The sequence below is a fragment of the Rhipicephalus sanguineus genome, chromosome 4, assembly GCF_013339695.2.
Source record: "Rhipicephalus sanguineus isolate Rsan-2018 chromosome 4, BIME_Rsan_1.4, whole genome shotgun sequence".
In the NCBI taxonomy this organism is placed as follows: domain Eukaryota; kingdom Metazoa; phylum Arthropoda; class Arachnida; order Ixodida; family Ixodidae; genus Rhipicephalus; species Rhipicephalus sanguineus.
The window spans coordinates 141,461,640-141,533,728 of NC_051179.1; the positions used below are offsets into that span (position 1 = coordinate 141,461,640).

General features: G+C 47.6%; 1 protein-coding gene across 9 annotated transcripts; it reads left to right on the forward strand.

Moving 5' to 3' along the window:
- Positions 1–11,013: 11,013 nt before the first annotated feature.
- Positions 11,014–53,738, forward strand: LOC119390758 (monocarboxylate transporter 12). 9 transcript variants are annotated; one of them, XM_037658458.2, is made up of 10 exons: positions 11,100–11,205; positions 38,884–39,082; positions 39,144–39,349; positions 39,415–39,437; positions 42,404–42,456; positions 42,733–42,833; positions 44,381–44,688; positions 47,212–47,355; positions 48,703–49,692; positions 53,540–53,738. In XM_037658458.2, exons 6-10 carry the CDS (start codon positions 42,778–42,780, stop codon positions 53,707–53,709), a joined length of 1,668 nt encoding a protein of 555 aa, XP_037514386.1. In that variant the 5' UTR covers positions 11,100–11,205; positions 38,884–39,082; positions 39,144–39,349; positions 39,415–39,437; positions 42,404–42,456; positions 42,733–42,777; the 3' UTR covers positions 53,710–53,738. The 9 variants fall into 9 exon arrangements, with proteins under 9 accessions (XP_037514375.1, XP_037514376.1, XP_049270875.1 ...); XM_049414918.1 differs by lacking the exon at positions 38,884–39,082 and having other exon boundaries at positions 11,059–11,205; positions 39,415–39,455; XM_049414919.1 differs by lacking the exon at positions 42,404–42,456 and having other exon boundaries at positions 39,415–39,455.
- Positions 53,739–72,089: the final 18,351 nt, after the last annotated feature.

Below are 72,089 nucleotides of genomic sequence, written 5' to 3' on the forward strand. Positions count from 1 at the left end.
ATCTTTCGTCCTATATTTCTGCTGCTCTATACACCAGAGCACGCCTGTCTCGCACCCAGGCTGCTGGCGAGCCGAGCGGGTACTCTCTCACCCAGACGCCGGGCTGACCGGGCTGCCAAGGCGCGCGCGGGCTGCACCAAATAAACAGGGCAAGCTGCAGTTTTGAGGCTTTAAAGTGCGAAAAAGTACCCGTTCACGCCGCTTCAGCGTGTAAGAGCTCGTCTGGGCCCTACTGCGTCGTCTTTGGATGCCAAAACAAGCAGCGCAACAAGAGGATATTAGCGTTGTCTGCGACGATTACGACGCGCCACGGAAATAGTGCCGGTGCGGTGTTTTCAGCTTCGCCGCGAGTGGATAACTGTGATTCAAGCAAAAAAACTAGAAGCCGAGTGAAAATGCGCGAGTAAGTACACTAACTGCGTGTATTCTGCAGTGTGATGCCCACCTATTTCATTTTGCGAACCTAATTTGCGTGACACGATGCTGGGTTGAAGGCAGGCGCGAGCTTTGTGTGGGGGTGCACTTCATACCTTTGAGCGTTTCCCTTGACGAAAATCTAGTGCAAGGTAGTGCTTTCAAGCACAAGCAATCAGCATGCTTTGTCACTTTCAACGTAGTATTAAGCTTTAGTGCTTTTGATGGCATCCACGCCTTCGAGATTTCGTCTTCAATAATAATAATAGTAATAATATCTGGGGTTTAACGCCCCAAAACCACCATCTGATTATGAGAGACGCCGTAGTGGAGGGCTCCGGAAATTTCGACCACCTGGGGTTCTTTAACGTGCACCTAAATCTAAGTACACGGGCCTCAAACATTTTCGCCTCCATCGAAAATGCAGCCGCCGCGGCCGGGATTCGATCCCGCGACCTTCGGGTCAGCAGTCGAGCGCCATAACCACTAGACCACCGTGGCGGGGCTCGAGATTTCGTCTTCAAAAGGTAATAAATGGCACGGTGCTCCTCAACAGCTGGTCAGAATTTCGTGCTTTCATTGCAGTGTTTGATGTCCCCAAATTTATTTGGACACGAGGCATCCAGCTGCACATAATACATATATTGGCACGTAAGTAAACAGTACTCGCGCCAGTGTCCTTTACGTCGCAGGCGTAGCTAACCGGCTTAACTAAGAGTAGCACAGTTTCGCTTGTAAAGCACCATCGTTACAAGAATAAAATCACGCAGGTAGCTTCCAAAAGGGATCGCTGAACGATGCTGCAGGTTATACTCTCTGATAGCACGCTTTTGTGAGCAAGACGCATTATTGTAAGAGCGCCCGTGAAACAAGAATTACGTTCCGCGAAACTACCTGTAAAGCGTACTCTAATTATTACGCGATGCATGCTGAAATGATCAGCTTTCACAAGACTTTGTGCACAACTTGTAATATGGCGCAACAAAACATCGTTTCACTCTTTCGCGAGCTGCACTGCAATTACGATTCACGCGTACTACAGCGAGAACGTTTTTTTTACAAATGTAACAGCGTACGTATCTGACGAGGTTGCTTCCGCAGCCCACTCAACACGTACTGTATACATTGTGGACTTGCATGAGTAAGATGTTCTTGATGTTCCAATAAAATCAGCGGAAATGTCCTAGCTAGAAAAGACGCGAAACACGCTCTCCGACGGCTGAGTTTCGGGAGTTTCACGTTTGCTCTGTGTAGCGTCTGCTGGCGTGGCAGCCCGCGCATGTTGTTTCGTCGCGTGTGCGATAGATGGCGCGACGCGCGATTCAAATATGGCGATGCGCATGGAATTCTCTGTGTTCTGGTCTATAGGGAACCCAAGCTCAAGTTTGCGGCGCGACGACAGCGCCGCGCCAGCCGCGCTGCGGCTCTGTCGGAAAGCTCTGATTCTTCGCGCGGCCGACTCAGCCCCTTTCACGGTAGCGGTAGCGCACGTGCGCACGCGTTCTTCCCTTGGTGCGGGTAACTGGGAGGCGGTCAGCTGGATACGTTGAACAAAGAGATTGCTGTGCGAAGCTGCGCATTTCCACGATGGCAGAAGCGACCCCGCGGAAGCGCAAGCGTGGTCCGAAGTATTGCGGTTTAGTGGCCAGCCACAACAGTGCAGACAAGGCACACGATTCACGAGTTAAACTGTATCGGTTCCCGGGCGTGTCGCACGAGAAATAAAGGCGGCAAGCGTGGATAGCTGAGAGCGCTGTCTCGCCTTCTATTTTGGCTGTCTGAGTTCATCGCTTTCGTTCGTTCCGACTACCTGAATCGGTAAGTAACGGGGCGCATGCACGCAGCGACTACAGTAATGATTACTCGCTGTCTTCTCGCATTGTTAAAGTCCAGTTACGGTTGTAGGTGAAGCAGCTTTGTGTTTTGATTCCCCGTGCTCGTGAGACCTACCCGTCGTTGTTGAACGTTCACATTCGCGTTATACCGTTAGCGTTGCGCGGTTAGTTGAATTCAACTGAACTCCGCACATTGTCAGAAGTTCGGCGCCTGCATTTCACGCGTCGGGAAGGCTGCTTTATCACACCGGAACGGACGTCTGTGCATTTTCAGCAAGCTTTGACATCGTTCTGCAGGTTTGCTTTGTTTTTGTCACTTTATTAGGGTGATATATATTTAAGCCGCTAAATATAACTGGCACTTAATACATGCTTTGCAATTGCAACCTTGAAGTGACCACCTTCTGACTTTGTGCGATTTTCTAGCCGCGTTCACGCAACAGGTTTTATACGCCTGTCAAGTCGGTATCATAAAAGAGACTGCAAGCATGACGCGAGAGCCGAAAAAACGAGGCGAGCAGTTCATCTTGCTTCACAGTGGTTGAAGCTCAGCTAGCTGCCTCGCGTCTTAATCGGCGGGTGATTCTCCAGCGGCACGGAGGACTTGACTCTAACCTTCTCAGGAAGCAGTGCCATGGCCGTATAATCTTTTTTTCGCACGCCGCAAACGTTTGTTCACGAAAGTACACGGCTGCTAGTGTAACCATGCCATATCAAAACAACAATCATATGATTCGTAGTCCACGCCGCAGAACATCGATAGTGTGTACGGCTTCATTTCGGAGTGCATGTGGACCATTATTCATCTTTAGCGTGACAGAATGAGACTTACCTCGAGGTATACGTCCTATACGGTGTAATCGCGACTTGGGAAATGCATTTCGCTTTGAGTCGGGCGTGGCTGTCGTCGATCGTCTGCTCTTCACCGTTAACGTGATTGAGGAGCCTTCCTCATTTTATCAAGTTCGCTTTGCGGAAGTGCCAGTCAAGCTTGAAGATCCTTTTGAAGCCGCACTGCACGCGGTACATTGTGAGACGCCGCAAGTGCACCGCGAGAGCTCTGCACGTGCACGGAAGCGAGCGGCAACGCGGTGGAGAGAAGGGAAAACGCTCGTTGATCACGCCCCAGTTTCTCTTTTTCTGCCAGAGATGGCGCTGCCTGTCAAGAGCAGCAGCGCCGCTAAGCGTTGCTTGGGAAGCCTATGGAATGGTTGACATAAATGAAATACGGAAATACATCACTTGGTATTCGTTATTATTGGTACGTGTACATTACAGATATTTCAATAAAAAGCTTCGTTTTTAAGGTTAAGACAAATGCTCTTACGGCATGAAAAACTCGTCACAAGACTTATTTTCGGTTTCTTAATAATTTTGTTGTGGTTTATCAAAAAGCGCATACAGAAAGGAAAATCCCGTATCGATGGTTGTGAGCCATAACCACGCCAGCAAAGTAGCGCAACGTGCGCTTGAATTTAAAGTGAAAGGAAAGCGTTCAGATTTCTTATCTTTTTCACGTGTTTAAATGCTTCATTTTTACGTCTCGTGTTGGTCTCTCCTTATTGATTTTAATTATCCGCTATCGTATATAGGAAACTTGCGTATCTATTCAGCGATGAAAGAATTACATTTAGGTAGCTGATCATACAAACCCTCGCGACAAAAAAGAAATATATCTGAGTCATCGTGCGTCTTTCATCGTGCTAACCACGATGTTCCACGCTGAAACGTTTCAATTATGTTGATGACTTTTTATGTTGACGGGTATCCAATTTGTTTTATCGTGCTTTTACTGATTTGTAAATCATGTGCTACATCATGACCCTAGCTACAGTCCATATAACACCTGGACGACGCAGAATGAATGAATGAATGAATGAATGAATGAATGAATGAATGAATGAATAAGAACACAGCGTCCCTTATGCAGTCACTTAAGAGGACAGGAGGCGAAAGCCATCTTCTTTTTCTTGTCAGTCGATGTATTGTTCCTGCCCCGGGATCCTCCGAAAACTTTCTGCGCCTAACATGGCTTTCCATTGCCTCCAGGATCGGAGGCACTCTCACCTAGTTTCGCACTGCCTCCATGACCTGACCACCGCTGATGGAGCTACGATATCGCGCGGTGATGTCGTCATGTTACGTCATGATGGCGCCATAATGACGTCACCAATTTGGCGATCTGTGGCGTCATCACGTGATGATTTTTAATGGTAAAAATATAAAACAGCGCTTTCTCAAAGACGAGACGAAGGAAGAAGGGATACACACGGCGCTGAACTTGCAACTGCTTTAATGAAAAAAAACAACAACACGTACTATTCAAGGCGAGCGTGCATGCTCATTGTCAGAGATGAATGACTTGTCAAAACGTAAGGCAAAGCCTCGTGTGAGCGCCCTAGTCACCCCTAGTTAACAGGCCCATTTCCTTCTAACATAACGCCAGGGAAGGTTGGCTAACGCAATCACTTTCCTTCCTTGATATGTGGAATGCCTCAGCTACTTATCTAGTGTAGAGCTACATTCTACAGTAGAGCCGTCCTAATGAGAGCTCTGTCATCATGAACAAACAAGATTTCTGTGTCAATAAAAATGCCTCCGTTTCAATATTTCAATGTGAACAAAATATTTCAATATGAAGAAAAAACGGTAAACACTGACTCTCAAAACAGTGCTTGGAAGGGTTAGTTGATTTCTTCGGTAAGAAATGCTTGTGCTCAAGAAGCTCACATTAATGCACCGGCCTGTTTGCCCTATGTATGAACGGCCGCATGACAAAGGTATCTGGTACACAACAGCGATTTTGCACAGAACAAACTTGATAACATGTTTTATTGGGCAGCCTGAGCTTCTTCCCGATGCCTCTATCTTCCTTTGAACTGCGGCTCCCACCTTGCCCACGTTATTAGGAGCAGGGAACAGCACATTAACGCCATACCTGGCGCCTACTTTCCAAAACCTATGGGAAAGAGAATGCACGTAAGGCATTAGGCTACCGTTCGATTACGGTCATCCATATTACTGCGCTTCTCTAGGTCGTGTTTCGACGGTTTCAATTTTCTCATTAATCTACTCACACATTCTACAAGAACCGAGTCTTTGAAACCGGCTTCCTTGCAGCGATGCACCTGGGTCTCCAGAGTAGTACTCATCTTGTGAGCACAAGGCTTCTTTACTGCCATTCCTAGGCAGCCAGAGACCACGCCGTTTTTTGCAAGTTTGGAGTGACATGACTTGTAGCTCAGCAGAGGCTTCTGGCTCCTGGGTGTATACTGCCAGCATAGGTGGTCTTGTTGAAAAGTTAGTTCCAGATCTAAATAACGCAGTTTCTGATGCTCTGGAAGTTCATGCGTGAAATTGAGTCCCGACCCATTTTTTCTGAAAATATCAAGCACATATTGCACTGTTTCTGGCCCGGGGGACTTGACAATGACAAGGAAAATCATCAACGTACCTAAATATGCGGATACAATTACCAGCTAATTCATCCTCTACTCTCTTGTGAACCTTGCTAAGAAAAAAAAATGTTACTCAGCACGGGAGCCACCTTTGCACCTATACAAACGCCATTCTTCTGCATAAATGTTTGCCCTTCCGAGACAATGTACGTATTCTTTAGGTAGAAAGACAGGAGTTCCAGAAATGGCCCTGTAGAGATACCGGAAACATCTTGGAAAAGAGGCTCGTCATTGTTTTCGATGCATTCCTTAACATATTGCATGAGTGCACCATGTGGAAGAGAAAAAAACAAATCTTCAACATCAACGCTGAACCCGGAACATGTTCCTGGGTTATCATTCAATTGGTACCTAGCGATTTGATCTGAGTTTGGAACAAAATACGGATCTGTCACAATCAGTACAGACAAATGTTTGTTAAGGTACGTGGAAACAACCAGTTGTCACGTGTTATGCTCGCGCACAATTGCCCTGAAAGGAACACCAGGTTTGTGAGTTTTGGCCGCAAAGAAGATCTCAAGTACCGATAGCTCAGAACTTTTCACCTTCTTCGCAAGGCGTTCCAAATTCGATTCTAACAGAAACGCCGCTGCCTTTCGTTTAACTAGGGACGGGATTGACCTTGACAGGCCGAAAATTCTTCAAAACTGAATCTCGGGCTTTCTCGGCGTAAAGTTCCTCAGGCAAGACAACAAAGAAGCCTTCTTTGTCCGATTGGACTGCGCGTAATCGTTCGTCACATAAATATTTAACCAGGGAATGAAACCGTTTCCTCTGTCTCTTAGACGACCCACTACTAGCAACTATATCGACGCAGTCTGACACACATCGCGACTTTTCATCTTCTGAGAGTTTGGCAGACACAACCCGAACGTAAGCATGTTTCCCAACCGTCTTCATGCCTGTTTCCAGGTAGAACTTTGGTCCTAAACGCAGTGTCTTTCCCTGTTGGGCATCCACGGTGACGTCCCCTAGGGCCAAGAGCTTCCCTTCGGCAGGCTGCCGCTTTGCTCCTTTTGGGTGCGAACGGCGAACATATTCCACAGGAAATCCGTGGTTTTGTCTGTCGTTCTACAACTCACGAAACATGCGCTGGTTGGGGCGTGTATTCCCGTCACAGCACTTAGTCCTAAGAAATCTTGAACAGTCTGGCCTGGCGCCACCATTCACTTTGAAGTATCTTGCAGATTCTCTTGGTGTGGCACCCGGACCGGCGCAGAAATCCGCAAAGGGCTTGTAGTTCCGCAGGGCAGGATTTTTTGCATCAGTCATGAAGACGCCGACGTGGGACACCGGTCAATTTCGGCGTTTGGTGAAGTATCTAAGGCTTTCGCCTTAATAAATAAATAAATAAATAAATAAATAAATAAATAAATAAATAAATAAATAAATAAATAAATAAATAAATAAATAAATAAATATAAATAAATAACTAAATAAATAAATAAATAAATCTGTCATTCGACGACCACGTGTCTAAAGCGATAGCAAAGTAGAGCACTGCTCCTTAACACGGTGTTACAATACGTCTACAATACAGCGCACGAGACTACTGCTGTGCAGTATATCCGCTGTGTTGGCAAATTCCGGCTTATTGGGGAGCCTGCGCTCTGGGGAACGCCGGCAGTGGTGCTACAAGCGTCGCGTATTCGTGGCGCATGGGAGAACAGGCTGTGAACTTTCGTCAGACAGCATTCTAGTGAGATTACATAACATAGACTCTGTAAAGGAGTGGCTGATGCCTTGATGGAATATGAGCCATAGCCATTCCCGACGATAGAACCAAATGTGCGACGTTAGCTTTGGAAGCTAGTGAAGGTAGTGGTGTTACGTCAAGCTGCCGGCCTTGCGAGAAAAAAATGTCGATGAGGTAACGCGTCTGATCGTAACCAGAAGACATGTGCATCTCTCAACGGCGGTAAGAGCGCCCTGCAGCAACTCAATGGCAAATAGGGGAAAAAATTAATCCATATCTCACGAAAGAACACTAGTCATCAAAGTCCACCACAGGTTCTATAAGGCTTACTTCCACTGGAATATTCTGTTAAAATTCTAGTTGCGTGGCAAAAGTGTGTAAGATTTGCTGGCAAGATAGTTGGCGATGCATTTAATACACTGCAATCCGGCCCATATAGCTCATAGGCGGTGTTTAAGTATCCCTGGAACATATGCGCCTTCGTAGTCCGATCCCGCAGTTTTGCCACAAAATTACAGTGGGTATTTGCTGTATAGATCCAGGAGTAAATTTTGATAGCTAATATTTTTTTAGTCAGATACGTTTTTTTTTCGCGTATCTTCCAATCAAATATTCCCTATCGCGTATTTCCCTACCGAGAAATGGTGCCGCGTACAACTGGTCCGGAATCCTGAGAATGGAAGAATACCTGTACTTTGGCCCTGTAGGCCAAAGTACAGTGGTTAGGAGGCGCGCGCGCATCCCAACTCCGGCCGAAAACACGAGGCGGGGCGACGACCTTCGCCTCATCTCCGCGGTGATAGTGAACACGCTGAAGCACCTCCGAGTTATGCGTACCGCGAGCGGTAAATTGTAAATAGAAATAGCTCGCCGTTATTAGGCTGTTTGGCGTATGCTGCCTGGCTTAGTTGTCTCGCAGGTTCGACTCCGTAGTCGCACGCTTCTGAAAACTGTTGTCGGTTTGAGTTATATTTCTTTGTGGGTACCACACACACACACACACACACACACACACACCACACACACACACACCACACCACACACATATATATATATATATATATATATGCACATGACGGCGACGGCACGCTTCTGAAACTGTTTCGTTTGAGTTATATCTCTTTGTGGATATATATATATATATATATATATATATATATATATATATATATATATATACATATATATACATAATATATATATATATATATATAATATATATATGCAACATGACGGCGACGGCACAGAGCCGACGAGAGTGTCTATATAACTGCTATTGCAATAACCAGATGAAGTGAGAAATATAGGAGGGGAAATCCGTGCGCTTCGTGACGGCGAGGCACCCATTATGTTCTGATGTGCCGAGAGTCACACTGTATACCGAGAAGGTAGGATATATCTCGCTAAATACACAGCTTTTCTCTTTTTGTAATTGCACTGAAACTCTGACGGCGTTTAGCATATTGCATAAATATGACTTGTTTTTGTTGTCTTGATTCCTTCAGATCTCCTGTAACCGACAATAGCGCGCAGCTCTCATCCGTAAAGATGAATGTTTCCTGAGCCGAGAATAGCGCACGCACCTCTGCCTTAGATACGTTTGTTTTTCGGGGAGAGAGACAGAGAGAAGAAAACTTTATTTTCACATAAGATGGGGCATTGCAAATGGCCGTGGCCCCTATTCCGGGGCTCCGCTGTCCTCTGCCATCATCTCTGCCCGTTGAACCAGCCAAAGCTGATCATCGAAGGCCGAGCTGAACAGCACTGCCTCCCTTTGCTTCTTTGTGTTGTTCGTGTCGTGGTGTCCTTCATTGTGCAGTGTACACTCTCACGTAATGTGAAACATAGTTGGTGTGGTCCCGCACCACGAACTTATATGTCTGTATGCTGTGGGGCAGAATACATGCAGCCTGCGTAAGCTGGTGTAGGTATTTGTCTGGAGTCTGCGTAGCGCCGTAGATTCCATTGATGTGAGGTTTTTATGTGTTAGAGCAGAGGTGTTCCGCGGAATGTCGACGTAGTACATTGATGCAGCAGTATAAAAACTGGGTCACGAGTGCGTTGCCTAAAGTATTTAAATCACAAGATTACATTCTTATGCGTGCCCCCGGGTTGTAATTTGTTGCTCCTACGACAGGCGTGACACTTAGAAAACTTTATTGATTGAAACATTCCGTCATTCAGGATGCTAAAGGCCGAGGTAAAAAACGTCTGCACGGGCTTGACTAGGACCACGAACCCGAAGAAAATGGCGGGGATAGGCATACTAGAGCCCAATGAAAACAATGCACGCATTAAAAACAATCTTAGTAGCATAGTTAGTGTAAGTTTACTGAAGCATAAACGGCAACACTGCTCAGTAAATTCAAAACACGCTAAATGGAAAACAGGCATCTGAGTGATATTCAGATGTTAGTGATGGGACCATAAAGGTTAAGATAGCAGGTAACGGAAGATTAGAACACGGTCGAGACAATTATTAAGCTGCGACAGCCACGCTCGCAACGGCTTCTCTGGAATCATTAGGAAATTGTCAGGAAGTGAAAGAACCATTTCGTCATGTAGATCCTCACACTCAGTGAAAAGGGTTGTCAGACTACGAGTCGCTTATCAGAACGGCGTGACGTTCGTTATTTGTCTCACTGTAGACTATAAGGGATGTTCAATGTTACCATGTACTTTTGGAATATAACGTGAAGTTAGAATAAGACCTGTGCTTGTTGCGTGACTACTAATTTAATTCAATCTAGAGGTCGCAGTGGTCGCAATACGAAGACGACCTCAAAGGTAACAGTGGCAAATGATTTTGTTTTTCAGAACAGCCACGCGTTATAGTATGTCAGTCAGTCGTTATGTGTACAGAGATCCTCATGCCGTTTCTTTCTCACTAGTAAATACATTACGAACGAAACCCTGGCTCGTTCCTACGTTGTGCTGTGCTCATGACTATACCAACCTTCACAAAGCGCGAGCTACCCTGAAAACACGACAGTACGCGCCCCTTCAGTTTCTCGCCAATCAATCAGTGAATGTAGGGCCGCTGCCTCGATGCTCTGATTTCGGCCTTCTTCAAAAGACCAGGAAAACTTGTGTTAAGAAGGTAGCCCACATTATAACTTGCGGATTACCTGCAAGCACGCAGACCAACCTTTTTTGCCGAGGTGCAGTGAAAGATAGCGGCATGTCTGCAATGCAGCTAGGTCATTGTGAATACGGCAAGCGAGTCAGGTATGGCTCCGTTCTTTTATTGAAGGAGGCAGCCTGGGCTCGCCAATCTCTGGCCGCAATGCAGTTTCAATTGCTTTCAGATGGAGGAAAGCCATAATTGAGATAGCTATAAAGAGCTTCTACAGTTGTGGGCATAGCTTGCCATTTCCGTTCTGTAGCATGAAATGACAGAGCTCGAGCACGCGATTGTTAAAACAATGCTCGAGAAATGCGCATTGCGATTCATCACTGCTAGATCTTTTTGCATTACGACAGTTTTCTCCGGCGTCGGTCGCGTACGATATACGCACGCTTTCGAATTCCGCCGGAGTGTTGTGAGTCCGAGCCCCTCACGAAGCTGTGTGACGTCGCTCGCGTCGTCTGTGAAAGTTCTGGTTTTCGCGGCGGTGGCGCTCTTATGCTCAAGGCATCGACGTCGGCGCACGCACATGTCGTAGCTGTACCTTGCTCTTTCTGTCGACCGACGTGCTCGTCTGTAACAAACGACGTCCTGACGACGCTGTTCAGCAAATCGCCGATCGAATGGCCGCTTCGCCCTTCTGTTAAACATCAGCGTAGCAGCTTTGCCGAAAGGGTAAGTCTGTGTGCTTTGCTTGGAACGCAGATGTGCTGTGCGCGGTCTATTTCCCCCCCATTTTTTTAAACGTTTGGTCGCATTGTGGAAGGAAGGGCAGACGAAGCTTATCGCCTGCAGAACAAGGATTGTGCCGTTAAATATTTAGTTGAATAATAATCCATTTTGATGGATTAATGGGTGACTCGTTGATTATGGCTGTGACTCCGAAAATGCTGCGCTGCAAGAGGCGCTGTCAGGTGAAGAATGAAGAAACACGTTATTTGCCTGGGCCTGGCATATCGAATGTAGCGAAAGCACTCGCGTGAGCCAGCCTTCGGTTCACCTAGATGAAGAAGACGTGAAACGCCTGAACACTTTATCAGTCGCCACATAGACCCGGACGTACTTGATTCCCATGTGGCGCTTCTATACCGGTGACGTGCGCACGTAAGTTTTGTCTCCGCTTTGTTTTAAAGCGATAGTTGGTTGTGAGCAAAAAAATCATCTTGTCCGTGACCGAAAAATCGAGAAAGATGCAAAAAAAAAATAAATATTCGAAATCTTCGGGTTCGATTGAGAATCGACCCCAGGCTGTCTGCGTCGCAAGCAGGTGTTGCACCACAGAGCCACGCCATTTCTTGAAACTGCTTCAGAAAGAAACACTATATGAATGTCACGTAGTGGAATAAGTCCCCTTAGCGACCGTAATATTGCGTGGCAGAAGCGTAGAATCGTGCCAGGCGTCAAACCTTGTGAATTGCGCAACGAGTGTGTGTTTGAAAGACTCACCCATTACAAAGCGCTCAGACATAGTTAATCATCATCAGCAGCAATACCATCAACAAAGTGAGCAGCTGCGTAGGATCGCGTGTTGCCTTACGCGCGCGTTGTGGGCCCTTCGCTGATTAACAAAAGGAATAATTATGGCGTAGTGGGCACTTAAGTACTGTATTTGCAGTAGGCATTTTAGGATACTTTGAAACAGCCAATGTTACGCGCACAGTCGTTCGTCTCCTTACGGCACGGTTGAGGCAAGCACCGAGAACTGAATCTAGGCTAGCATTTGGAAAGGCGATGCGCACGGGGCCCGATTAGGCTATCGCAGCCTACTCTTCAAGGCGGAGCTCAAGCGTCCTCCAAGTTTTTCCTGCGACAGTGCGCCCTTTTAGCTGTTAGTCGGCTTTTGTGTTGCCCCTTTCTTTTCTCTTGAGCCCTTTCTTGCACTCCTTGAAATCTATCATAATGCCTCCCTGTGCACGGGCCTCGAGCATTTCGGCTCCATCGAAATGCGGCCGCCGCGGCCAAACTCAGATCCCGCCACTTTTGGGTCAGCGTTCGAACCACAACCACTAGACCACCGTGGCGGGTCTTCCATCACAATATGTAGGAGTCAGCTTATTAAATATAAAGGTGGTGGTTCGGGACATCGGAATTGCATTATACTTGAGGGCTGGAGCGTGATGAATAGGAGACGAGAACCTATACACCCATCTGCCCTTCTTCCTTCAAGCTTATTTTTGCTGCCCTTTATATAACCCTGAAGCAGAATGCTACCACCGCCCGCGTCGCCTTCTCGTTGTACAAAGTGCGTTAGATTAAGTAGGCGTAGCATAGGAGTTGCCTATAACCTTCGAAGCATCACCCATCAACAAACGAACTACCTGCTTGTCGCATCGTCCACTCTGCCGAAGTCTCTGGGGAGTTCAGCGACGCTGTATGAGCTCCCGCTGTCTCAGCCGCACAATTTCAAATTGTTTGCGTCCGCATGCAATGAATGCCCCTGCCGCTAACGGGCACCTTCAACGGCTACTCAGTCGGCAAGAATTCGGTGACAGGCGCATGATACAGCTTCTTCGCGATGAAATATCTGTGCAGTGTTGAAGGAGGAGGATATCAGACACAAAGAACAAAAACAACGAGCGCTCACTTCGAACATACATTTATTACAAAAAGAGCGAAAAAATAAACCACCGCTAGGTTAGCACACTGTGCGCATTTGCAGAGACACTTGAAATTCACCGGAGTGTGACCAGTGTGAGGCGGATTGCTGCAGATCACGTTCACTATCTGTAGGAAGCAGCAACGATTGACTGTGACACTTGTCGCCTTTCTTTCTTGTTAAGAGGCCATACAAGCGGGCAGCTGTTTCGCTGATACCCTTCATTATTTGCTGTTGAAGCATTTCGCTAAAAGTGTACCATATGCATAGCGCCCAAAGGCATTAAGGGCACCACGCCTTGTATCCTTCGACTGCATTGGCGCGAACGCAGGATGTGAAATTGTTGTTTGGTCGCCTCGGTTGTTTTTAGACATGATATCAAGCTGCAGCACTTGACAGAATAAAAGCCGCCATAATAAAGAAACGAATTTGTACTTGTAAACATAGCGGCATTACTATTATCTTGACAATAACATTTGACCCTTACGTATAACTTGACATTTGAACACTACTCTTTAATCGAGTTTCCTTCATACGTTTTGCTGCGATATTTGCGCATGCGTACACAACATTGTTCATGTAGTACTTCTTCGCCTTACGTGAGTCTTTGCAAAACAGTGTCTCTATGCATATCAGCGGCCCCTACTACTTGAAAAGCGAGTCGTGGCTTCGCCAAGCTGTCTGGAACCGCTTCACTCCACAGCTGCTGCGTGACGTACCTAGCTGATCGAAATGGAACTGTTTTCTTTGATTTGTTTCAAGGCACGTTTTGAAGAGAAGCCGATGATGTATCAACATACGCAGCGTTCACTTACACTGCCACTCAGATCGAGCACTTGTTCGCGAAATAGCGCGAAGCGCGAACGACAAGTTGTGGGGTGTTCTGTCGCACGCCATTATGAGGTGGACCATATTGCGCGGTAAATTGAGTAGCGTAAGAAGGTGCTAAAGGACGCGCTGAATTGCGTTGATATATCGAGTTTATTCAGCGCGTTGATATTAGCAGACATAAAGTACACAGCGCAGTAGTGCCTGCTTAAGGCACTACTGCTTAAGGCACTACGCGTTGAATAGTCTGCTTAAGGCTTGGGTGACATACTGAAAAGAAAAAAAACCAAAGCCAGGTCCACACCAAGTGAAAGCTGTACGAACTGCTGAGCATTGATTCGCCTGTGTTTCCCTTGCGTTTACCTTTCGTCTATCTTGGGTTCATCATATCTATACTGTTGTTTTGTGTTCTTTAGTTGTGTTTATCTGCTCTTTTCTGTTCTGTCCGTGTGGGTATAAGATATTTGTTGTCATTTTATGGACTTTTCTTGTGATAACCTCTTATGTTTGCAAGTATACATTTTCTGCTCTATGGTCTCCTTTCTACTGCTTTCCTACTGTTTGCTGCTCCGAGCGCGGTGCGTCGAACTCCCGACGCTGGCGTTTCGCCTGCGCTTCTCTCTTCCGTAGATATGTGTCAACCTCCCTACGCAAGCGTTTCGCCGCCGATTGCTGGCTCGGACAGATGAATTCGCCCTTCGGCGACGCTAGTATTAACGGCCAAGAAAAGTGCTGGCGTTGCAAAACGTACAGCCTGCTCGGCTTATATGTGCCCAACGTGGTAACCTGCGTGATGCCAACGCGAGACAGGAGACGACACAGCGCGGTTTCCTTAAAACTGCTCCGCAGTTAAAACACCAGCACCGAGGTGCATCAACATGAAGACCTTTACAGAATGTTCTGGCGCATTATGATACGGAACCACAGTCCACTACGTAAAACACGTCAAAGAATATATATATATATATATATATATATATATATATATATATATATATATATATATATATATATATATATATGCCGCCGAAGCTCAGTGGTAGAGCATCGGACGCGTTATTCGAAGGTCGCAGGTTCGGTCCCTGCCGGCGGCAAGTTATCGTTCCGTCCACTTTACTTTCTTCACATTTATATTCTACATACTACAGGTAACTCCCCCTATACATTCCTTGGCATTATTGTCTGTTAATTCTCATTAATATTGTGTCTAACAAACGAAAACGAGCCCTTAAGAGTCCCCACCTTTCCTTTATATATATATGTGTGTGTGTGTGTGTGTGTGTGTGTGTGTGTGTGTTGTGTGTGTGTGTGTGGTGTGTGTGTGTGTGTGTGTGGATACATCATATATACTACAGAAGCTTTTCCAATGGGCCAAACGTACTTGGGAAGAGCAGAGACACAACCAACCAGTCTTCGTCAGGGCTTGAGCAAATAGATATATATATATATATATATATATATATATATATATATATATATATATATATATATATATAGTATATATATATTGTGAGGACGAAGATCGACACCGGGGCTCTGGCGCGCGGGGACAGCTAGCGGGTAGAGGCAGAGGAAGAAGAGGTCAGACAATAGAACAGCTGGCCCAGGATCGGGCGTTGTCTCTGTCTCCGTTCCTCACAATGGCGCAGCCTACGACGCGAATCGAACCTTGAAGCTGAAGCCACGTGTCCTCGATGGTCGTCGGCAGCGCGGGTCTCTCCATCCAAGGAATGCCGTCCACGCTTCCTCGATCATGGACTCCACGACTCGACCGCTGCTGCCGCTACTCATCGAATCATCCGCGGACGGCGTCCATACCTCTTCGGTGGTTCCAGCGTACGCCCTTTCAGGAACCGTACTACTACTTTCGGCTGAGAATGTGCACGGGCTCTTGTCGTTTGGGAACGTCGCGTACGCTTCCCGTGACACGCATCCCGTGCCCGGGATTCTTCCAACGCGTGAGCACCCAAGGGACGCCGTTCAGGCTTCCTTGGACGTGGATGTTGCCGTCGGGAGTACTGCTACCACCGCATGCTCCGTGGACGTGAATCCTGGCTCATTGTGCGCCTCATCCGACAGCGCCGCGGAGCTGTTGCGTGCCATCGCACACCTCCGCGTCGAGATAAACGCCTTGATATCACGATGCTCCGAGCTGTATCCCGACGCTATACCATCACTGTGCGCAATGAATGCTCTGTTTGCTGCAGCTGCCTCACAAGGCCTTGAATCCAGTTCAGTCCAGAGCCGTAGAGAGCTCCGGTGTGCCCTGACGCAGCTCGCATCTCAACTGGGCTCCTTGGCGTCGGCATACTCCAGATTTTTGGCTGCCGCCCCACCATCGCTGGCTGTCCGCGAATTACCGGAGTTACACGGCTTCCAGAACGACGCCGACGACTGGGTGGCGACCGTGAACGCAATCGGAGCTCGCGAGTGCTGGACGGATCAGCAGAACTGGTGCGTGGCCATCGACCGCCTTCGAAACGGTGCCGCGGCGTGGCACAGGTACGAAGGCGTAAGGCAGCAATCCTGGGCCGAGTGGAGCACTAGGCTCAAAGCTGCCTTTGGACCGATTGACTACCACCTCGCTGCCACCGCCCAGACCAACCTCACCGCTACCGAGGATGGAGCTCTGAATGGGCACCACCTCGAGGCTGCTACTGTGCAGTGCAGCTTACCACCACAAGTCGAGACAACATTCTCTCCACAGCACTTGATAACGCGTGCCCCAAACTCATCTTCCCTTGGTAACCCGAACGTGACGGCTCCTCTTGGACTCGGCACGATGTCAATCCAGAAGCTGGACGAATCGAAGGCGATTACTAATGTGTGCGGAGAGCCATCTGAGCATCCGCAACTTCAAGCGCATTCATTGCCCGAATGCGCAGATGGCCACCTTGCTTTGAATGAAACCAAGCATGTAGTGGCGACCACGTTTACCCGATGCACCCATCTGGAAGATTCCAGGACATGCCTGTGTGGAATGGTGAGAGCAGCCGTTCTGAAAGGAAGACGCTGGCAGTACCTGACTACAGACCATCAACGGTTTGACGGGATGGAGTGCAATGTGTCCAACACGCAGGCGTTCAGCGAGAAGGTTTCCCGGGACGAGCGCATGAAAGTTGCCCCGTCGCTATTCCCACTGCCTGCTGACGGAATATCAGCCACGAAGAAACGTGCGCTGTACTTCACAACCGCGGCACCCGAAGAGTCACCTAGACCGCTTCCAGAGACATCGGGCGTCAATGAAAACGAGGAGAGCGAGCGCCCCGTTGTCAGCGTGGAGGATTCGGCAGTAGAAGGGAATATTTCAATTACAACAAAACCGCCGAAGGTTCCTGACGAATGTCCTGACCGTTTTCCCGGTGTTTACAATCATGGGGTTTTAACAGAACAGAAGCACCGAGACACCTTGCCAGCTACGGTGCCTCCTCGGATGCTGTTCCGGCATCCGAGGAGGATCCGAGGATGCTGTTCCGGCATCCGTCCCCGGGCATGCCACATCCGCCGTTACCTCCGAGACAAAGCCAAAGCCGGCCGCCGGAAGCATGTTTTTTGCGATTTAGCCAGGGTCGCCCACCAGACCCACAAGCCAAGACGGCAGATGCACCAGCCAAGTCAAAGCGTGGCCGAGACCGGCCACCGCGATGCAGCCAGAGCCGCCCACCAGAGACACTGTCGGCAGTTGCGCGCGCTCGCAGTCATGGCCGAGTGTGAGGACGAAGATCGACACCGGGGCTCTGGCGCGCGGGGACAGCTAGCGGGTAGAGGCAGAGGAAGAAGAGGTCAGACAATAGAACAGCTGGCCCAGGATCGGGCGTTCTCTCTGTCTCTGTTCCTCACAGTATTCGCAATGCCCACGAACTATAGGTGGCGCGCCGTGCTTTTCAAGATGGCGCCAGGTGGAGGGTCAACCCGTTTGCTAGCATAGGAACAGATAGGACGTGCGGACGTACGGACCGTGCCACTTTCACCGGATGAAGTCATGAGCTGCGCTGAAATGGATATGAGACTAAAATACCTTCCCAAACCACGGAAAGTGCTAAGTACTCGCCACCTAATTATTTGCTGCGAAGTGAAAGGTTATATTTCAGCTCTGTTACCGTGCATAACGATGCTTTGCGAAATCCTGTGCGTGCTACATAAACATGTATGAACTAGAATTGACGTATGAGCTGAACGGCACTCCGAGGTAGTACGTACCGAGCCTGCCTGACGGATTTGCCGCAGTAGTAGGCCGCCAGCGAGTAGCGCCACACTGCAGTGCTGCGCGTGATGATGGCTTGCAAACATAAAAGTGTTCTGTGATAACACCCCGTAGTCATTACTTGCGCAGTCGGAAACGCGGAGTTGCGTCTTCAACGGAACACAAGCATTTAACATGCCATTCAGTAGCGCTTGTGTCACAGCCATGCTGAGACTCTAGCCGTGTGTACTTCACTCGCAGGTTGCAGTTTCGGTCAGCACGATCGAAACATGAATATCGAAAAGAATGCACACGTATGCTTTTCGCAACGTCGAAGAAGTTCGCCGAGAGGCGTGGATTGTGGCCGTGACTGCACGCTCCATCGCTCTAACCATTTCGCTTCGCTGGTCGAGCTCGAGCGTGTTGGCGGCATGCGGCGCTCCATAATATCCACAATAATTGTGATACATGCAATGCACAAGAGGAACTATGCTTTTATTTCGATCTCGCTCAAGGATATTATACATTAAATACAATCAAAGTGACTTACGAGCGTGAAAGAACATTAACGCACGAGGGGACGTGAAGTGCAACTCGCTCCTCGTGAGTTAGCAGCTGGTGGTTCATCGTCGCTGTCACTCTCGGTGCTTTCACAGTCTTCTACGTCCAGTGAAAAAGCCTCATCGTCAAGATGGTTTCTTTCAACATCACTGCTGAAAGCAATCTGAAGAATTTCCTCCGCTGAACGACTTCGACCACTCCGCGTCACCACGTTTACAATTAGAGAGACGTCTGGGCGCGGAGAACACATGGAGAACATCAGCATCTTGCTCTCAGACCGGTCAACAAGCAAATCGCTTGCAGTGTGCTGCCACCTATCAACAAACGTACAAAAACAAGCGGCGCAGCGGTGGCTATGAAACCTAACACACTGGCGAAGGACGGCGTGGATGGAAAGCGTTCGCTCCACGAAAGGCGTCGAGCAGACACGTCCTCGAATGATTGAAACGTCGCTCGCACGATTCGTAACAGCGCTTTGCTGACAAAGGATAGAGGCCCTATTTTAATGTATCGCCATCTTGAGATCGCTCAGTTATACATGAGCACATCGCGAGCCCGCGCCACCTCCCTCCCGCGTACAGTGTTATGGGACTCATGCACTACAAGAAACACTGACCAATTATATATGCAAGTAAAACAGGGTGAGCTTCAACTGAATATGTCAGACGATAACATTTAACTTACCTACGTGGCTACAGAAAGCCTCGCGAAGCTGATAGTATGTGTACACTGTGGGCTAGCATTGAAAGCGCGAGTTGCCACGTATTTTCACGAAAACTTCGCGTCTCGCAAGAACGAATCAGATTTCTCGTGTCACGGAGGGCCCGGTTTGTTCACTGATGCAGGGAACATGCAAAGTCGTAGTGTTCCTTTCTTGCCAATGCGTTAACACTGAGGCTAGCACAGCCGAACAAGGGAGCGACTGCATAGTGCCGCCATTTTGTCGTCTACTAACCCTCCTCGAGAGGACGCTCCTGAATTCCGCTCGGTGGCGCAACAGTCTATGGGCATTGCGAATACATATATAAGCGCTATTAAGTGCAGACGCACGTAGAAAGGCAAAAAACAAAAGAGGCATTTATTCTCGACGTTTCAAGCAGGGAGCGGTGATCAAGAGTCCGGTCCCCGGTTGAAACGTTGCGAATTAATGTAATTTTGTTTTATACTTCACATTACTTACTATTCACTAGAGCCAAGGAGCGTGAGTTTATGCATACATACATACATACAGATAAACTGTTACGGATGATATGGGTTTATTTACAATGAGGTCAATGAAGCGGCAGGCAAAAGACAAGGGACGATCCGATGATGCCGAGCACCAAATCCCTCGCGCCCGTTCTTCTTCTTCGTTCTTCTTTCGCGCTCTTCCAGCGCCGCGTTACATTTTCCTCGGGGCAAGACGAAGCTCACCGAGCAAGTCAGAGGGCTCGCTGAGTGCAGGGCTTCAGTCGTGCAACATGGACAAGTTGCGTCTTGCGTGAACGGCGGTTGCCAGCTGTCACTTTTGCGATGACGTAGGTGACGTCGCTCAAACCTTTAACGACGACGAATGGACCGGTGTACTTAGAAAGAAGCTTTTGGCAAAGTCCCTGCTTTCTTAGTGGTGTCCACAACCATACGAGATCACCTGTTGCAAAGGTGACTGGCAAATGTCTTGCGTCGTAACGGGCCTTAGCACGGGAACGGGACGAGAGAGTTCTGAGCCGGGCCAGTCGACGTGCTTCTTCAGCGCGACACAAGGTCTGCGCGACACTTGCGTTTTCGTTGGTCGAGAAAGGAAGCACGGTGTCGAGGAAACTTTGAGGATGGCCAGCGTAGAGCAGAAAGAAAGGTGTATAACCTGTTACTTCGTGTTTGGCGGTGTTAAAGGCATACGTTATGAAAGGTAGTACGGCATCCCAGTTCTTATGATCCGCTGAGACATACATTGAAAGCATGTTTATGATGGTACGATTGGTACGCTCAGTTAGCCCGTTGGTTTGCGGGTGGTAAGGCGTGGAATGCCGATAGTGGGACCCATAGAGCCGTAGTAGTTCTTCGACAACGTCAGCGGTGAACTGCCGGCCACGATCACTTATTACCACACGGGGAGCTCCGTGACGGAGGATAATCGAATGCAGTAGGAACCAGGACACATCAGATGAGGTGGCTGAAGCAAGTGCCATCGTCACAGTGTAACGTGTTAGATAATCCACGCAGACGATAATCCAGCGGCGTCCGGTGGAAGACTTCGGGAAAGGGCCGAGCAAATCTATGCCGGCTTTTTCGAAAGGCGAAGTCGGTGGCGTAACTTGTTGCAGTGTACCTGCAGGAAGAGCAGTCGGTTGCTTGTGGCGTTGGCATACATCACAACTGGCGACGTAGTGCTTCGTCGTCTTCCACAGTCGAGGCCAGTAGAACCGCTGTCGGATGCGATGAAGCGTCCGAGCAAATCCAAGGTACCCAGACGTAATGTCGTCGTGCATTGCTCGGAACACCGCAAGGCGCAAGCGTTCTGGGACGACTAGAAGCAGTGGGGCACCATTGCTTGAGTAATTCTTGCGGTACAAAACACCGTCACGAATCACAAATTGCATTGAGTGTCGAGATCTGTTGGTCGCATCAATAATTGGTCTCAGTGATGGGTCGCGCAGCTGCTCCTGACTGAAGATGTCCATACTCGGAAAGTCCAAGGAGACCGTCGCAAGGTAATTGTCGAAATCGTCGTCATCGGTGCTTGTAGTTGGAGATGGTAGACGAGATAAGCAATCCGCGTCGGCATGGCATCGCCCACTCTTGTAGGCAACAGAAAAGTTATATTCCTGAAGCCGCAAGGACCAACGAGCCAACCGGCCGGCTGGGTCACGTAATCCGACAAGCCAACATAGGGAATGATGGTCGGTTACGATCTTGAAATGTCGGCCGTACAAATAAGGTCTGAACTTGTGTATGGCGAAAACAACTGCGAGGTAGTCCAGTTCTCTTACAGTATAATTGCTTTCAGCCTTTGTCAGAGCACGACTTGCATACGCAACGACGTGTTGGCGTCCGTGATGAAGACGAGGACGGCACCGTGTTAGCGTCACGAGGACGGCACCAACGCCCACGCCACTTGCATCGGTATGCAGTTCTGTAAGTGCCTCCGGGTCCAAGTGATGCAGAAGGGGCCCAGAAGTGAGCAAAAACTTCAACTGTTCGAAAGCAGCCTCATGCTCAGCGGTCCACCGGTAGGGGGTGTCCTTTCGAAGCAAGTCTGTCAGTGGATGAGCTAGCTGGGCGAAGTTTTTAATAAACCGGCGAAAATAAGAACAAAGGCCCAGGAAGCTACGAAGGTCCTTCACCGTCTTTGGTGGCTTGAAGTTGCGGACTGCAGTGATCTTGTTGGGATCTGGTCGTATGCCGTGCTGGTCGACTAGATATCCAAGAACAACGGCTTGGCGCTCACCAAAGTGGCACTTCTTGGAGTTTAAAATAAGACCAGCTTGTTTGATACAACTGAGAACAACGCTGAGCCGCTGGTTATGCTCGTGGAAAGTCCTGCCGAAAATAATGACGTCATCGAGATAACACATACAAATCTCCCATTTGAGACCGCGAAGTATGGAGTCCATCAATCGCTCGAAGGTTGCTGGAGCGTTACATAAGCCAAACGGCATAACGTTAAACTCAAATAAACCGTCGGGCGTAACGAAAGCAGTCTTTTCTCTGTCAGACGGATGCATTGGTATCTGCCAGTACCCAGACCGGAGGTCGACGGATGAAAAGTACGAGGCGGAGTGCAGGCAATCAACAGCATCGTCGATGCGTGGTAAAGGATACACGTCTTTCTTCGTGACGGCGTTAAGGCGGCGGTAGTCGACACAAAATCTCCATGAGTTGTCTTTCTTTTTTACGAGTATAACCGGAGCTGCCCAGGGGCTGCATGACTCCTGAATAACGCCCTTCTGCAGCATGTCGTTGACCTGTTCGGCGATCACTTTCCTTTCCGAAGGGGATACGCGGTAAGGCTTCTGGCGTATCGGTGTAGAATCTCTCGTGTTGATACGGTGGTGCATACGGGAGTTTGGCAGCGTAAAACAATGATCGCTTTGAGCAAAATGAAAGACTGGCGCGTACCTGGCGAGTACCTCTTGAAGAACATCTAGCTCAGTAGAAGACAGCGACTTGTTTATCATGCGCCGCCAGTCGGCTGAGTAGTCAGGAGTGGGTGGATGGATGTCTCGGGACCCTTCAACCGTCCGGACGTTAATTGTGGCCATCTCCTCAAACGTTCCCAATTTGAATCCGGCTGGCAGACAGACAGACTCTGCAGAAGCGTTAACTGTCCACAAGAGAGCACGTCCGTCGATAACTTGAATAAACGACCGAGGGACCAGCACATTCTTCTTAAGTGCGTTGGTATGATCTGGTTCCACTAGGCCGCTGCAGGATCCCAACAGGACACGAGAAGAGCACACGGGAATAAACATGGCTGAATGACCAGGGATCAACGCATCTTCTGACAACGAAAGAACGTCGCCGGGTTGAGCCCGAAAATCGTCAATTACGGCAGTTGGCAACGTGCTTTGGAGAATAATTTCCCCAGTCCCACAGTCAAGTGTAGCGCCACATTCTCGCAGGAGGTCTATCCCTAAGATAACACTATGAGTTGCTTGCGCCAATACAATGAATTCTGCTCTAAAACTTTGTCCTCCAATCGTTACTAAAGCCGAACAAACACCAACGGGGCGCAACATTTCTCCTCCAACTCCACGAAAAGTTTCATTGCGATCCCACGCAAACATAACCTTATGTCCTAAAAAGTGATTTTTAAAATGAAGGCTCATCACCGAAATAGTCGCACCAGTATCTACAAGAGCTACAGTGTTTACACCGTCTATACAGACACGCACTTTGTTCTTCAACATCACAGCAGAAGGAGGAATTGGCGAATCGGACCGTCCCGCGACCGCACCTCCATCGGTCGCACCAGCTAGTTTCCCAGCTGGGGAGGAGAAGGCGACCGACGACGCGGGGACGGCGAACGGCGTGGTCGTCTCGAAGGCGGCGTAAGGCTTCGCTCGGATGCTGGGGACTCGTCACGCAATCTGTTAGGCCACTGCTGTCGTAGAGGGCTAACGATAGATGGAGATGTCGAGGTTTCGTGTACACGAGCCGGGTATGCCGAGAAACGCGGCGCTCGCGGCTGGCGGCTACAGAAGCGCGAGATATGCCCTCGGAGGCCGCACGTGTAGCATATTGGCACGTCACGGTTCAAATTAGTGGTAGCAGAGGCTCGCGGAGTTGGGTGGTACTCCGCAGGCGCACGTCGTGACGTCTCGTAGTAGTCTGCAGGAGGACGTTGTGGTGTCGGGGGATATTCCGCAGCAGCACGACGGGGTGGTGACATCCGGCGGCGACCGTGACTTGTCGGGAGCGATCGGACGTGCCTTCGCGGGCGTCGGTCATGTCGGTGTGTTCCGGAGGTAGTCCGGCTAGGCGTCGGCTTCTTCGAAGGTCGTCTGCGACAGTGTTGTCCAGGGCGTCGGTTACCCCGCACCAGTCCACCAAAACTGTTACGGATGATATGGGTTTATTTACAATGAGGTCAATGAAGCAGCAGGCAAAAGACAAGGGACGATCCGATGATGCCGAGCACCAAATCCCTCGCGCCCGTTCTTCTTCTTCGTTCTTCTTTCGCGCTCTTCCAGCGCCGCGTTACAATATATATATATATATATATATATATATATATATATATATATATATATATATATATATATATATATATATATATATATATATAACGTAAAGCTGGTTTTATTACTGCAGCCATACATGCACACGGCTTCCATTTCTCTAGGACTTGGCATCAACAATGTCAAGAGATACATTAAAGCAGTTAAGTAGAAAATTGTTTACTGAATTTCACTCATTGGGTACACGGGTGTTCTGCGCTCTCATGTCTGTTATTATTCTCTCTCTGGAAAGTCCTTGTGAGCAAGTAGAACGGCAATAAATGTCCCAGCCCTTAAAGAATTCTCTTGTACTTTGGCCCAGGCACGTAGTGTATTAGAACTAGCGTACACTTGGTTGTTCATTATGAATCATTTTCGGAGAAACGCAGTGTAAGAAAATTTAAAAAGAGGAGACTGCGAGACCTGTGACTGCTGCACGAAAAATGCGTTCCAGAAAAGGAAACGTTTTCCAACATGCATATATCCAATAGAAGCGAAACATGTTGTCCTTTTTTGTGTCTAAACGTGATTTCTATATCTTGTATAGGCCAAACAGACACGCTATTTCGGTTGTGGTTCAACAATTCACCGGCATTATGGCACTTCACTGCCTAACCTACCCTTATCGAGGCATCTACATCTTCCAAACCACAGCTTTAGAAATTTTAGCGTAAATCTTTTGCCGTCCATGTGCCGAAACACGCGCGAGCGCACATAACACGTGGCAAACAAGTGTTTTTTTTTACTAATTCCCAATGTTCACAGCTCGTATCAATGAGGACCACTGAAGGTATTCCTGCCTCGTGGAAATAACGTGAGATCAACTGTGTCGACACAGATGCATAGCTAGTGGACCATGTGTTGTACGTGCGAAGCATCTTGTACTGTTGTACTGATAGGCAAATTTGCAGCCTCGCCATATTCTTACGCTGCCCATTTCTTATTGACTTTTAAATAAATACCAAAGAAAAAGGAAAATAAAAAAGAACCCTCACCCTAGGCTTCCACACATGTAGTGCGGATCCGTCACAGAGTCGCACTCGGATGGCCCCCTATGCAGGAGCAACAGGAGGGAAACATCGGGGCCCTGTGTTGTCATGGCGGCCTTCGGCCGTGTGCAGTCGTGGAGATGTCTCTCCTACCTGTTAGAGAGTGAATGCATACGTTACCGGGAAAAAGCCAGTTCAGCGGAAACACTTCAAAATGAACTATGATGAAAAGCGGTCCCCTCTTGAAACCGTTAGTGCATGAATGGGTTTTCAGTGTCTTAAGACAACGCGGTCATCGTGCCGTGACTATAATATATATATATATATATATATATATATATATATATATATATATATATATATATATATATATATATATATATATATATATATATATAGCTCAAAGAAAAAAAAACGGCTCATGCTCAGATATTTTTTCCCCTAACGTTTCCACCTTTGCCCGGCCTTCATCGTACGATTTTGACGCAGGCCGGGTCCCGCCCTTTACCCCGGACCCAGTGCACATTCTTTTATAAAAATCTACATTTACGAGAAGACAGGCCTCATGAAGCATTTGGAACATTGTGCTTGGCACGTACTTCTTAGGGTAAATCAGGCCCGTAGCCAGGATTTTTTTTCGGGGGGGGGGGGGGGGAGGGCCCACTTGCTGAAAACCTTGACTATTTGAGAAAAACGCCTATTTTCATTATTTCTTTTCGATAAAACACCATGTGTCATCAAAATTTCGGCCCCCCGCCCCCTGGCTACGGGCCTGGGGTAAATGCTATTCTAGCATACCTACATAACCGATATAGCATGAAAACTTGTCGATGCCTCTAACCGAGTCATACACTTTTCAGTGGTCGGGCCATTTACTGGAAAGGTGAAAGTGTAGTTACCGGAGAGCTCTTATGCTAGATGTGGTTGTAAACGTGGATACCGAAGAAACTAAAGATTCCAAGGGGCACGTGAGCAATTCCTAAGACTTGTAAATGGAGGAGTATTACTTGTCGCTGAGTGTCACGCATAGATTTGTCTCTCTGTCTTATTTGCGCAGTTGTCATTGGTAATTCCTGCCGTGCGCGATATCGCAAAATTGCTGCTTCTAGCGACCGCTCGACGATCAGTACGGCACCTCTCTTTAGCCGTTGCGGCTGACCGTGCCCACTTCGCGGCCACCAGCCCTGCTTTTCGCGTTGTCAGGGACTTGGGTGGTTCAGGTTGTTCACTGCAGCAGCTCGCTTTGAACGTTTTGCTTCGGTGAGAAGGTCTCGTACTTCGTCGGCTGTGAACTGACACCTCAGGCCGCGCTTTGCTGTCTGGCCCGCTGACGTTGACGCTCGAACCTTGAACGATAAGAGCGCTTAGTGCCGACGCAATAGCCCCACTCCTATGACCAGCCGTCTACTCAATCGCCTGCCAACCGCAGAACTCAACCAAGTCCACAGCCCGGAAGGTATTGATCACTATCGCCTGCTGCAACTTTCGTACAGTAATAATAATTGTTGAGGTTTAACGTCCCGAAACCACGTTATGCTTATGAGGGATGCCGAAGTGGAGGGCTCCAGAAATTTTGAGCAGCTGGGGTTCTTTAACGTGTACGTAAATCTAAGTACGCGGGCCTGAAGCATTTCCGCCTCCATGAAAAATGCGGCCGCCGCGGCCTGGATTCGACGCGCGACCTTCGGGTCAGCAGTTGAGCACCATGACTACTAGGCCACAGTGACGGATAACGTTGGCACAGTGGTTAGCGCGCTCTGCTACAGGGCTCGAAGAGTGGTTGTGGTGCAGAGGTTGGAATCCTCACCACGGCGACATTCTAGCGCGATAGCGTTGAGGAGCTAGTGTCGCAGAAAATACGGTGGCGTCGTCAGTGGATTTGACCGTGAGCGAAAAATGGCGATGAACGCAAACGTTAAGCAGGTCAAAGCATGCTCGTATGGACGCCGAAGTTTTCGGAGCAGCTTCCGCAAACAAGTTCAACCAATGCAGCATAAAAGAAAATTGTGAACATTTGAGTCGAGTTGGAAAACAGAAGCGTTCCAGATGCGAGACGAGCACGCTTTCCAAACACACCACGAGGGCTCGATTATTCCAAATGAATGAAGGGGGACCTACTGAGCGCGCAATAAATGTGACAGCAACAAATTAAAATTCTATGCAAAGTAAAGTTAGCAGCTCGCTCCTTCACCACGCGACCGGCGTTCGTAACCCAGAAGCTGGCTCGAGGAAATGCAGCCGCTGGAGCTAGCGAAGCGGCCTTCGTGCCGTCTGTGGCTTCAATGCAAACTTTTCGATTTGAACGCAGCACGTACAAATGTATAAGCCGTTTGGTGATCTCTGTACAGATACAACGACCGCGGGCGACCACACTCGAAATCGAAGTCCGAAGTTCATGCATGACTAACGGCGCCCCCCTCCGGGACAGAGGGGGGCGGCGTTTCTGTTCTATTTGAGTCGCGATTGTCGTCCGTCATCGCATGCTTCGACTCGCGCCTAGGACATACTAAACGTGGGGTGATGTTAGCAATTTGGACTTTATGCGAAACCTCACGGCGACGCCGACGGCGGCGGCAAAAATGCGCCCCGAGTGTTCGTATAATCGTCATCGCAGTGAAAAAAAACTAGCAAAATGGCAAAATTGTCTCCCGTGTTGATTCCTGACGGCTCAGCCGTTCAGGTGCACAAGGATGACATGATTAAACCGCCATTAAATATTTATTTACTCAAATGCATTCAATCTTGGGATTCACGTGCTAAAACCATCATGCAATATGAGCCACGGAGCAGTTCGTTATTGCACATTTCTTTTGATCACCTGGAGCTTTTACTATGCGCCTAAACTTAACCACACCGTCTTCTTGAACTTCGCCCCAGTCTAAATGCGGCGACCATGGCCGGGAATCGAGGCCGCATCCTTTAGCTTAGCAGAGCGGCAACTTAGCTGGCAACCTATCAGGACGCATGTCCCGCTGAAGCTTATGGATTGCACAGAGGAGCGTAGCGCGAAACTTTTTCAGGGGGTAGGGGTGGAAGCTTGAACCTATAGGCTTAAGGTGTGAGTACCCAGTGCACATGCTTAAATCTATGTGGTGCTAAGCTTTAATAAAATAGCTTTTGCTCCGGCGTTTGCATGCCATAGAACTTTCTGAAGGTTTGTTGCATATGCAGTCGTGAATATATGAAACACAGGGAGAAAATTACACACTTGGACTGCATCCTAAATCGGCAAAGCAAAATACGAAATTGGTAATTATGCGATTGCAAAAGATTGTTTCGGTCCTTCACCAAGAGAGTAACGGAAATCGTACCGACATCAAGCGTAGTGGCAAAAAAAAGAAATAACCTCTTATAGCTAGCACTAACTTGTTCGTAGTTCAAATGTCCTTGACAATATCCCTTTCAGTCACGGTGTGTACATATGTACACATCAACTTCGAAGTCGCATCACGCACTGCGTGTTTCTTCAAGTGACCTGAAACTTGGTGTGCACATTCGTTCAGGCTTCCTGAGTGCACAACTAGCGCTTATTTAACTTCATTATGCTGTATATTTCTGCGGATGATCACTTTACTAGAGACACTACCATGTTCGACGATCGTTCGACGTGCGACGTTCCAAGACCAACGTCAAGAGTATTTTTTTTCTTCGCTCGAAAAGCATACAACCAAAAAACAAACTGTGCATGCATTTTGTTCCTAATAGCTGATTTCTTTTATGCAAGGATTGAAGCTGACCGATTGCAGAATAATTAGACATTTAATTACACGCTAATTAGCCTTAATTACTGTAACTCACACCAAACAACACATTCCTTCATTTTATTTCTTGAAATGTAATACTGAGTGCCTTGAAATCATGCCATGGAAGTTTGATGCATTTGCAGACAGTGCTTCATAATTCGTGACTGAAAGGGATATGTGCTCAGCGGCGTGACGCACGAGTTGATCCTGTGTACGTATGCGCACACACTGGCGCCGTGAAGACGCTCGGCAAGCGAGAATGGCTCGAGCGTCACTTAGTTATGAAAGCCCGAAGGTGGAGGAGACAGGCGCAAGGATGAGGCTGATAACCTTAGGCAGCGGCAAAACAAGTTCCCGCATAAGAGCTAGCCATGTGTCTAAGTGGCCGGCAGCATGGCAGCTTCGGTTTTCGGGTGTATAGAGAGGGGGAGTGAGACGATCAATGCAGGGCTGCTGTCGAGAAAGACAGCCGCTGGACAAATGAGGGGAAAAGGCGCACGCCTTCTAAGGAAGTTTCGATTGGAGCGGAAAACATCGGTAAAGGTGGCGATAGCAAAGCAGGCGATCGGTAAAGCACTAGGGTACTGATTTGGGCTGGTTGGTGCATGACTTCACGTAGAAAACAGCGCTACGAGACGGGACAAAGAAAGGGCACAAACACGGCGCTGACTATCAACCACATTTGGTTGATAGTCAGCGCCGTGTTTGTGCCCTTTCTTTGTCCCGTCTCGTAGCGCTGTTTTCTACGGTAAAGCACGAGTTCCTGCCGGAGTGACGCTCTTCCCCTCCCTCTTCTCTCTGTCCACTGTACGAGCAGTGTACGAGCTGTATGGACATCTCGCACAGTGCTCACGTAAAAAGGTGTGGTTTCAGTTTCACTGTGACGAAGTTGAGGCCTGGAAAAGGTAGGTTCATTAGACAAGCATGTGCCAGCCTCTGTGGACCTTTTGCATGAACCTATAGTAGATCTATGTGGTCCGCATGCATCAGTCCACTGTTGTGAGCATAACTGTTACGGATGTAATAAAAATAAACGTTAATTTTGTCCTTTTTCGTTCAAATGTTCCTGCATCTGTCCGCGAACAACAACGATGAAAGAAGAATACCGGTGCCTCAATATTCAGTGCATCTCCAATCATTTTTGCATGTCCGGCGTTCTAATGCAATTGGTATGCCGCTTCCTCTTTAAATCAACCTCACATGCTTTACAGAATTCTCATCTGCACCCTCGCGCTTCAGCATATCGCACAGTAATTTCGTTACAGGTTTTCGTAAGCTGCATGATATCTAAAGCCGCTGTCCGTGTTGGTACAATATCAGCTATTGAAGTCTGCGTGCACTAAGTGCTAAGGTAGTGCCTCACAAACATCTACTTCGTTTCAACTGATTCTGCAGTTTTCTAAAAACAGTGTGCTCTGAGACCCGCTTCAGCACCTTTAATGTGATACCTCAGTTGCAGTTGCCGAGATACAGTTTACCATATCTTTATCTTCATTGCATTCGCAGTAAGACTAATCTACATTACCTGCAAATTGTGCGCCCCAGGCTCAATATTTTTCTCTCTTATGGCGCTAGGTAACTGTGCCCTATGCGCGATGTCCAAGGTACACCGGTAGATGCGGTCCCGTTATCTGTTTTACCAAAAGATATTACGAAAAAAATCACAGGGTTCCTGATGCATTCGCCTAAGACGACTTGAAGGCGAAAGCCGTTTTCTTTTTATGCTGTGTCAATGCACTGAGTGACAAGAAAAAGTCCCCGCCCCCGTCTGAAATTTGTTCTGCACCTCACCTGGTTGTGCACTGTTTCCGTGTTCGGCCCACCTGTGACCAAGCGACGATGTCGTGTGATGGCGCCAGGACGTGACGTCATTGTGATGTCGCAAATTTTAGCAGCATGTGACGTCATACGGTGTCGTCATCACGCGATGACGATTTTTTGCGTGACTCGTGTAGACGCCGACTGCCGCGGGACGCCGACGGTCAATTGTCGAGTTTGATGGCGCAGTTTTCACCAGATAGATTTCATAAACATGTACCCGAATGCAGGCACACGGGCGTTAGTGCCTCTCGCAAATAGACTTTTCATTTCTGATAACACAAAGTATCTTCAGTTATTTTTTTCCATATATCAATGTAGGGTACATTTAATTCTCGATAAGGCTGTGAGAAAGTGCAGGCACGACTGTGCTTTTGAGTGGCGCATTAAAATCCAGCAGAGGCATTTAAGACAGTTGTATACTGCCGTGTGTTATCGTTGTTACTGTCTTGTTCTACAAAACAGGCCAATGCAGGTACAGCGTAATTGCTCAGGCCTTTTAGCTCCTTATTCATAAAGGGACAATATCAGTATGCTATTGGCGGCGAGATCGACCTATAGGTGGCAGCAGCGTCACCCCGTTAGAATGGATACGGCTTTCGTGCGGTGTGCGGAAGTGTAAGGGGCTGCTGTTTTCACGTCGTGATTCTGTGTTCCGTATCCGAAGAAAACTCTTCGTTTTCGACGATGAGGTTTTGTTCGGTGCCACAATGCCGTGCATACTGCACAGAGCCAGGGATAAACTTCCATTGCTATCCCATCGACGCGGAACGTCGTCGAGTTTGGCTCTTTAGGCTTCCAAGTACGCGATAGTGTCGTGAAAACACGTCCACGTTTTTCGCGCAGTTTTCATGATAATGGAATGCCAACTCGCCCAACAGTACATTCTTCTACGCGATAGTGTGCAGCAAGCACTTCGACGACGGTTCATACAAGCGTACGCGGACGTGAAAGGATGGTAAGTAGTGAGCGATAACTTCGGTAATCTATGCATTTGTGTTTGTTGCTGCTGTGCACTATGAGCGTGAAGATTGTTGCAGTAAGCGAATGCACGGGGAAACTTCGCCAGGGGTACCAGTGATGATTACCCTGTGCTTTAACTGTCATACACTTCGGCGAATTGAGAATCAATCGAGAAAGAAGAAGAGAACAGTTCAGTGTTCCGCAAGGTAAATACGAGCACCGAAACGCGGCAAGTGTGTATGCATGATCTGGTGCGTAGAAAACAGTATTGTTTTGGGAGCCCTGACTCGCCACGTAAGTGATGAAAATTCAATAATGTGTCCCGCTGCAATGACCTCGTCGTCTTCAACGGGACACCTGACACCGTCCTCAACATGGTTAAGAATGGTGCTCAAAGGCAAGGGCACTGGAAACGAAAAAGAGAACGCATATTAGCCTCAGGACACGTTAAAAGGCGACAAGCGCATATTGTGCGGTCGCATCAAGCAAATGCTTTTCGCATCGATGCATTTGCGAAATATAGCGATTCACGTTACGAATTTCCGTTGCAAGAAGCATAAGAATAGAATTTTGACAGGTTGCTCACCGTCGTCGTCAACTTCCATCGTAAGTTCGCGAAATACAAACATCGCATAGAATGCTGCTGAAGTGGCCACATCTGACCGGCATCCACACTTCGGTGTTTCGTCCGTTCACCGCTAGGCGCCGACTCTGTTCGATGTCGCGGAATGAATTTTACTTTGAGCTCCGAGTACAGTTAATCTGTGATAGCAATGGTTTTTGCGAGTAGGTCAAACTCTAAACTTGAAGCAGGGCGAAAAAAGCGATGGCAAAGACTAGGAACGAGCACAACAGGCCAGCGCCTGCATCGCGCTGCTTCAAGTTAGTCACGGTGAATTTACTTCATGGCTTTGTTACGTCTTCGTTTAGTAGGGGCTTCCTTTTCTCTTACAATAAACGTACCACTATTATCGCGTTAGCGTAAAGAACGGTAGACCTGCTCGAAAATATGTTGACTAGGCGCTCACTGCTAATGACACGAGGACGGTGTTTACCATACTTCTGTTGGGTAAATAATATACTTTATTTTGTTATTGGGAATATTTCGGAGCTGCCCGACACATTGTTTAGCCGGCGGTACAAGAATAAAGGTCTACGAAGTATGCTTGTGATGCTGTGAAAACAGGTACAAGCAGCGTGAAGGCGAAGGAGCAGCGTCATCGATAGCTTCATGAATACATGGGATAGCTGTATATATGTCTGAGTTAACGTTCGTGAAGCCTTCGGTTCGAGTTAGCAGCATGTTAGCGATCTAAAGACACCGTTGTGCGTTCTCTCATTGTGGCTCGAACATTCGGACATTAAACGCCGACTAAAGGAACGTATTTAGTCATCACCGTCATTGGAGATTTGTGCTTGCGAACAACAACTTTTCATGGTCGCGGCCTTTTGTTCACAGCTTGAGAAATTCACGGAGCGCATAGACGCACGAGCACTTCAGCATCAATCACGACGCTAACGACGCAGCAGCTCGTTCACCAAACAAAACCCTTTTTTTGCGTCTGTCACATGCTTATAACGGCGACAGCGCGGCTGACGAAGACAGCCCTGGTGAGAAGCTGTTCGATTCAGTGCGCGACCTCCGTTGCTCACCGACAAATGTATTATCGAACGCGTGCGTCATGAGGGTGGCGGGGGAGTCCGTCGCTTCGTTTCTCAGAACCCTATGACATTCCAAGTAATATGCATGCTAGGATTGCTATTCTTTAGAGCTAGTGGTAAAATTCCATTTGCTAATGCCGTGTCTACACAGTCTACAACGCGCAAACGCACATACATTCATACATACACACATGGACATCTACAACAAGAAGGACAAAGAGATATCATTTTTCTACTTGCAAAAACAACGCAAAACATTTTGATAATGAAGCCAAAAAAGCACAGGCGAAATATAGCAGTCTTAATCTTGAATCCCAAAGAACAAGGTAAGCCCAAATGAAAATGTATCTAAAGAAACTTGCTGCGGGTAGGAGCCTAACCACACCTTCCGCATTACGCCTGCATTGCTCTACATTGCTCTACGCCTCCATTGCTTGCTGTTCGCACGTGTGTCTGTGTATGCGTACAGCATCTATGGCATGATCGTATGGCCCGTGCGCCACTATGGGTATAAGCGACCGCCGCTTATACCCATAGTGGCGCACAAACCAAATTCGTTTTCAAGCTAGTTCGAGGTTCAATACGTGAATATTATAAGCAGAGGTGGGTGGACGAATGGAAAAAACTTTATTGAGGTCCATTAGGTCGCGCTAGTTTCCAAGTCCGAAGCGGGCGGCTCCCACGTTGAGACCGATAGGCCTAGCCTTTGGACCGCTTCGCTGGCCCGTTGGACTGTCCTCTTCTTACGTGAGACTGCGTAGAGCTGCGTCCCACCGCTCTTCAGTATTGTCCTTGTCGCTGTTAAGCGGAGCAACGCCAGAGCTTAGGACTAAGATCTGCGGGGTCATTACATTTATCGCATGTTGAAGGAGTAGAGAGCTCCGGATAGATCTTGTTGATTATAATAGCGGGTTCGGATAGGTTCATGTTTGTAAGAACCTTAGTGTAATGGCCTTACCTCTGTTTATTTTGCGGTGCGGAACCGAGTAGTAAAAGCTGGCATACTACGTTAAGGCACAGAACATTTGTGAGTCGAGACACCCACTATGCAGTGAATGTCAAGGGAAACTATAGATACCCTTTTTTGTTAGTCGCAGCCCGTGAAAGGACAGATTATATAAATCAAGAAAAAAACAGACATAGGGGAAGCTTTTAGTCTTGTGAATAGAAGTTAGGGCGTAATAAACAGAGAAAACATTTGTGTCGAATGAGAACCATAATAAAGCCAAGCGAACCAAGGAAAGTTCAGTAACAATGTACTTCATCCAGCGCCATGGATGCTTCACATCTAGCGTAATGTTTCACAATAGTAGTGGTGAGCGCTGAAGCTGGCTAGCACAGCTTGTGTAAGTTCTAGTACACATAAATATTCAACAAGCAAAGTGCGCGGAAATTGCGCCATGATAACCTATTATGACGAGAGCATCACGCGCGGTAAGCGAAGACGCTGGATGGTATTGCTCATGCGACCAGTTGTTTTTCCAAATGTTCTATTTTATTTCTTGCTCTTAAACTGGACAATATTAAGTAAATTACTGTACTCTTTCTTTAGTCCTCATTGCCTATTGGCTCAAATATGACAGCGAGCCTCAAGAGATGTCTAATCCCATGGCTTCAAGTCTGCCCGTTTATAGATTGTTCATATGTTGTGAATATGAATTAATGGCAGCACGGGAAATGAGCCCGGAGGAAACGCGAGGTGAACGAGTAAAGTAGACGTCACGGCCTTCTTGACATCACTGGAACGATGGAGCCCAAGGAGGTCTACGCCTAATACACTCCAGCCCTAATTGAATGCGTCTTGGTGCTCAGCAATGCTGATATCTTTGCCGACAGACGCTGCCCACCATTCGTCTATCTTGAACCTGCCACCCCTTAATGGCAGGACGTTATCACTTCGCGTTAGTGGGAGCACCCCTTAAATGCACGCCGCCACCAGCAAACGAGGTCTGGGTTGACAACCGCATAAGAATCGAAGCTTCGGCAGTCGTGAAGGTGCCTCATAGAAGGAATTTACGCACACACGTGCTTACGAAAAGGAGTAGGCGCAGTTAAAAGCCGTTGACTTCCAGCCAGTTTTACTTACATGAACAAACGAATGTAGATGACGTGGGAAAGCAGAGCTAAAGAACGCAAATGAATTGTTAAGCGAGCATAGGCGTGCGCACAGGGGGGTCAGGGGGGGGCGGCCGCCCCCCCTAATCATCTAAGAGGGGGGGCGCAAAATCCGACCCGTACATTGATCCTTCTAGTCACCTAAGAGGGGGGGGCGCAAAATCTTCCCCATACATTGACTTCGTAGGGTGGGGGGGCGCTGCGATGAACCTTTGCCCCCCCTAATGGGGAACCCTGCGCACGCCTATGGCGAGGACATCAACTGGCGTGGGTAAAATGCGCGTTCACATTTGCCTATAACCTGGAGAGGCGTAAGTGTATATGTGTTTCCTTCTTCAAGGAGGTACTAAAACCGATTGGAATCCAGCACTATTCAGCTCAGGCTCTCTCTTTTTCGAAGCGAGCGGGTGTTCTGAATAGCTCCCAAATGACAGCTATGATCGGCCGAATATCCCAGAGATTAAACCATCACGGTTACGAGTACGCTTATGAAGCTAATTGATCACATCTGTAGGAAAGACGCGTCGCTTCGATTACGAGACGCTGCGAGGCGCACTTGAATAATTTCAGCACGCATGCTTCGGCATTTGGCAAGTAGGGTTGTGTCTTGAGGCTTCTTATGCTTGGTCATTGAACGTACCGCGAGAAAAGCTGAACCTTTTTTGTCTGAAGTAAGGCTAGTGTACTACATAGCGTGCTGTGTTTGAAATGAGCTAACAGTTGTAATTTTCCCACCGAGCACGACCACCGCCTCGCAAATGGATTGTCCGAGCAGAAGGGATTGACAGAGCCGTGGAAGGGAGAGTATTCAGTAAGCGACGTCACACATCCCGCGCGCACGTGTTAGAACAGGTCGATGCGAGATAGCGTTCGTCAAACGAATTGCTTTTTGTGGTCGAGCGCTCAAAATGTCGGCGCTGCCGTCGTGTTTCTAAAGATATTCAGGAATCATATGCGACGATGGCTCTTCGCACCTTTCTTCGCTATTTAAAGGGTGAAACACCTCCAGCTATAGAACAGGGCCGCTTTCCGTCTGCCTGCATATATGCTATCAATGAAGTTATGCAGTTATGTTGTCGATTTGTAGGTTTGTGCTGCTACGCTAGGGGAAAACACACAACAAAAGTGGCTTTCAAAGGAAGAAAGAGGAATGTATTATAAATACAGACATAATATGAATGGTCACTGAAGCCACAGTTGTGGCAAGGGACTTTCCTTTGTTGAGGCAGCTGCTTGTGTCGCACAAGGAATCAATTTACGAAGGCGTCCGTATGCACGGTGCATGTCTTCGGCATGCACCAGCCATATGTGCTGCTTGTAGGACATATTGACGCGATAGCGTTAGAGAGCTCGTGTCGCAGCAATGTAAACACTAAAAATCTTCGGTCCCATTGAGGATCGAACTCGGGCCGTTTGGGTGGCAAGCAGATGTCCTACCACAAATCCACGATGTTACTTGCAGCTGCTTCGAAAAAAAAAACTACATAAATGCCATGTAGTGGAAAGAGTGTCCTTAAAGCATTTTGTTCGGCAGCTGTCACGACAAAAAGGAGCCCATTCGGCGATTTGTAGGCGCATTGGCGAGGCCGTCAAATTACGTCGAAAAAGGCCGGGATAGTGCAGCCATCGCCTCTAAAAACACACACGAACTTTCAAATAGCTCTAAAAATGGACAACTATGCCTATCTAGCGGAAAATATATCAAGTCAACGCCTGCTTAAGCTAGCGTGGATCAAGCAAATAGCAAACGCTAAATAATGTGCTGCCATCTGTGAGGATGTTCCAAGTTGCAGGGGCATAAGCTATAGTCGTCGACCGCATAAATATAAAGCCGATTGCACCGCTTCTTCGCCTGCAGGTTCTAGAAATGTACGTTGTACCAAAATGACCTACGACATGCTGCGCACACTGTGGCATTACTCCTAGCAGCATACGCATGTCATTATCAACATCTGGAGCTAACAGGAGTGCGATCGCCCCCGAAATCGCCATAAAATTTCGAAATTCGCCGTATTGCTAAATAATCATGTTATACTAAGCCCTTAGAACTACGCCAGGTACCCTGACCCAACTGGAGGAAGTAGGCCTTAATGGTAACCACTTCTAGAAGGGCTTCCTCGGCAGCCTTCGTCGTTGCTTTTTCAAAGTCGCTTATAATATCATTTGGAGACAGTGTTAATCCTAGCAATGCTCACTGGTGTCTCAGCAATAGGAAGAGTTTCGCGAAAACCACCCGACGTTTCCGTGCCACGAAAGCGCCAGCACCAAAGACACGAACGGTCGAGACTAGGACAACACGACCATCACGTACCGGCAGGTGTACCTTGGGTGCGTGGTCAATGGTTGCGCCCTTAAAGAATGTGCTACGCATCGCACGTAACTTATATATATATATATATATATATATATATATATATATATATATATATATATATATATATATATATATATATATATATATATATATATATATCAGTATAAACCTACATGCGCCTTCATAAGAACAGCTGTGTATTTTGTCGACCTTTCGACGGGAGCCCCGTCTTCTTCAGAATTCAAGCCTTGAAGAAGACGGGGCTCCCGTCGAAACATCGTCAAAATAAACAGTTGTTTTTATGAAGGCGCATCTACGTTTATACTTGTAACCTTGCGGCAACCGAAGTTACTCTTCCTCATTTAAGCCTGAATATATATTTAGCGCTCTCCAGCTGCTTCCAGTGGGTCGTCCTCTTCGGCTGCTGAAAGAACGCTGCTCGCGCTGACAGTCCGTGCTGTGCAAACTGTCCGCCAGTGCCTATTGTCGCTGAGTGCCGTCAAATCAACGCTATATATATATATATATATGCTCATGACCTACCCGTTCTCAGTCATGCGCTATCTACGCATCGCCGCGGGTTTTCAATTCCATGACGTCAGCAACTTAGTCATATTTACGTGGTAAGCGAACTGCGCATTGTTTTCCGTTTCTAAAAGTTTAGCGCAGCTACACCTGAGTGACGGGTCCCCTTTCGCGTCAAGATGGTCTAGTCAAGCGAAGTAAAGCGAAGTTCCGCATTCTAGGCGAAAAAGACTACGTGCGTAGCTTTGTTTACTTTTCTGACCTTTCAAAAAAGCTGGTACGGTTTTATGTATTTCACAGCATTGGAGAGAATACGAACAACTAAAAATACCGAATATTTATTCCTTCCTTCGCCAGATAATTCATTAGACGTCGCAATTACGATCGCCATCGTGCGGCTATTCTGAAAGACTTATGGTGAACAATGGTAAATTCCGAAGCAGTTTACAAGAAGAATGCCAATGTGGCTTGTCTCGTGAACGGATGCTTGAGCAGCCTCTCGAGCATTGGAAAAGAAGTCGCGTAAACTAGTAAAGAAGATTTTATTAAATTCAAGGTAAGCTGAAAAATCACCAGGCTGTGTTTTGCAAAAATGTCTGCTTGTTGCAACCCTGCAGGAAATTCTCTGCAACCGGTTCCCTGCAAGGAACACAGGCCCGTATTCACAACGACATCTGATGCCTAGAGATGTTTGTCAGATAAAATTTCAGCCAATCCGGACGATGGACATGTTATTAAATAGTTAAGGAGAAATTCCAAAAAAAAGTTCTTACGGAAGAGAAGCTTTGTGAATTCGTCCCCTGCTGTATATGCGGAAGAAAAGGTGAGTCTTTTTTTTTTCGTTGATGCTATTCCTGTAGTATTACCTAACAACAATGTGTATTTCAGGACATGTCTATAAGCCATTTTAGGTAAGCTGAAAATTCAAGGTAAGCTGCAATTTTGCGCTTGTAGAAGATAGCGCGCAAAAAATTTCTAATTGGAAGCTGTATTTGTTTTGCCGTTGTTTACCTATGTAACCATAAAATAGAAGACAAAAAACACCGGGCCCCCGCAAAGCACGCAGCACAGTCACAGCGTATGCAGGAGGAGTGGCCTTAGGGCCCCCTGTATACTCGCCCGCCAGAAGTACAGTTGCGCAGTACCTAGTTTGCCATAATTCATGATCATTTTGCGAATAAGCGACGTACCCAGTGCATGTTTGTAAGTCTGGAACTACACGTACAGTCGTGATCAATAAGACAGGGAACACTGGAGTTACCTTTTAAAGGGCGTAGCGGCTAAATGCTGTTGACAAGCGGAAAGGTGTTCATAACAATAAATGCTGAAACGCAAGGGTATGTCTCGCAATTTCAGTACCTGACAATCATAACGGTATATTACAGGTAATCGTTGATTAGACATAAATTCGGTGCTCCCTCTCTTATTGCTCACGACTCTACTCTTCCAAACGCACGTGTATTTGTGGCGCGCCTCGCGAGGTATGGCGGATTCCACCCACACGTCACACGCGCCGGCGCGAGCGACTCCATGTAGTTCGAAACATAGACTGATTCGAAACATAGACTTAGATAATTCGAAATATAGATAATTCGAAACATAGACTTGACCACTCTCCCTCAGTCGAGCTTGTGCCAGATAAAGCCGTACCGCACCACGTGCAGCGCACATAGCTGCTATATGCGCAACGCGTCGTGCACCACCGGATGCGCAGCGACGCGAGACGCGCGAGCCCTTAAAGTGCTGCTTCAACATGCCACTCTCCAGAAGAGAGGCTAGCTGGGAGAGTTGGTAGTGCATCATTGCCGCAACACCTCAGCAGAGTTAGAACAACGCTCCTCAGCAGGGGCGTAGCCAGGGGAGGGGGGGTTCAACCCCCCCCCTTCAGTTTTGCTTGTGTATATTACACGCACACATACAAACGCACGCAAGAACATACATAAAGTATGGTTGAACCCCCCCCCCCCCCGAAAAGAATTTCTGGCTACCCTGCTCCTCAGGTGTTTTTGCAACCATTCACATTAAATGCAGTCTCACAAAACTCATTCACGAAGAACGTAGACATTGGTGATCAGTAATCTTGGTTTCACTGAACATTGTTTCTGTAGTTTGATGGGTTGAATGAGAATGGACATGTTTTTAGGCGTGCGACAAGTTTTAAGTTTAGTCAATGAGAAAACCCACCCAAGCGTCCGTATGTCTATCCGTCTGGCACGGAAGGCAAATCGCTGTAAATAAATTCGTAATGAGAAACGTACGTTGGCGGTGGTGAGTTTCGAATGTACGACACAGAAGCCGAGTGTGCCTCCCTCTGGGCTAAGCGCTGCGGCTCGTGGCATGTTAATATTTCTGAGCCACATGAAAGTGTTGTACCGACGGAGCTGCAGCACGGTGCTGTAGAAAGCAATAAACATGAACAAAGACGCCGTGCCGATGCCTCTTGACAAAGGCAATTCAGAGAAGGCAGCATCGCGCGACAGGCGTTGTGAATGGAAGCGGGAGATTCTGGATGTCATTGGAAACAAGGAGCGCACAACTCGCCCCTCGTCCTCTCACGATGGTCTCGTTTCTGTCTTGCGCTACGCGTTTCTATTTAATGATCCCCACGACGGTGTTTCTCGCAAATATAGCAATCACAGTGGCCCAACGACGTCGACGGAGCTAGGGAATTGTAGAAAAAAGTAAGGCGTCGTTTAGACAACTCCCAGGGGAGTTCTCTGTAGTACTCGTTTTGCACGATAAGCAGCGCAACGCTGCGCTTGAAGAAAGATTGAAGTATTGCCAGCTGAAAATTTGAGATGTGCCGGCAGTGTAATATAGTTGTCACACCGTACACTGCTGATCACGATCGAGCCCGATCAGGGTCGAACTTCTCCACAATGATTGGTTCTCTTCCGCAGCTTTCGTAAAGGGAGCCAATTACGACCGCGAAATTCGATCCGCGTGAGGCGAGATCGCGATTGAAATTGACCGTGTGACAGCGGTATTACTTGTATCTAGCCACAAAAAAAAAGTCACAGTTTCGCCGCAAGGGCGAAGCAATGAATGCGATAGCAAGAAACTAATGCTATACGAAGTGAGGCTCGCCAATGGATACTCTCAGTTTGAACAGCGCTCCCGTTGCAAGGGCGGCCGAAGCAGCGAAGGAAACTAGCGCGCTTCAAGTGTCGAGCTGTGACACTTGATAGTTCGCTCTCATCGTCTGTTTGTTCATTTAGCGGCGTCCCTTGAGCTCGGGTGACTTTCGTACGCTCCGTAACATGAGCGCGGACACCACGGTGAAAGCTTGAAACAACCCTCTTCCCCTGACCACCAGAAAACCGCGCGAGCAGACAGCGGAAGGGCAAGGTTCTCCCTGCGCAATAAGAAGAAGCGACCGAACTCGCCGACGAGTTTTAAATGCGCCCGTCGTGCTCCTAGCGCCATCTCGCTGGTAATGAAGAAACTCTTATAAGCGCCGGCCGTCTTTGAGTCCGTCCAGCGGTAAAGGGTATGTATATAACGCTCGCCGTTGGCTACGTGAAGGATCTGCGTTTTGTGGCGTAGCGGTTAGCGCCAGTCGCTGCGGAGCAAGAGGTCCCTGGTTCGATTCCGCGCATCGGAAGCATTTTTCTGAATTCTTTTTCTTTGGGGCTTTTATGTATATATACATACCTATACATATACGGTGCATGACGGCGACGGCGACGGCAAAATTCAGCCGAGACTGTCCATATAATTGCTATCGCAATAAAAGCATTCTGTGTTTACGAGCGGAGGAAGCAGAGAACTGTCTACAGCTTACAGTTGCGGCTATGAATGTTCATATGTTCGCATGTGTTGAAGCGTTTGATGGTTGAAGCTGTATTTCTGCTAATTCTACATAACTTTAATTTAGGGACAGCCTTTGTCACATGCTGGTATGCCCAAGCTGAAATTAAGCGCTACATCGTAAGTCATGTTCCCATACTGTTGTTTTTTACATGACGAACAATAACTAAACTTATTTTTCTACTGCTTGGCGATATGTAAATGCTGCTTGTATTAACGCTGCAAGACTACTCAGTGACAAAAGATTGAAAGAAAGTTTTCATCACTAAATGGCATAAAATGTCTGCCGTGCACGAGGATTGCATATTTGTATTTATGCAAACGTAAATGCAAGGACATTATTAGTACCTAACTTTGAGATGTTGGTCACTTCATTTGATTTCGTACAACACCCAGAGCTCCAACCGTGCTGCCACAAGCGGCTATCTGTCGCAAGGAAGAATGGAAGATGGTCAGAAGAAAGATGCTACTGCTGTTGGCAAACCCAGGATCGTCAAGTAAGATAACGAGCGTTTGAAAATACTCGCTTCGTAATGTTTAAATCGTATTTCAAGGAAAACGACTCCAGGTTTAAAAAGCGGTGCATTGCTCTTGACTGTTATGAAGTTGAGATATGTATACAGACAAGCAATATGGCGTTCCTTTCTTGTCAGTTGCCTAAAACAAGCATGCTCCCCTTGCTATTCAGGGTCGCGAAAACCAGCCTTGAGTACGCGCCATATGTTACGGGTGATCTTAAATGCGTTTAAATAAAAGGGAACGCGTTAATCGGTTTTAGCGGCTATAGTTACGAAAGCCCTAGTGGATCTCATCATGGTGTCACAGTCTTACTTATACTATCAATGTCGCCTTTCTATGAAGGATTTCAGAAACAATTCCGCATCACGCAGCCGCTTACTGGCATCTTAAACAAACACGTTGGTCTATTCATGGACGCGTTGAAGAACACTAACGATTTTCAATAAAGAGCTTCCTGCAAAACGACTCGCGTACCACAAATTTTTAGTGCTAGGAATCCGCGCAATACTTTTGTGAGTATGACTGACGCAAATGCACGGCCATACACTTTCCTATCGGTGATACAGTTTTGAACCTCTGCTAGGCATATAGTGGTGACCACCTTTCATTCCGATATATGCGGAAAGGTTAAACTATGTCCAGGTTGAAAGTGAAAATCCGTGAGCATACTCTGCATTGCGTAGCATGTAAGTAGGCACCGGGGACATCGGTAGTGATGGGCCGAACTTCTGGTTTTGACAGGCGGAAGGAGCAGCTTTGATGAGAAGAACGAACGGCAAGTTTGACGGGTTCATAAAACCGCTTGGAGAGCGCCTCAACAACGGTGAAGAGCGCTCCAACACTATCACTTGCAGTGAAAGCGTTAAACAGAGAAGTTTCGCGTCCGGAAGGAGGGGGCCACGTGTGGGGCCATGGCACATGTGCGAGTCACTACCGATGACCCCGGTGCCCCGGCTAAAGAAGTGCTTCACTACGCATTTCTGACAAGGAAATGATGTCTCTTAACATTTGATAACAATCTAATGCAGCTGGTTTATGCGATACTAATGATGCTGTTGCGTTTTTTCGTGGTTATTAGGCCTGTTTTTACTGAATGCTAATTATACATGTTCGCCTGCGCTTTGGAGCGTATGCTGAAAGTTATAGTGTTGTACGGGTTTAAGTCTTTTAGCACACTAATGTGTGATAACTAGGATCGGAACAGTATATATGACGTGTGTTGTTCTGCTGAATAAATGTTTGCTTGATGTCAACGCACGTTACGTCTACGTTCTTTCTCTGTCCTTCTCTTTTTACCCAATTCGACGAGTCACGTGTCGAGCTCCTATTGTGCATTGCCTATGTTGACTGAATGGTGTCGTACAGCGTCTAAGCTTTTTAAACAAGGTCATTGCCTATCTCTGGGCCCGAGGTATTTGAAGAATAATAGAGCGCAAAGCGATATCTTTTGTGCTCTAATGCAATAATGAACGCTCCTTTGTTCTAGCAATCGCTCACTCACATGTTCGTTTTTTTTAAATACCAGGGTAGATCTCTACGAAGAACCCCACGAAGCTACGGGCGAAGGCTTCTGCAAGGCTCCGCGACTGAGCTTCGTAGAGTGCAGCTGTCCGGATGCAAGCGTACTCGGGAGGCAGAAGAAAGGCGGTGAGGCGGCAGGCATAGACAAGTGCTGGTGGGTAGTCGGGCTTGCCTTCGTCATGACGACCATGGAGTCCGCCACCAGCCGCTGTTCGGGGTTTCTCTACGTGGGAATCATAGAACAGATGCACGTTGACCGTGGCCTCGCCTCGTGGCCGGTAAACCTCGTCACGTCGGTGAACGACTTTGGGGGTAAGCACGTCTGGCTCGGCGGTGTGGTACAAATGTTCACAGCGTTGGAGATTCGGAGCTGTAGCTCGGTGTTCTAGAGAAGACTTAGCAACATGCCGTTGACTTTCGGCCGGAACACGTCAATTCAATGGTCGGGGGCTTCTGCTTACCTTTAACGACAACTTTAATGAATATGCGATAAAGTATGGTCATGGGAACAAACGTTAGGTTACACGGCCATCTTAAAAGCTACAGATGAGTCGCCTTGATTAGGATCAACTCCTGCTCCTATTGAGAGCGACACGATATAGCTGCGCGAGAAATATACGGGTATGTAATTCGGCGCTCATCAAAGCGAGAGCTGTGGTGGCACGCTCATTAATAACGGAAACTGAGCACGAGTGCGAAAATATTGCCTCAGCGAACTAACAAACGGTGTACTTCTAAGAGCACTATTTAAAGCTCCATACTTATCCATAACACCGGTTCATGCCAGCGCAGCAAGGTATGGCTACACGAAACCAGACGTTATATTGCAGGGAATTCTAAAAGTGACGAGCAGGGTTCGTGCAACAAGTTAATGGCTGCTAAAATGCGATCTGGAAGATTTCTTAAAGTGTCATCGAAGAATATATGGTATAGATGACTCTTCTAAGCAAAAGCTGCGACTACATTCTCAGTGATAACTTCAAACCCTAATATGTATTCACATACGCTTGTTGAAAACATTCATGTCGCTGTGACAATGATAATGCAAGCAAGCTATGTACGTGTATGGCCGTATATGTTCGAGGAGCTATCATTGTCAATATGTTTGGTTTGCAATAGGCAAACGGGCGTAATAAAGTTTATCTAATGCTTTTACGACATCACTGGAAAATTTTCTACGCTACCGTAATATAAGACATTTGTAAACAGCTCTATTCCTTTAGTGCTCAGAGAAAGCAGCACTGTCATATGCATCACGAAAGGGGCGTTGAATCGCGAGCATATATAATGACTGCTTGATGTGATCCAACGTGACCCGTCAACATTAAACGGGTAATCGTTTCTCGGAGAAATGTTAAACGGCAAGGCTAAAAAAAGTGAAATGCGCAGAGACGCGAGAAATTGTGAAAGATCTACATGCTAGACAAATTAAGGTTGAATATTATATAACTGACCATTCCGACTGGAAGACAGCAGTTCATGTTTGCACCGAAGTATTGTTTCATGAAGTAATATGACTAAACTTGTGGGAGTTGTATTGAACTTGCATTCTATATTGTTGGTGTACGATTAACTTTGCTAGTTACGCGCATGAGACTACCAGGAAAAGTTCTGAGAAAAATATTCGCAGAGGACCCCTGAGCACGTTCTTACGAGATGAGAACGCGAAAACATCTCGATAGTGTATATGACAGCTAGAAGCTGGTAAACATGTGATGTTTCTTGCAATTCAGCGTGGGTGACGGCGAGATCATGTCTTCCCGATAGTGCGACGGGCCAGCATTCAGTCTGCACGACGGTGAGCGGCCCGCAGATGAGCGTGTCGGGTCTTTCAGCCACGCAATCTGGTATGCAAACCTCGGGCACTAGTAAGACAGGCTTCGGCGCCTCGCACCCAGTTACCCTGATTTCGTTTGCACGTGCATCTCGACAGAAGTACACGGCACATACTACCCATTTGAGCTGCACATCACGCTCCTTCGGTGTGGCTGTAGAAGTTGTTGACCCCGGCCTCAGTTTTGGCGGGACAGGTCACGTGATTTCGGAAGACTGCTTTTGCGGACTATAGCTGTGTGCGCGCTTTCGCCGAACTAGCCAAGTAACGCTTTCGCTTTTATGATTGCCACGGTATATGCAAGTGGAGAAGCTGTCATTCAGCGAAACCGCTGAGTAATCTGCATACGAAGCCTGTATACAGACCAGGGGCGTAGCCAGAAATTTTTTTCGGGGGGGGGGGGGGGGGGTTCAACCATACTTCATGTATGTTCGTGCGTGCGTCTGTATGTGTGCGTGTATATATACGCAAGCAAAACTGAAAAATTTCGGGGGGGGGTTTGAACCCCCCCAACCCCCCCCTTGGCTACGCCCCTGATACAGACAATGCTAGAACATAGTTTTCTGTAAAAGCTACGTAAGTTTTTGTACGCACACTGGTACGAACATTCTACAAAAATGCACTAAAACCAACTGCACATCCAAGCAGCCAAACCCAAGTTTATTAGCAAAAATGTCCCAGTTGGAGATTTATGTTTCAAGTGAACGTGGCACCAGAAATGGTCTACATCATGCAACTCAAATATAGCTATTGATAAGTAACCGCCTGTTTAGCAGGAGACAACCCTTCCCCACAACGAAGTATCCAGTTTAATTGCTTGTGTCAGTGGTTTCTACGCTTCCTTATTTTCTTATTTTTGTTAGTCTCAGTTATATTTTTCAATCTACAAGTCCGGGTTTCATCTATGGTTTGGGCGTCCCTTCTCTTCCTAGCCTGGCTCTTACTTATTAAATCACAATTTAACACTGCTGCGCTTTATAGGTGGAACCATTTGTTTGCAGGCTTGGTGTCTGGTCCATTGAGCGAGCATTTTAGCACGGTTCCAGTGATGGCTGTAGGATCCGTGCTGGCGTCAGCAGGCGTTATAGCGTCAGCTTTCGCGCCGGACATCACGTGGATCTCCGTTACTCTTGGAATTGTGCACGGTATGTCATTTGTCTTGCATGCTGTGCCACCTGTTTCTTTTTAGACCGCCGATGAAACGATTAGCAAATCGTCGCTACCAAGACATCGTTTGGATGATGCTGCAGCAAAGGAAGAGGGATTATGATTGATGCCGTTGACTGGCATCTTTCCTTGGAAACGTAGCGGTAAATAATCGTCTACCGCGCATGATCCAGTCACATTTATGAGCTTTTATTCAATCAGGCGTGTAGGTAAACCGCAGCGCCATATTGTGATGTTGCGTCCCATCAGAACACATTAACCTTTCTTGAGTGACTACGATGTTCAGCTTAGGAGTAGAAGTGATTTTGATGGCAACAACAGAATCGTAATTGTGCAATGGCCCTCAATTTCAACGCGAGAATTGAAACAACACGAAGAAAAGTCACTGCTAAATGCGAGCGCCAGCACTGTTCCTGTTTGTCCAGTTTTCTTTAAAACTGCGTTTCATTGCCCCCCGTATTGTAGCCTCCAGCATTCCGTAGATAGTCATATGCAATCAGTATTTTAGATAATCTGAAACATTTTAACTTGATATACGCCGTATACGTGCACGGCGACCTTACTAGTTAGGGAGGAGCGTTGTGTTGAGTAGAAAATATAGGGTAGACCGCGACTGAGCCGGATGAGCGTCTCCTGGACGGGGAGTTACTATTCGAAGGCGGGGCCTTTCAAGTTTTTTAGGTACACAATAATGCTGCCGGACGTTAAAAAATTGAACGTGGCGTTAACGTTCGAATATTTGAGCATGGGTAATATTCACAAGTTACTTCGTTACTTGCAATCGTTATAGATAAAAAACAAAAAAAAGAGAGAAACTAGGGTTTTTTTTTTCGCCTGCGTTGCACTCACGTTCTCATTAGTTAGTCTTGGCTAGCCAGTAAATGTAATTATTCATTGTGTGTTCCATGTTTATTGTAGCGAATTAACGCTGGTATTGGTTAATAAGCCCTGTATTATTACCCACTTAAAACGAGGCGATAACACGTGTCATAATTTGCCATCCTGTTGAAGGAACAGCGTACGACTTAACGTCCGCCTTGGATTAGCTTGTACACAGATTCTGGAGTCAGCTCGAGCAATGTATGTGCGTCGTGCTATGTGCAGTTCCAAATGTTTTAGCATTCTTAGAGTGAGCAATATGTCGATATTGAAGTAGACGGCAGGCTGCTCAAGTGTAAAGCTGAAGAAAAACCGCACGTGTTCGTGATTTCGTGTGCGCTGAATGCAAACGGCACGTGCATGCGAATGTAAGCGCCACATGCATGTCGGTGTTACCACATTTGCTACTGTCACTCGTGTAACACATACTTCCCTCCCCTGCCCAGGCTTCGGTGTAGGAGTCGTTGCGACCATGCTGCAAGTCATCATAAGCATGTACTTCAAGCGGTACCGAGGCACCGCTCACGGCATCATGTTTGCCGGCTCCACAGCGGGCGCCTTCTTCTACCCGCAGCTACTGCTCTTTCTGAGAAGCACGTATGGCTTCCGCGGAAGCCTGCTCATCTTTGGTGCCATCCTGTTGCACATGTTCGCCTTCAGCCTCGCGCTTCGCGAACCCTCTTGGGTATCTACCGAGAGGCTCGAAAAGAAGCGACCCACAGTGGCAAGTCTGCCGACGTTCCCAGCTACCGAACTCGAAGCCCGAGGCCCGTCGAAGCTACGTCGAGCATCGTGTCCTGCATTTGTAATGGAGTCTCGGCGCTCCATTGAAGCAAGTCCATCGTCGTTTCCAGCCAGGAAAGTGGAAGCCCAACGTCCGGCAGAAGTAGGACGACCATCGCTTCTCGCTGCTCAACTGGAAAGAGACACGACGACAGTGGCGGTGTCTACCTCTCAGGCTGTGCTGCAAAGTGTGCGCGAGGTGTTTAGGTGCACCATGTTCTATGCGCTCATTGTAACCTGGCTAGTACTCAGTTACAACGTCGATATCTTCTTCTCCACAATAGTTGACCTTGCTTTGGACAAAGGTGTAAGCATGCGCGACGCTGTAGCCCTCATACCCTACTACTCAATCACGGACCTGGTGGGAAGGGTCTTCTTGCCGCTGCTAGCAGATCGAAAGTACGTGCGGCGTACAAACCTCATGGTGATAAACTACCTCCTCTTGGGAGCGACCGTGGTGTCGCTACCGTTCACCGACAGTTACGGCGCACTGGTGGGCGCGTCGCTGTGTATCGCTATGTTCATAGGGTGCGGAATGACGATGCACAGCGTTCTGATGGCGGACTATTTGGGCCTCGAGCGGCTGGCCGTGGGGTACAGCATTATGGGTGCCATCTGTGGACCACTGCTCATGGGGAAGCCTCCGGTTGTAGGTGAGCGCTCTACATTAAGTAACAAACTGCTGGCATTAACGTGCAGCATAACTTTGTTCAGAAGTCGTAGCAATGCAGTTCAAATGTTAGGTGAGGATAGCACCGTAATTCCGGAATGCACTGTACCACCCCAATATACCGTCGTGGTCCTTTGTGCCCTGCCTGATCTTATGAAACTCGTTCACACGTTTTCGTTTTTCAAAGCCGGCCATTTTATCTTTCACTGTAAGATGAGCTGCCGCTCTTCCCGCTTACATAGTCATTGTACAAGATGGGTATACACCAACGACTCCTAGCTTATCGATTGTATGCTAATATACTATTATTCGGTATGTGACGCAATAATGCTAGAACTACGAAGCGAGCAGGCTGACAACTACAGCCGAAAAAGACATAACGTCTCGCTACTATTTAGGGAGGAGAGAAGTGGAACTGAACTTGATAATAGAAAGAAATGAAGATGAGGCAAGGAAAGAAACAGATTGCATGCGAGAAGAATTAAATGCACAAATGAAAGTGCCTGGAAGAACTTTGTTGCATTGTTTCAAGGCGCAGAGAAAGAGTTTTTTTTTCTGCAATAATCATAGCTAGCGCCGCCGCCATAATTTATTCTGTCCTGCTAAAGTTTTTCTCAGCGTTAATGCCGTGCACTTACTGATTTCAAAGAAATAGTGATAAATGAAAGTGCTTCCCAGTTGTGCACAATAAGTCAGAGCTTAGTGTTCCCACCTAGCATCGCCTGGGATGTTTGTATTAGTTGATTCAATAAAACAAAGGTAATTCATCGAGAGGTGAGATCGGATCGCGTGAGCGCCTTATAGACAAGTAGAACGCACTGTGGATCAGTCATTATATTCTTTGTGCATAGCTTCTAGGTCAAACGAACCTGCCTTGTCGTGGAGGTCACTGTTCGCCTGTAATTGAGCTACCATTGCACAGTTAGATTAGGATAACCTATTAGATACAGTTATTCACATGACTTCTTCAAAATCTGCATATGGGCCGTGAATATGTACGGTTCCCGACGACTCCATATCAGAAACATCTGCCGTATGACCACTATGGGGCGTAATGTTTTAACAGCGTTCGAAATGTCTTCACATAGAATACATCTGGCCATAATATCCCTCATATTTTGCTAAACGCAGTACTTTGCGATGTAACCTTTTTTTTCCCAATTGTTCTTCTTCGTACGGCCGTCTTTCATTCAGCGATGTTGTCACGGACAGACGGAAGTTTACTTGAACCTGCTAACGCGGTGTCCTTTTGTGTTGTTTCTGAATACCAATCTATAAAATATGATACATTCTGCAGATATGAGAACCACCGTCGAATTTTGACAATTTAACTTATATACATTGTTGAAATGCATGGTAAACATAGAGCTCAACGTTTCGAGCTGTTCTTATTGTTTAAACGCACTCTTTACTATGAACAACGAAGTAGTCCAAAACTGAAGCAACTGAATTAAATTCTGTAGTTTTTCACGCCGTGCAGCAGTGTTATGGTTAGGCGCGCCTGAACGAACAAACTTTTTAACGCAGGACTGTCTAACTTGCCCTGCATTAATAGTTAGTGATACAGTAAATGCTCGTTAATTCGAACCCGAAGGGGACTATAAAATGATTCGAATTAAGCCGAGTTCGAATTAGCGGGCGGGCGCTAGAATGAACGCACATCGCGCGTCATTGCGCGGGCGGAGCCCGAAGAAGCAACCCCTGGACTCATTACTGTGAATTAGGCGCTAATACACGTCTGTGGCAGGTGATTTCGTAAAATGGGTTCATGGAGTTCTTACGGCGAATAGAAATTAATTGATCAGTCAGGGATTCGCCAGATAGAAGCACCGACATGCTCTCATGTGGGAAGTGAGTCTTAAAGGGACACTAAAGAGAAACAATGATTTGGTTTAGATTGATAAAGTGTGCTCGGAGAACTCTTGTGTAGTTTATTTCACCACCACAGGTTTATTATTAGAGGAGAAAACCAAGTTAAAAGTTTCATTTTTAAATTTCGCGCCGAAGTTTGTAATTCGTGACTTAAACGATTTCAAAGAGCATTTAAGGTATTTTGGCGCCACTGGCTCGACGAAATTTCCACAAACTCGTTATGTCAAGTCTCTGGCCCCCTCAGAGAACAATGTAATTTGATTTAACCGAGTAGAAACTACGTGGGCCCAAGCAGGCGCCGTCAAAAATATGTGACGTCACGGAAAATGGTGCGGGAATTCCAAGGTGGCGTCGCCACCTGTATTTTCTTTTTGCGCGTTTTCTCGCTTATTAAGCGTCTTCGCGCAGAAAGCGTGGTGTTTTTGGTATCGTGGAAGTCTACTTTACTAATGCGAGAAAAATTGTTTTGCCGTTTAGTGACTTTAATGTCGAAATATATGACGATATTTACGCTCCAAAAACACGTTTATTTGCACGGCGGCGATAATGCAATCAAGATTGAAAGTATTCAATAATTTGCATTCGCTTGTGTTTCTTCTGTCGTGACTCCGTGAGCATGATTTTTCGTTTGCCCAAGAGCTGAAACGCGGCTTCCGAATTCTCATCTGCTGAGAGATGCTACTGTTTCGTTGCTTTGCATCTCTGGTAAATTTGGTTTGGCTTGGTTTTGCAACACATTCTGATCACTCTGGGCTGACGTCTGCGAGGAGCAATGAAAACCAAGGGCTCCCAGTTCGAATTAACCGCGTTCGAATTATCGGGAGCATTCCCCCATAGAAATACATGGGCCTGTGCCGGTACTACGGTGTCAGTTCCAATTAACTGTAAGTTCGAATTAACCGAGTTCGACTTAACAAGCTTTTACCGTATTTGGTTTGCGTTTCGCCCGTTAAGCTGTGACAGCTGTGGCCGGGCCCTAACACGTGGCCTCGAGCCCACCAGCGCTGTAATGTCTCGATACTGAGCTACTATGGCGATTACGATCGGAAAGTCAAGGAAGTTGTTTAGAAGTTCTACGAACTACGTGATAACACCGAGAAACTCTAGAATGAAAGGTTGTTATCCAATGCAATTTGATTAAGTGCCGCTCAGAATTGTGCATTTTATCAATTCTCTTCACGCTGCTCCGTGCACCGTGATCGCAAGTTCGTTCAAGCCTTTTCGGGATCTGGCACATAAGTGGTGCTACTGCTGCTTGTTTACAGAAGATAAGTTCCAAATTAGGCATAATCTGTGTGCTAGTCTACATGCATCAGTTGCTCAAAAGCTCGACGCTTCAGAGCACACAAGTTTATTTCTATGAGAATGCTCGAATGCACGGTTTAAATAGAGAATTAACCAGCGCTGTTCACAATGACCGTTGCCCCAATACTGAACAACATAGAGTTCATTTGAATGACTATTCTGGCATTTCTATTTCACAATATTGATACTAAACTGATAGAAAGGGCATATTTTAATTTTTATTATTATAATTCTTTCGAGCATCCTTAGTTCTTAACGAGAACTTAGAAGTTTCAGAGAAAAAAAAAAAGCATTCAAACGATAGAGATAACCGATAGTCTTAATTTACTATATGATAGTCATTTCTTGCAAGTTTTGTTGCACGTTTCTTTCTTTATGGCTAGATTTCTTGCAGTCCGCATTTTAAAAAACTTAAATTTCATGGTTGCTTTACATGCCAGGAACATACACGGTACCCTGTGTCCTCGCCATGTTCTTCTTGACCAATTTCATTTTGTTGCCACAATAATCAAAATCAGGCGACCCCAGGCTAATAAGTGTGCGTAGTGGAGCCGCACGCTGTTGCATGAACAAATTCAGGCGTATGAGGCTTCACGCAGTGGAATAGTCCTGCCTCTAAGAAAACTCTCGTGACTCCTTTTCTTGTTTCGCAGGTTTCTTCAGGGACAATCTCGGCTCGTACGATGCAATGTTCTGGCTTCTGGGAAGCCTGTGTGTTTTGATCGGCCTACTTTGGATGATGGTGTCATGGTTTGAAAGGAAGAAAGTTCGCAATTGGGAACTTGACATTGCGAGAAACATGCCGTGCACATTTCATATGTGAAGACTGAAGCCTCCGAGAACAACATATTTCTCTAAGAAATAAAAGAGAATTACCGGACACAAAGTATTGAATTCTAAGGCTTGACCTCTGGCCGTTTATTTAGAGTGTTTAGTGTGGAAACATTTTACAGGCCGACTCATTTGCGCCCCGTTCGTGTCTGTCTGTAAAACGTTTTCGCGATACAAACGCTAAATAAGTCATACATCTTGCATGCGGCGATCTTACAACTTGTCTTGTCTTCGAGCTAATGCAGCTTGTTGGAGAAGCACGCTCGCGCAGGTGGTCAATTACAGGAATGAAGGTGCCATTTTCGCGTCTGCTTGCCAAGGTGCCGCAGCGCTAGTTGGTGGCGAAAGTATAGAGTAAATGTTTTCTTGGAGGGAGATGATTCGGGCAGCTATGCAGGACAGGTGGCGCCAGCAGCACTGCTTTGTGTAGAATTGCTGTGTACAGTAGTAAAATTATGCAATAGTTTTGTTGGTATGCAGCTAGCAAGGCTAAAAGTTGATCTTGCAGTCGCTGTAACCAAGGTGAGGTCGTATGATCTGCCTCAATGATACCACAAGGCGCCAGCCAAGTAGACGTCCCTAGAGCACTGCACGGGCCGCGATTCTCGGCCAGAGCCCGGCACTCCTTGAAGTTTACCCGCCCGAACCCAGCCCGCTGACTCAAAAGCGAGACCCGGGCCCGGCCCGTACCCGAGAAAAACTTTCACCTACCCGGCCCAGCCCGGCCCGACCTCCAATCGGGCCCGACAGGGGCCCGAGCCAGTAATCTAGGTGGTGTTGCCCGAATGTGGAATCAACATCAAGGCGTTTTGAGTAGCTAATATCTACGTTTTATTGGCGCATTCTACGCTAATATTCTTCAATCTGCGGTAATTCCTTGTACAACATACTGAGTGCGATGAACGGTTATTTGGTAGCGGTATACTGTGCATATTTTTCTACAAATACGATAAGAATTATCAAGAGCGGTTGATAGCAGATATCGTAGCAAGAAAAGTGATTTGCAGCATGAGTTCACTTTCAACAGGAAGCGCAGTAAGAACAGAGAAAACATAAAACAGAACGCTATCTTCACTTTGTTTTTATTGCTCTCTCAATTGAAATTTAAAGCATGCTCTACCATCAAACCCAGCCGTGCACCCTTCTGGGTATGTAGCACCTCTCTTCAGCACTAGCACCTTGCCAGGCAATAGGAATGCAGAATATTGCCAAATGTATTACCTTTGTTGTAAATATGCTGACAGATAAACGTTATAACGAACTCCGTGCACCTAGTGTACTTTCTGAAAATACGCACCAACAGCCGAGAGAACGAAAAAAAAAACTATTTGTTATAGTACTATTTCCATATATCATATCACTGCTAGTATTATGAGGTCTTGGTAGGGCAGACGTTTATTTGGCCCGAAGACCCGGCAGCGAACAGGCACGATCAGCCCACACTGGTGATGATGATACACGACGAAGATGAGGATGCATAACCAAATGCATCATGATGGTGATAATGTACACATGAAGAAGATGTGCATAATAAATGCCCACACTAATTCCCCCCACGTGAAAGCGGCCAGCCTGGCCGCTGGAGGTCAAGGAGAGGAGGAACGTCGTATGAAGGGCTTGATGCGGGAGACGTGGACAATCTCGGTAGTACGGTAACGGCGGTCTGCTGGGGTTACAAGTGGCGTCACGCGATAATTCACAGGTGAAGTCTGTTCCAGAACTGTGTACGGCCCGATAAACCGTGGCTGAAACTTCTCACACAAACCAGGTGTGCGAAGAGGCGTCAAGAGCAGGACCTCGTCACCGGGTCGGAAAGAGACAGCACGATGCGCTTCATCATAAACAATCTTCCTGTCTTGCTGTCTGGCTTCGGTATTCAGGCGAGCACGCTGGCGGCACTGGGCGAGTCGTGAAACGTATTCCTCGGCAGAGGATGGCGACGGATTTACGTTGGAGGTAAAGAAAGAAACGTCCAGAAGGGAAGTAGGGGAACGTCCGTAAACCAGGTAAAACGGTGAATAGCCGGTTGTCCGCTGAATGGCTGTGTTATAGGCCAAAGCGACGAATGGTAAAATCGCGTCCCAGTTTTTGTGGTCTGGTTGAATATAGGCGGAGATCATATCAGCAAGTGTGCGATGAAATCGCTCGGTCAGGCCGTTAGTCTGAGGATGGTAGCTGGAAGCGGTCTTGTGAGTGGTGCCGGAGGATCGGAGAAGTTCGTTCAATAGTTGAGAGAGGAAAGCCTTTCCACGGTCACTGATCAGAACACGCGGAGCGCCATGGCGGAGTATAATGGCTTGGAGAACGAAATCGGCAACTTCAGAAGCAGAACCAGTAGCCACAGAAGATGTCTCAGCGTAGCGGGTCAAATGGTCCACAGCTGTCACGATCCATCGTTTGCCGGCGGCAGTGACTGGAAGGGGGCCGAAAAGATCGACACCTACAACTTCAAATGGTGTCGCGGGACACGGAAGAGGCTGCAGTTTACCGGCAGGACCAGATGTTGGGAGTTTTCGACTCTGACAGATAGTGCAGGACCCGACGTACCTGGCTACGCTAGTAGTAATGCCAGGCCAGTAAAAACGACTTCTAAGGCGGTCGTAGGTTTTATGAAAACCGAGATGACCTGCAGTCGGATCATCGTGGAAGGCTGTGAGGACGTGAGAGCGGAGGGAGCGAGGTAGAACGGCCACCCAGCGCTGACCGTCAGGATGGTAAATTCGGCGGTACAGCACGGAGTTGTCGAGCTTAAATTGCGAGAGTTGGCGACGTAGCCGCGCGTTAAGTGGACAGGAAGTTCCAGAGAGATGGCCCATGATCCGTCGACAGTACGGGTCAGCTAGCTGGCGAGAGGCAAATTCTTGGTCGTTGTCCGGAGGCAGGTGGTCTATAGAGGCCAGAGAGGGGACCGATGTAAAAGTGGGCTCGCAGTGTTTAGTATGTGAGGCGGTTGCGGAAGCGCTGAGCGGGGCCGCAGGTAGCGGGCAGCGAGAGAGAGCGTCGGCGTCTTGATGTTTTTTGCCACACTTGTAGATGATATCGAACTCATACTCCTGAAGACGCAGAATCCAGCGACCGAGGCGTCCCGATAAGTTCTTGAGTGTGGAAAGCCAACATAACGCGTGGTGGTCAGTAACAATAGTAAATGACGGCCGTGCAGATAGGGACGAAACTTCTGCACCGACCAGATGACGGCCAGACATTCCTGCTCGGTGATCGTGTAGTTCCTCTCGGCTGGAGAGAGTACGCGGCTGGCGTATGCAACGACTCGCTCTCGCGAAGAGTTGTCGCGCTGCAGAAGAACGGCGCCTAAACCGCGGCCGCTAGCGTCTGTGTGCAGGAGAGTCGGAGCAGCCTCGTCAAAATGGGAAAGAACAGGATCGGTCGTGAGGGCATCCTTCAACATGTCAAAAGCAGACTCACATTCCTGAGACCACTCAAAGGGCGTACCGGAGACAAGTAGCTTGTGTAGTGGTGCAGCTATGGAGGCAAAGTTTCGTATAAATCGACGAAAGTAAGACGCGAGGCCAAGGAAACTTCGCAAGTCTTTAGGTTTCTCAGGCGAGGAAAGCGAAGCACCGCAGCGGTTTTGTCGGGGTCAGGGCGTATTCCGTCCTTGCTCACGACATGACCGAGGACTTTAATGGACTTGCTGGCGAAATGGCATTTCTTGGTGTTAATTTGAAGACCAGCGCCCGCAAGGCACGTCAGAACTTCATCCAAGCGTTGCAGGTGTTGAGAAAACGTTGATGAAAAGACAACAATGTCATCTAGGTAGCACAGGCAAGTCTTCCATTTCAGGCCACGCAGCACGGTGTCAATCATACGCTCAAAAGTCGCGGGTGCGTTGCATAGCCCGAAAGGCATCACGTTGAACTCATATAGGCCGTCCGGAGTGGCAAACGCTGTTTTTTCTTTGTCATCTTCGTGCATGGGGATTTGCCAGTAGCCGGAACGCAAGTCGAGGCTCGAAAAGTATTCCGCGCCTTGTAGGGAATCAAGGGCGTCGTCAATCCGTGGCATAGGGTATACGTCCTTCCTAGTGATCTTATTGAGCGCCCGGTAATCGACGCAAAAGCGTACTGAACCATCCTTTTTCCGCACCAGAACAACGGGAGACGACCAAGGGCTGGCTGAGGGGCGGATTATGTCCCGTTGCAGCATGTCGGCTACGTTTTCTTCGATGATTTTTCGCTCGGCTAGAGACACGCGGTACGGGCGGCGGTGCACAATCGATGTTCCGTCGGTCTGAATGCGATGTGCTGCAGCGGTAGTTTGGCCCAAGGTGGACGAATAGGCATCGAAAGAGGTTGCGTGCTTGTTCAACAAAGCAACCAGCTGCTGCTTCTGCGAATCTGTCAAGTCACTGCTGATGACTGCTGTAAGGGCGGAGGAAGAAGTACGATCAGCAGTAGAGTGGCCTTTGGAGCAGACAGGCGTAAGGGGCACGACGCATACAGGCTCCGGATCGGCAACGCAGGCTACCGTGGTGCCCCGCGGAAGTAAAATCTTTTCCGATGTTGCGTTCGTGGCGGCGACGAGAGCTGAACCATTGTGGAAGCGAACGACACCCGATGCAAGAGCTATGCCTTTACTAAGGCAGCGGGGTGACGGGGTGACCAACACGTCACCAGAGTCGACGTCGTTGGACACAACCGTTACGATTCGCTGTTCACGTGGTGGCAGCTCGGTATCTGTAGCAGCGACGAGGCGAAGTGGCTTGTAGATGTCGTCGCCGAGCGAGTAGTCTGTGCCGGTAAGGTGGACGACACGTTGGCCACAACAAATAGCCGCGGAAGCAGACGACAGAAAATCCCATCCTAAAATGAGTTGGTGAGAGCACGGGTACAGCACAGCGAACTCTATGTGGTGAAGAATGTCATCGATTAGTACGCGGGCAGTACACAGAGCGGAAGGGCGAATTGTGTTCCCCTGGGCTGCAACCAGTGTAGGTCCATCGTAAGGCGTCATCACTTTCCTGAGACGGGCACACAAATCAGCACGAAGAACAGAAAACGTAGCACCAGTGTCCACCAAGGCATCGACGTGCACTCCTTCAACTATTACAGAAATCATATTGCAAGGGCGTGCTGGAGGAATTTCAGTCCTGTGTGTGAATGCAGTTTTTCCTCCAAAAACTGCATCGCTTAGTTTTCCGGACGGTGGTCAGAGGTGAGGGAGGCAGGCCGAAGCGGAGACGAGGAGCGACGGAAGGGCGAAGGTGAACGGCGTCTGGTTGGCCGATAACTATTGCGCACTTCACTCGATGCGGGCGGAGATGGTGATCGACGTGGAGGTGAAGAATAACGGCGGCCTTGGTAAAAGGCTCCTCCGGGGAAGTCACGCTCGCACATGTCGTATCCTCGACGCTCATCTTGCTGGCGCTTGCGGCAAAAGCGTGAGATGTGGCCGCGATAGCCGCAATAGTAGCACGTAGGGCGAGATGATCGCCAAGGCGGGTAGTAGGCAGGGTTTGGGGCACCGGGTGATAGCGCAGTCAGATGGGCAGAGGAGGGCTCAGCCGGCGGTGACGGGAAGCTCGCAGGGGGCGCGGCAGCAACCGACGCGTATGTTGATGGCTGTAACGTCGAGTTGGCGTTCCCTAGAGGTGTGGCAGCAACTTGCGCGAATGTTGGTAGGAGGCGAGACGCAGCGGGTTGAATGTGCGCCGAGTGAGTCAAGGACGCTAGCTCCTCCCTGATGACATCACGCAAGGCCGTGCCGGAAGGCTGACTGGGACACAGTGTAGGCACTGAGAATCCCATGGATCGCAATTCGTCACGTATCAGTGCCCTTATCATGCCTCGTAGGTCTGCGTCCGTTGTAGAACGTGTTTCGTCACTGTCCGGTGGGAGGCGAACAGACTCGAGTTCGTCGAGGCGCTGACACGTTGTGACAACTTCAGCAACGGTAGCCGGATTCTTGATGGCAAGAGCATTGAATGCGACGGTTGTAATGCCCTTGAGAATGTGGCGTACCCTGTCCGACTCTGACATTGATGGATTGACACGTCGGCAGAGCGCAAGAACATCCTCGATGTAGGACGTGTACGACTCGCCGTGATGTTGTTTCCGAGCCTCGAGGGTTTTCTTGGCGAGAGCCGACCGAACGGCCGGTGTGCCAAAGACTTGGCGCAGCTGTTCTTTGAACGTAGCCCAGTCGGGGATGTCAATCAGGTGGTTGAAGAACCACGTCTTCGCCACACCGGTAAGGTAGAAGGAGACGTGAGTTAGGTTGTACGTGTCGTCCCACCGATTAGCAGAACTGACACGCTCGAAATCGTCCAGCCAGTCCTCCACATCTTCTCCGCGCAGACCAGCGAAGAGATGAGGTTCGCGCTGGGGGCTGCTTACGACGTGTGAAGGCGTGGCTTGCGGTGCCAGAGTGGGGACGGCAGCAGCAGCGACCTGCTCGTGCTGTGACATATTGCTGCACAGCTGGCGCAAACGGCGACCTGAGCGAAGCTCCAGGAGGTACAGCGGACGAGTAGAGGACGGGGGATCCAGAAGCAACCTCCACCACGTATGAGGTCTTGGTAGGGCAGACGTTTATTTGGCCCGAAGACCCGGCAGCGAACAGGCACGATCAGCCCACACTGGTGATGATGATACACGACGAAGATGAGGATGCATAACCAAATGCATCATGATGGTGATAATGTACACATGAAGAAGATGTGCATAATAAATGCCCACAGTATATACAGTCTATAGGGCCGAAGAATTTCAAGTACCTTTATTTATTGTGTGCTGCGTTTTTTTGTTTGCTTTTACTTCTATTTTGTTTACCCACTCTTTCTCTGTAATGCCTTTGACCTTGAGGGCATCAGTAAAATGAAAATGAAATGAAATAAGGTTCTTGTGGATAGCACACAGCCCATTTCTTCACATGTTATTGTGCGAAAAGTAATATTATCAAGAAATTCCGGTTGTAAGCACGCCATGCTTTCTTGCACTACAGTTTCTTGAAATGCTTGCACTAGCCCTGCGAACTGCTTGCCCTAGGCTTGCAAATCTGCCTTGCGAATTTTGAAGGCGTCGGTAGTTGTAGTTCTCAGACTTCCACCACTGGAGCAAATTTCGGACGTATTCCTGGATTTCTGTTGAATGAACACAAATTTCCAACTCATCGCTTCATTTCTCTTGTTCCTGAACGTCATGCTACTCTTCAATATAATCTATAAAACTCCTCTTTCAGGGATTCTCCTTGCCGGTTTCAGCAGTGTGTGTTACGCACGGTTTGTACTGTGCTCTTTTTTCCCCATTAAGTATTACGGTATATGCCTTGCTAACCAAGTTGTACCGGTACAGTCTAGCGAATGAACTACGCGGGTGTAGGACTGGCAGGAGGTGGACGAAGATATTTCGGTCTATTTGCGGGGTTCGTTCCAGTTTGGTAATTAAGGCAGGCCTCGGAAACTCAATGCTAGTTTCGTTTTCAAGGACCATGTGCGCTCCTAGCGGTTGCCGGGCATCCTAAGATCTCGTGGAAAAAAGTAATGTAGATGTGGATGTTAGCATTTCTTGTCACGCGCAAGTTTTAGGAAACAAAAAAAAATTGAATGAAAGGTGAAGAGCTCATCTTTGTGTTTAGTTAACTTTTTTACAGATTTTTTTTGTGGATTTCAAATTGGGCGAAGCGCGGGAAGCGGATGACAACGTGCGTCCGTCGTGCTTGTCTCCGCTCACCCTCGCCACGCGCTTAGCGGTATCGCAGGGCAGATTCCGCGTGGTCATATGCTCCGGTTGTCGTGACACGCTGCCAATCATGACGATGGTGAAGATAAGATTGACAAGGGGCGCAACGAACGGTGGACGCTGGAAACCAGGTGCATCAGGCGAATCAAGCATTAGACGAGCTCCGCGGACATGGCTAAATCGGGCCATCACATGTCTTGTGCGGTTCTGTGGTGTTCTAACACGGGGCTTTCAAGTTGTGCCAAGTTTTTCAGATTTCCCCATGACTACAGTAAGCACAAATGTTTCACTTTATTTTCTAAGATGGTAGTTAGTTTGCTTGAGTAAACTAGTTCTGTGCAACCGAGAGCGGACTGACATAAGAGCATCAACGCTCGACCCACTCGTCATGACGGCGGGCAGTTTTGTGTCTGTGAAATACTTCTGATGAATGGTTTGAAGTGCGTGCTTTTATGGGCGATACGTTTTGCCCATTCCTTACATTGCCAATGCATGTGCATTCAATGATGAAGTAAAAAAATAACAGACATAGTCTGTTATTTTTTCTGTTGTTGCTAAGCTTTGTTTTTTGACATAGTAGTAAGTTGCTCTAAGAAATGCTTATTTTTTCTGTCACTATAGCTCAGCGGCTACCCCAGATATTCTTCGTGTGTGGGTAGAGACGTCGCGCCGTGTCGTAGAAGAATCAGAAGCTCAGCCATTCAACTGCAAAATTGACATTTCTTCCAGGTGTGAATCTTGGATAAAATGTTCAAACAGGGAAGACCTGGCGGTGTTGCCAAAGGAGCGTGTGCGCCGGAGTCTTGTTCCGTATGACCAGCTCGTGATCGTTAATAATTTTCGCATTTTGGGGGGGGGGCTTTCTGTAATGTGTGTCCGCTTATTGAGTTGTGTTGTGAACTGTAATTGGTTTTGTGTATTGACACTTCCGCACTCTGTGCAGGTCAGTCGCTTTTTGTACGAAATGTGTGAAATAAAATAAAGGAGAAGCGCTCACAATTTACTTGTGTAGGGTTTTGGTTGATTAAGAAATCTGCCCGCTTTAGTTGATACGCACCACAACAAACGAACAAAACTAGCGAATGATTGTGCCAGGAAGGCTAGTTTAAGATAGGTGTCAGCACATCGGCCGACCTGTTAAACTTAATCACAAGGTAGCAGTTAAAAAGCAACTACTCCCAGAAAGGAGGAAATGTAGAATTTTAACGCCGAATAATTTACGACGGTTTGCTTTGCTTTTCAATATTTGTCATCATGATTGCTTGGCGCTGCTATGTACGAGCTATGTCCCAGTGCTTTAAGAAGTCCGCGCTTGTAAGGTAAACGCGGCAGAAAGAGTTTCGCAAACACCGCACACTTCAGCAGAATCGGCTCCGCGATTTGGCCAAGGGCGGCCCGCGGCAAGCGGACGAATGAGAGAGCACATTTGCATGCGAATTGGGAAAGGAGGGCTTCCGTGGCAACCCTCCTCCTCCCGGCTACGCACCCTCTTCCTCTACCTTCTGACGTCAGCAGTGACGTGTTGAAGGCATGTGTTTGGTTTGTGAATTATTTTCAGTAGGATGTCCCGGCAGCCGCCAGTGGAAGAAGCAGCGCTGCCACCGCATGTCGGCATGCGCCCGAGCGTACGTGGGAGGTATAGGGAGTTTCCGCCCCCTGATTAAGGTGCGAATAAGCTTCTCGATGCTTACTCACTGTATGTATATTGACACGGGGTCGTGACGTCGATGAAGGCAGCAGGCGGCGTGTCGATGATGAAACTCTTTATATGGCCGATCTTCTGGCCGGGAAACGGAAAGTCAAACTACAGCAATACACCGTGTACGCTGATAGCGGCGAACAGAGCGTCGGTCGAAAAAAACGGATCATCGCTGGGACGTGCCGCCTTTTATACATCACGCATCGAACTTTCCAGCCTTATCACTGGTGGTCGCGCAAGCTCTGGAATAATCTTGACTATTCGCGTCACGTGCGCAATCTTAACAAAATGATCTACTACAATCTGCAATGTTCCCAGACATTCTGGCGCGGCTTGAGCAAGGCAGTGCCAACACGTGTAAAGGGGCGGTAAAATAAAACATAGAAAGAAATGAGCGCATGTGGCAGTATGGTTCGATGTAAGCGGACATCACATGGCACCGAATTCGTAACTGTCTTTTTTTCAAGCCAGATATATCGTCAAGTAAATATGCTTTAGCCCACACCTTGTTTAATGGATCTATGCTATTCCTGCACATTCCAACAGTGTTGCGGCAGTATCACGTAGCTCTCGCACCATATGGCGGAACACGACGAAAGCTCAGACGTGAACAATGTGGGCACACAATGCAGGCTGTGCATGTCCACCTCACGACCACTGGGAGCCGTGACGGAGCCACGGAAAAAGAACATGTATAGTGATTCTATGTAACAGACTCCACGCAGACCTTTCGTTTTAGTAGACTGTGGGAACTTTCAAGAACGTTGCCCTGCTTTGGATCTATGTTATCGCTCTTCCAATGCTGTGTTATAGCTATAAATTCATTTTATTACATTTATTACTGCTGTAAGAAGTTAACATTCCGGGTAAAAAGTAAAAGCGAGTGCAATTAACAAAGCACAGAATAGTTAGATGCCAACTATATAAGCGCCTAGTCTATCATGTAACCCCACATCAAGTAGCCCCATGTGCAAGGAGCAAAAGAAGTTCTGTACTTGTCCCTCACAAAACTTCTCCAAATAGTTTGCCCCACATAAAAGAAAGCCTTTCTTCAAGATATGAAATGTGGAGCATATATGTATGCACAACGTATGCGGAACGGTCCTAAGCACTGAGCAAAGTCCAAGCCCGGCCCGACCCGAGCCTGCCAACTCAAACCCGGGCCCGACCCTAAGCCCGTAGCTTCAGGCCCGGGCCCGGCCCGAGCCCGCCAAGAAAACTACTTTACCCGGCCCGGCCCGGGTTTTTGGGTAGGCCCGAGCCCGTGCAGTGCTCTAGACGTCCCGATTTTTCAGGGTTAACGCAATTGCGCGCGCTTTGCGTTCAGCGATCGTGTCTTATTTTTTCTACGGCAGCCATTCATACTGCTGCCGCCGAACTTCACCAAGGCAAAACCGTTGATATTAGGATCAGCGTGCCCTACGAACGGCTTTTCAAATTCACTAGTTACACCTAGCGCTGCCGTCTCAGCAAGGGTCTTGTGGAAAGTTTAAAATGAATGTTGTGCGGATTCGCCCTAACTCAATTTTACACTATTCGCAGTAGCTGAACAAAGCGAAACTTAAAACGCTGCACAACGCGGAATGGACTAATAATGATAAGCGCTCATGCGTGTAAAACACCGCAAGCTTTTTACGCCATGCCGGCAATGACACTTCGCGATAACACGAAGCTTCGCATAGTTGGGTGGAAGATGGCGGTCGGAGACGTTGAAACCGAGCACGCCGTCTTTGGAGTGGCCTGATTAAACTGTTTTGATTTAACTGTGTGACGTGGTCTTGCATTCTGCCGGGAACAATGGTGACGTGTTTCTAAACATTGCACGAAATAATCACATAATCATTCACGTGTGGCACTGCAAAATTTTATCGCTTATCGTCGTGAGAGGTGCGCATAGCCGTTGAAAAAGTTACGCGAGTTCTTCAAGCCAAACTACTTGGGTGCAAATTCGTAGAAGGAACTGCAGCGGGTAAACGCAATCTTTGGAATACAGACTCTTTCCAACTTATTGTGGTGATGTAATTGAGAGCAGTGTAGCGTAGTAAAAACCCGTCAGCTACTCAGACTTGTCAGAACTTACTCAATTTACGACAGGGATTAAGCACCTCGAACCCCGCGGAAATAGTCTAGGCTCGAGCGCATAGTTTTAACCTTTGGTATTTGTCGCTAAAGCAGTAGGATACTACCGACGCCCTCACGCGGACTCGCAAGAACGGTACTTTTCGATGATTTTCTGTATTGAAATGTCCAGGAACGCCCACTTTCGTGAACTCAAAATTGCGGATTAGAAATTTAGGAACATTCACATGCCCAATCAGCTTAAATTTATTTCACATTCCTAAGACGTTTCTTGGTGCGAGGATTTATTTGCGCATATAACGCAATTTTCCTTGAGAGGTAGCAGCGTCGACGTAAGACGAAGCTAATATGTCTGAGAATTAATTGAATATAACCCTACTGAAACGTTCCGTATGCCACTGCAATAATTCCGTATGTTTTCATAACCCCTTCAGACACACATTATGATCCACTGTCTTCAAATGCGTCAAATACGCATGGCATGATTCGAAGGCACTCATTATTACATTCCAGGAAAGAAAACGAACGAATGTGTTGCTTTGTGTGAGTTTGAGTAATTGATGTTAATTCGCGTTTAACTAATTATCTAATTATTCTGCGATCATTCAGCTTCAATACTTGCATAAAAAGAATCAACTATTAGGCCCGAAAAGCATGCGCACCTTCCTTTTTGGCTGTATTTGTTTCGAGGTGAGAAAAAAATACTCTTGTCGCTGGTCCTGGAACGCGGCACGTCGAACGATCGTCTAAGACGGTAGTGCCTCCAGCAAAGGGATTCTCAGCAACAATACGCAGGACAATGAAGTTAAATAACCTATAGTTATCCAATCAGGAAGCGTGCACGCATGTGCACACTGAGTTTCAGGACATTTGAAGAAACACGTGGCGTGGGACGCGCCTCTGAAGTTCGTGTCCCCAAACGAGGACGCCGTGTCGCAAAGAGGTATGATTCTTACGGACATATATGGAAAATATACGGAAAACACATGAATGCCGTAAAGAGACATACGGAATTATTCGCATAGCGTACAGAATGGTTCATTAGGGATACGGCGCAATAACGGAAGAAAGCAGTCTTCATTTTCCGAAGAATATCTGAAATGAACCTGCCTCTAACTCCGCCTCGCCCTTTGAGCGGTGTGTTATGCGGAGTGTGAGGTAGGTCACATGTTGTGCGCAACTTTGTGTCGGGACTATCGCGTCGAAATGCCAAAAGAAGACATGAAGCATCCTGATTACACTTCAAGAGCAGTTGCAAAATGGGCTCAAATCACGCATAACCAGTGCTTCTATCGTGGCAGCCCTCCTCTGCAAATGTACATTGACTCTTGTCCAGGTATGCAGTGCCCTAGATGATCCATCATAGCTCTTAAGTGTTACCTTTTACCTTGTCGCATATCCTCTGGCCTCACCATGATTTTGTTAATGTGCAGTTTGTAAAAACAACTTCATGGAATCAAGTAGGCAGCCTCATTTGGGTTACACGTGTCGGGCTGTCCACCCGTGTTTATTCGTTTTTTGTCTCCTGGAGGTGTCCGTTGTTAGTTCAATCGTATGAAGCGGTCCTTCTCATCACCGCTCTCATTGCTGGTGCTGTATTATCCACAGGAACTCTCGCTGAATGGGTCAAATCATGCTGTGCAGCTTGCCCAAAAGATTCACGGCAAACGTCCTTAAGAAATCCGGGTAGGCCTTCAACCGTCCTGGGCGATTTTATTTACACTTGCCTTTGGCACTCCTTCGTTCTACCATGGATGACTAACGGCACAATGGATGATTCAGGCAGTGCAGGGTCTGCTAACTTTTACAGCCGGCTCTTCTCGTAGAAGTAATCCTTTAGTGAACCTGAACGTTGCTTGAAAAATATAGCTTTGTCCCACCGGTAGACAGGGTTTTGGTCAAAAGCTCGAATGCAACTGGCTCTCCACTGATCCTAGGAGTCGTGCTGATGGTCTAATATTCGGAGCTCACACCGCTTCTTGGCATCGTGAATAAGGAACAACCTCATATTGTGCCCTTTGTCCTGTGACCTCTGCCGGCGCTTCTCACAAGAATACACAAATAATTTCAGCCAAGTGGTTGCTGATGAGCACGTCCCATCAACATGTCCGGCTTCACTAAATCACTTTTGGGGCCAGTGTTAGCGCGTAGAGTCCCTGTTTGCGCCCCAAGCAATCAAGCATGTTGCTCAATTTTAACGCCTGCACTTGACTTGCAACAAGTGCTCCATAAGCACTGCGATGTCCTGGTTAGCGCCATTTGTAGATGGCTGGTTAGTTTTACCTGTCTGAAGTACTTTCCATACTCGGACATCTTGATATTGATTTTTGACATTCCTCAGATGATGAGATCCACCTCGGGGACATTCGCCTTCTTGCGATGAACTGCAGCAGGCTTGGCGTCGTCGCTGACTCATGAAGTTCGACCTGTTGCTCATCTTCAACTTTGTATGACGTCAGGTACGTTTGTCCCGCAGAGGTAGTACCAAATGGTACTACTTACACATCTTGTCGGTCTGTGCCAAACATAAAACAGGAATCCGAGACTGATGAACTGTTTCAACTCAACATTCGGACCTCTTGACCTTCTCGTCTCCTTTTGATCGGGACGCTACTATCTATCTATCTATCTATCTATCTATCTATCTATCTATCTATCTATCTATCTATCTATCTATCTATCTATCTATCTATCTATCTATCTATCTATCTATCTATCTATCTATCTATCTATCTATCTATCTATCTATCTATCTATCTATCTATCTATCTATCTATCTATCTATCTATCTATCTATCTATCTATCTATCTAGCTAAGTCGTTGCTGAAATGTCCATAAAAGCATGGTCTTTCAAAGGGAAACAATGAAAACGCTAGCTAGCCGTCACAACAACGTCCTTAAGCCGGCTGATAAGGGTGGTGCAATCGTCGTAATGGATAAAACTGATTACCTTCGTGAGGCCTATAGACAACTGAATGACCATGCATTTTACAGAAATTGAGTTGCGAACTGACCGAAGAGTTCAAGACCAAGATAAAAGAAACTTCAGAAGACCTAGTAAAGAAAATAAAATTCCAGCATCTGCACTAAAATACCTAGTCCCCTTGAGCCCGGTAGCTGGTAGATTTTATCTGCTCCCTAAAGTGCATAAAACCAAGAATCCAGGCCGACGAATAGTTTCAGGATTAGGAACCGTCACGGAAAACCTGTCCCTCTACGTAGACAACATAATCAGTTTCATTCCTCCAAAGTTTTGTTCATATATCAAGGATACTAACCACTTTCTGTCCGACATAGCTGATTTGCAAATTCCAGGTGATGCTCGTCTGGTCACACTGGACGTGGCGTCGCTGTACACGAACATTTCCTATGTAGATGGAATTCAGTCTGTAGTCAATGCTTATAACGACTCCGTAGATGACAAACCCATCGAGGATACCACCCTAGGCATTATTTTAGCACTAATCCTCGAGCTTAACAACTTAATAATATCCGGGGTTTAACGTCCCAAAACCACGATATGATTATGAGAGACGCCGTAGTGGAGGGCTCCGGAAATTTCGACCAGCTGGGGTTCTTTAACGTGCACCTAAATCTAAGTACACGGGCCTCAAACATTTTCGCCTCCACCGAAAATGCAGCCGGCGCGGCCGGGATTCGATCCCGCGACCTTCGGGGAACTTAACAACTTTGAATTCGACGGCGAGCGTTACGTTCAAAACAGCGGCACGTCGATGGGCGCAAAAGTAGGTCCGAACTATGCGAACATTTTCATGCGCGTGCTAGAAAACGATTTCCTCGCCACTCGTGACCTCAAACCGGTTCAATACAGACGCTTCATCGACGATATTTTGTTAATTTGGCACCGCGGCGAAGCTGCATTACCGTCTGTCATTATTGACTTTAATAACGCAGAACACCCTATTGAAAATCCTGGCTTGGTGGATGCTAGAATTGCTGGTTAATATGGTGGAAACAACAGTGGACAAGGTGGAAAGACTAGTGGATGTGGTGGAAGCTGTGTTGGTCAGAACGGCTGATGACGGCGAGAGGGAAAAATGCTGGCAGATGGTGGTGGTTGTGGCGAGCTTCCTTTGGTGTTAAAAGGAAAATGCTGGTTGATGGTGGCGATGCAAAACATGTTTTATTGGATGGCTTGGTGAACAAGATGGATGATGATGGCAGGATGGAAGCATGGTGCATGATTGTGGCATGACTGAAGTTCGCGTGGCATAATGTGAAATTAATGCCTTTTCTAATGCTTTCCTGTTGCATATGCAGAAAAATATGTTGACACATCAATGAAGCCAACGCGGATCATTACACTTTCTAGCACGCTTTTTTATTTATTCACGCGTTGTCAATTACTGCCTCAAGTTTTGTGGAAAAGAACAGCCGTGAATGTTAACATTTCGCGCGTGTACTTATCAGGTTTACACCCGCGATGTGTTGCTGTATTGTGATGTTTACAAGTAAAGAGGCGTCGGTGTGAACAGCGACAGAAACTGTGTTACATCGCCGCTTAGTTGTCGAGGAGTAAATGAGTTCAGGCTGGGCAATTGCCCCTTCCAGCGGGTATCAGAAAACAGCCACCACTTGATACCGGCACGCTAGAAACGCTACTCTGGCCATTCTTGCACACTCACCTCAGCAGCACTTTAAGGTAACAGTGAAAATGCATTCGAAGCTAAAGTGCACCAACTTTAACCTTGGGCCTGCGTCGAGATAAGCCCCAACAAGTAGGACGTCCACCATCATATTCTGCCACCATGATTTCCTCCAAAGTTTAGACCTAGCGTACCGACCGAGTCCGTCCACGCGTCTTCGGCGCTTCTGGGTTTCAGGATACGCGAATTCCGACGAGTACAAATGACCTTACAGCACAGCTATGGCACCACCTAACCTAAGTGAGGCATTTTTTTCTTGTGCACGGTCGCTGCGACGCGCTTCCAGCAAACGCCTCCGGTCACCAACCGCCGCCGGTCGCACATGCCGGCACTTCTCTGACTCGTATGCGAGAACATAACCTTGTCAATTCTTACGCCTTCCTGAACCAATATGATCGCATGTTTTCCCTGCGCACGGTACTCGTTTTTGGTCCAGCTGTTCTGTAGTTGTAGCTAAAGATAGATCGTGGGATCAGTGTGGTGGCACGGCCGTGGTTTGCGTTGCACGAAAAAACATCACAATACTCAATCATTTGTACGCGAGCCCTTATAGAATGAGATTAGAGTCGACATAAAGCATCTGCACGTGTCGCCCTTTGGAAAGAGTGAGAAACGGCTATTAAAATTGGCAGTAACAGCCGGTAAACTATACCCGCTCCTCGGTTCACTTGATATTTTTTTTGAGTTACGTTGTGAATTTTAAAAGAAAGGAAGAGCTGTTGCCATTATCGACGTGCCATTCGTTACCGGCAGCAGCTTCTGTGCGTTTAATAACTATGCGCAATTTAGCAGAATGTGAAGATAGCGCCTCTCACGAGTATACGACGTACAAACCTGAATCCAAACGGTGTATTCGTACGTTGACTAGTCACTCTACAGAAAGCAAAATTTGATCAGCGGGGCGTAGTGGTAAAATATTCGGCTCAGGTTCCGAAGGTGGCACGTTCGACTCGTAGTGTCCGAAGTCTTTTTTTTAAATGCGAAGCATTTCTTAGCGAACCTCAGGCAATTCGGGCGTTTCTGTCTACGTATCTATCTGCCTATCTATCAGCCGCCTACGTCTGGGCGCTCTCCTGTTCGTCTCGATAACTTGCAATATACCAAAATTGGCACAGCAGGGGATCAGTGTGTGACGAACATCGTTCACTGGTCATGAGATGAATAGCGCAAAATACCTGTCGCGTACGTCATGAAACCCTTTCTCTCAGTCACCTGTGGCACATACCCGCATACCAGAGTTCATGTTATGCGGGTGTGTGCCACAGGTGATACAAAGTCTCAACCAACATAGTAACCGCGAACACACATTGATACGCAAGGAAAGTGATAATGTTAATAATTGTTGGGTTTTTGTGTCCCAAAGCCACGATATGATTATGAGAGACGCCGTAACAAAGGGCTCCGGAAATGTTGACCATCCGGTATTCTTTAACGTGCACCGAGGTCGCACAGCACACGGGCATCTAGCATTTTGCCTCCATCGAAATGCGACCGCCGCGGCCGGGATCGAACCCAAGACCTTCGGGTCAGCAGCGGAGCACCGTAACCGCTACACCACCGCGGCGGATGCAAGCAAAGTGAGGAAGCTGAAGGCATAACAGCCCTGGAAGACGTTCAACTACCATGCACTCGTTCACGTGGCTTGCAACGTGGACCACGTTGATTACGCAAAAACCGGGGTCAATGCTTCCTAGAATAAATATGCCCAGAGAACCAGGCTTCTATCATTACCAGTGACTTCAACATTCATTTATCAAGACGCAACAACGCCTAGTCTTTATACTGCGTGAAAGACGGCTTGAATGTGGACAGGGCATCGAGGAACCTCGCTGCCACGTCCAGGACAGGAGGCATCATAGATCATTTCATCGTAAGAGGCACCCAGGATTCCCGCCAGCTGTGCTACCTCGCACTTCACTACACTTAGACCCATCGTAGCCGCGATCACAAACGGATCCGATTAAAAAGTCCGGTCCAGCTGCTGGTGCTCAGTAATCACGGTGATGTTGACCTTGTTCAAGAACTGTCAAGAATCCTTTCTGCACATACACACGGGTTCGTGAAACGTGCGTGTGAATCCGTCATAACGAGCAAGTATACGCATAACAACTGTAACTGCGACTGTAACTTATGTACAGTGCGCCTGCGCGTGCCACTCGGCTGTGTGTATATCTAGGGAAACTTTCCGGAATGAAGCTTAGTTGCGAGTAACGCCTGTCCTGTGCATCT

Coding starts and splice junctions, on each gene's coding strand:
- LOC119390758 (XM_037658447.2), top strand. CDS start 11,029: ATGCTCAAGGCATCGACGTCGGCGCACGCACATGTCGTAGCTGTACCT. Junction 42,834..44,380: donor GGCAAACCCAGGATCGTCAA/GTAAGATAACGA, acceptor TTTAAATACCAG/GGTAGATCTCTACGAAGAAC. Junction 47,356..48,702: donor TACTCTTGGAATTGTGCACG/GTATGTCATTTG, acceptor TCCCCTGCCCAG/GCTTCGGTGTAGGAGTCGTT.